Source organism: Triticum aestivum, chromosome 6A (assembly GCF_018294505.1).
Source record: "Triticum aestivum cultivar Chinese Spring chromosome 6A, IWGSC CS RefSeq v2.1, whole genome shotgun sequence".
Classification (NCBI taxonomy): domain Eukaryota; kingdom Viridiplantae; phylum Streptophyta; class Magnoliopsida; order Poales; family Poaceae; genus Triticum; species Triticum aestivum.
The window spans coordinates 287,151,733-287,223,821 of NC_057809.1; positions in this window are offsets into that span (position 1 = coordinate 287,151,733).

The following is a 72,089-nucleotide window of genomic DNA, read 5'->3' on the forward strand; positions in this document are numbered from 1 at the left end:
TTATCCTATGGACCATTTGTTTCATCTTGCTTGCAAAGCTGAACAGGAAATAAAACGACGTGTTGGCCACGAGGAGAACAAGCGCACGGTGCACATTCCAAGAGTTGATATGATTGTTCCTTCAACTACTAGGCATACTATGACAACCACATCCGTTGTTGTCAGGACTACATCACCTCCGCCATGTGACACATCGCCCTCGAGAGTGGCTACATCATCTGAGTTGATCATAAGAGGTAATGACAAAGGTACTGATCTTCCATCTCTACATGAGAATGATGAATGCCTTGTCAATTTGAATGCACCATCTGATGAGCTACCCACTACTTTGATCACACCACCTATTTTAGAGGAGTACATTGATAATTTGACTTTGCCATGTGATCAAACAACTGAAATACCAACAATTTTGAGTGCACCCATTGAATTAAATATTGATGCAAAAGAACCAATGTTTAATCATTTTGATATGACCTCTAATCTTGGTGATGATTCTGTGTTGAATGACTTATTGCATGTTTGCTTATTTAAGCATGTTGTAGCATGTAGATTTGATGCAAGTAAGGTTTATTCACCAATGTTGGGATGGTTTAATGATGAACATTGTCAATCTTTTGAAATGAATAAGAGCTTCACTTATATGTGCAAACTGAGTTGCAATATTTTCATGCCTTCTACTTCTTGTGCTAATTTTTTGGCTTTAGATTTTATGAACTATGCAACTTACTCATCTATTCATGTGTCATATATGCAAAAATCAAGGGAAGTAAAAATGGATGACATATACATATACAACATGTACACCTTGTCTCTTTTGTTAGCCACATTTCAGATTAAGCAACGCCGAGGACGGCTTTATTTTCAAGAAGGGGAGGATGATGAGGACATGACTACCTTGGATATGACCAAAAATATTGCATATATGCATATTTGTCAGGTGATTTCTAGTGCAAACTATTCAATAATCTATTTATGTTATCCAGAACAAAAATACTTCACACACTTTTGTGTTTTGTCTAATTGCAGGTGTATGGGACATTTGTACAATCCACATATGAAGATAAGGAAGAAAGAGATGTTTATTTGCTGTCCAAAAAGTTCTCTCACGTCACTTTTGGCCCAAGAGAAGATAGAGTCCAAGTCTCTCACGTTCTGGATTCAGATTCGGACTGCACAGACATACCTGACTCAAAACGCACACAAGTTTTTCATACGGACTCCGAATTGGGTGATTCTTTTTTTGTTGGAAACTAGATTTCGTGCACTTTCCAACCCAATTGGAATCACCTTCAAATTCGTCCGGAGCGTTGAGTTGTGGACGAAAAAATCTGATGCTGCAGCAGAATCCGAGTCAAACTACAAGTCCAAAGGTGTTACATCACCTCCACTTTGGCCCATTGGCCTTGTACGACCTAGATTTAGTTTTAGGCTGCCTTGGGACGTCCTCCCACCTCCTTGGCCGCCACCCCTTGCTCCTATATAAGTAGATCCATCTAGTAGCTTTTCCTTGGGATTTGTTTAGTTAAAAGTTAGCCATTGCAACTTCGTGTACTTCGTTTGTGTCCAACGACCAGACCAAGACCGCTTCCGGATCCCCACCATTATCAATACTTCATATATATTCGCAATATTCAGATTGCTTTATCATATTCTTGCTCGTTCTTCGATTGCTTCCAGGAATAGACTTTCGTGGTCAGGTTGATCGTACTCCAGCGTGGTCAATAACCTTTCGGAGTTGGTTTAGCGATTGCTAAGGTGCAACGTCGTGCACGTTTGTAGCCGGATCGTCAAAGTCATCTTCACCAAATCGATAGTTATCATCTCATCGAAAGATCGGGACACCCCGCCTCTATCAGTTGTGCATGTGAGGAATAAATCAAATTTGGCTGCACTTAATAGATGAGAAACATATACAAGTGCTATATTTCCTAGTACTTAATCATGCTTGGTTTGGATAAATGGGTTTTCCATCTGGCTTGAATTAATTTGATGAATCTGCACCTAAGGTTGTGCATGTGAGGAAACAATGGGAAGCACCAAGGTTTACAATCGAGTTTAGCACATGCATGGTCCATTGTCTAATAGCACATTATTGTGCAATTGCACGAACCATTCTAATATTTAGATTTTTAACAATTTGGTCTTGCACATGTAGGTCCTGCTATCAGAGGTTTTGACCCACTGTTCGACCCTTTTGCATATGGGGAAATGAGTTGTCCATGAATATCAATCAAGTCAAGAAACTCACAAAGATTGTTAGGATAAAGAGTTGTGATGAGGAGCATCCTACAATCATCCCCATGTACACTCGAGCATACGCCATTGGACCTAAGGTGAACTCGCTTCTTTACGAATCTTCCCTTTCCGCATGTAAGACATGGATGCTACTTCAAGTGCGGACCTTGTACATACTCAGGTACACCCGAGGAGACCATGGAGAGCCTAAGGACCAAGGCCAAGCGTGCATGGAAGCGAAGGAAGCAGAAGGGAGAAGAGCCAGCTGCTACAGCGGCCGGACATCCGGCCCCAGCCCGGACATCCGGCCCTTGCCCCGGAAATCCGGTATCGGCTATCCAGAGAACACCGGAAAGGACCAGCGCAGCCCGGACATCCGTACATCACCCCGGACATCCGGCTCCTCCCGAAGTCCTGGACATCCGGCCCCTGCCTCGGAAATCTGGCCCCTCCATCACCGAATGCAATTGGAAGACCCAGGCCAGCCCGGACATCCGGCCACCCAGCCCGGACATCCGGCGCCTGTCTACGCACAGTGAACGGGCCAAGGGACCATGTATCCCCCCTCTCACTTACCCCTTCGTGGGCTAACACTATATATAGATCCCCTCCTCCTCCTAGTTAGGGTTGGCATTGTGTTAGCTCATTTGTGAGATAGAGCTTCACTCATCCATCCGGATCTACTCCCCGAGAGAGACTGCGGCCCCTCTTCGGAGAAGATCGACTTGGATTAGAGACCTCCTCACGGAGAAGACCATCAAGACCTCCTCACAGAGAAGACCGGTTACCATTTGTATCGTCCCTTGTTCACTTTGGATCTTGTATCTCCTCTCGTGTTTCGAGGATCTAGCACATGTGTGACTTAATCTTGTTGGTTTGAGTGTTTCCCTTTGTGCCCCTTTGTGATTTCCCCTCGTGTTTCCCCTCGTGTTCTTCGTGTTCATCGCGGGATCCGCTCCTTTCGTGAAAGATCGGCCGATTAGGGTTCTACCCTACATCATCTTGGATCAGAGCAAGGTTGATCATGATTTAGGAGCCTCCCCTCTTTGTTTTCTAACCCAATTTTGTTGATTTCGTCTTAAATTCAAAAATCCCCACCAAAAATAGCCCCAAATGTTTTTTTGTGATTTGTTGGTTTGATGAGGTTTTGTTTGATTTGATCCATGGATTTGCTTCGTTTCGAGTGGATCTAGCATATCCCCAAGTTTCCCCACTTTCCATCCATGAAATCTCTCCAATTTTGCCCTTGGAATCATCAATTTCCACCCCCCAATTCGAAAATTTCCGCCCCAAATGAGATTTGGAATCGTCAGGCCGGACATCCAGGCCTCAGGCCGGACATCCGGGCCCAAGCCATACATCCGGCTCCTGGAGCGCATTTTCGCACAGTGTTCTAGACACCAGGTCCCGGATATCCTGCCCCGACCCCGACCCCGGATGTCCGGCCCCTGGGGTTTCAGCCTTCGGCGTTTCACCGTTTTGTCCATAACTAATTCATCCGGAGTCCAATTTTGACGTTCTTTAGCTCGTTGTGAAGCTCTTGACATCCCCCTTCCCACAAAAATCTTACCATCACCATTTGACTCCATTAAATTTTTGGAACTTTGGCATCTTTCCCTAGGGCTTCCACCATAACATCCGCATAACCACCACTGACTTCCGCAACCTAACCAATTTTGTTCCCCTTAGCATTAGAGGTTGTTTGAGTTGTGACTTGAGTCTCCTAAGGTGTTTCGGCTACTTAGGGATGGTTGCTTCTTCATCAACCACCACCATAAATTCCACATAGGCTTGCCCACCATACACTTCCACCACCCCAACTTAACCCAATTTTGTTGTGTTGAGAGTTGTGTCTCCTAAGGTGTTTCGGCTACTTAGGGACCGTGCTTCCAACTCCGACACCGTGTATAGTCCACCACCTTACCCTCCATTTTCGTATTGTGTAATCCACAACCCATCATTGCCATTCCGCAATTCCATTGAGCTTCCACAAAACCACCACCACATCCCGCTACCACCAGCTGACATTTGCCTTTGAGATTTTGAGTTTGCGGTTTTTCCGTTTCCTAAGGTGTTTCGGCTACTTAGGGACAAGTCGCCATCATCTTGGTATTTACATCAAGAACAGCGCCACTCATCATCACCGCGGACGGTAACCTCCATATCATCTTCGTATCGTGGTATCCCTCCATTGTATATTCCCTTGCAATTGCATTGATAACCACTAGCCCGTTTTGCGTTACTTGCCTATCGAGACTAGCCATTTGAGTATTGCCGGCAACGTTACTTGTGCACATTAGTGATCTACACCTCCCATTGCATACATGCCATATCATCTTGGTATCATATCACCCATTGTGTCACAAAGTTTGTTCCAACATATACACAATTGCTATCTTGGTTTGTGCATTGTGCAAAAGTGGCCATACAAAAAAAGAATAATCTTTTAAGCAAAAGAGAAAGAGCAAAGAAGCTTGTAAGCAAGTGACATAGCATCATACCCCATTGCATATAAGATTGTCATATCCGATCATCTTGGATCATACCACCGGAACATCATACATAACATACTTGGGATAGAAAGTTGATACATTTTGCATCTTATAGGTTGTGCACAAGTGCCATATCCGTCTATTCAGCAATCGTGCTAGCGTCTCTCTTGAGTTATGCAACACGAGCGTTTTCCGTGGATTCCACATTTTGTGCTCATCATTGGTTGCACGACCCCATTTATCTATCCATGTGTGCGTTTCTGTGTGCTATTCATTGCTATTGGTCTACTTGTTTCACTTGTGAATTTGTGAATCTCTTTCAACATTATTGACTCTTGCTAACATTTTGCATCAAATTTTTGTGCCACTATACTCACCGAGCTCCACCATAAGCCTTATTTGTGTAGGTGTGAGAAACCAACAAGAATTGGTACCAATTGTGTTATTTCCTTGTTACATCATTGAGTGATCATTGATCCATCTTCAACATCGGTCAAGGTACATTTGGTATAGTTCTTCTCCTTTCTCCACTCATATTTGCTCGAGTATTGTGATGGATAGGCAAGGCATTTCATCTCCGGTCTTCCGCAACAACGATGGCGTGAACAACTACATCACTAAAGCGTTAATCTTCGATCTACAATGACAAATGCAAGGCGCACTGATGAGGACATCAATACCATTGTTACACCCACAGCCCCTACTGCTACATATACGGGACCAATTACTAGAGCTCGCGCACGCCAATTAAATTATCAGGTACTTTCGTTTCTTGGTAATGATTCTAATGTTCATGAGAATATGATGCTGCCTAAATTGGATACATTTGTTTTGCTTACAAATGAAGGGCCTAGCTTGGAGAAGGATGAACATTGGAGCAAGAACAAGCATGGAGATGATGCCATGCGCAAGGGGAACAGGAACGGAGTTACAAGTGATGATTTCAGGACTTTGAAGCCACCATAATGGGTGCATGAAGCCTTGGACGAAATATACAAGATGCCACTTCATAAATTTCGTCCCGAGGCTATTATAGGTGCTGCGTCACCTTTTTATTGGGCCAGGCCCATGTAATTTCGAAATACATAAGTATAGGCTATTTTTAGAGTCCGTATGTGTAGGGAAACAAGAGATAGGGTTGATTTCGGACCCCTCCACCAAGGGCCACGAAATTCCCCTCTCTTCCTCCATATATACAGCCCTTAGGGCACCGTTTAGACTTTGGGTTTTGTTTAGATTAAAAGTTTGCCATAGCTGCAACTTCGCGTACTTCGTTTGTGTTCAACGACCAGACAAAGGCGTCACAGAACCCCACCTTGATCAATAAAGCTTTCATCTTATATTCGCAATATCCAGATTGCAATCTTAGTTTCTTGCTTGTTCTTCGTTTGCTCGCAGGAAACAGACCCTCGTGGTCAGGTTGATCGTGCTCCGGCGTGGTCAATAACCTCTCGGAGTTGGTTTAGCGATTGCTAAGGCGCGACGTCCTTGCACGTTCGTAGTCGGATCGTCAAAGTCGACTTCCACCAAAGCGATATCCATCATCTCATCGAAAGACGGGACACCTTTGCCTCTATCAAGTGGTATCAGATTTCCAGGTTGCTCGGTGAGATTTTACAGTTTTTTGTAGTTTGGATCGAGTCTGTTCTTCATACCTACAGTCCACGAAAAAGCCACAAAAAAAAATTTAGGGTTAGTTCATCATATCTGAACCAATCTGAGCCTTTGCATAATCTTTTTAGGGTTTTGCTTTGTTGAATTTGCGGTTGCATCGTCGTGTCTAGTTGCTGGTCTTAGCGTCTAGTCTTTTAGAGTTTCGAGTTCTGGTCATAAGTTGTCACGCCGCCACCGCACCATCCACATCGCCCCTGCCACCTACCACCACCGCTCCGAATCCGTATCCATATACCACCACCAATCCGTGCCATATACCACCACCGATCCATATCCATATACTACCACCGCTACCACCACCGCTGCCATATACCACCACCATATATCCACCACCAATCCGAATTCTTGTCATATTAGGTTTGTTTTCGAGATCCATCTAGATTCTGATTCGTGTTTTCCTTGCCGGAGTAGGTTTCGGAAAAAAAAAGAGTCCGGAAACCACGCTCCGTTTAGGCCCAAAATTTTTCGAAAACGCATTTTTCGAAAAAAATTCTGGCTATCCTATTTTTAGGTGTTTCTGAGTGTTTTGAGACAGGTGCCACTATAGGAAGTTTTTTTGACCCGTTTCCAGTTTTTGGGTCCGGGCAGTCGAAAAAAAAAATTGGTCGAAAAAATTTCGTGCCCATCCTGTCAGTTTGAGCTAGGAAGAGTTTTGAGACACTAGCCATTATAGTGATTTTTTGCAAAAAAAAAAAGCAGCGCAAAAAAAAGCAAAAAAAAATTCCAGAGTGTGCTTTTCCCTTGTTTACGTGCCGCGCCGTGATTTTGTTGGTGTTGTAGGCTCGCGTCTCTAACACAGTCTAGCCTAGGACCAGCACAGTACCGTCGTTGAGCGTTTATTCAACTTTGCATCTCTGAATTGATTATTGCTGACCCATTTTGCTACCATATTATAAGCCTTCCCAGCTCCACATACATCTACATCGTGTGGTTGACTCTCCCTGGTAATCGCTCTATCCAAGCTTTGAGAGTTTTTGACTACAACGGTTGCCGATCACCGCCTGCTGCTGGGTAAGAACTGGTAAGAATTTGAGATTTGCTTGACGGATTTGTGACACCCACCACCACCTCTTGTTAGTAGTCTGTAGGATCATATTCTTGTGTGTTTCTGTTACTGCTAACCATGCCAGGATCACAAGCCGACGAGACGGACTGGGAGAACATGACGAATAAGGATTTGCATGATGAATTTCAGCAAATGATGAGTGGACAGGTGCAAGATGTGCTAAACAGATTTGAAGAGGCCATGGAGAAGATAGATGGCATGGAGAAGACGTTCGAAACAAAGCTCGATAACAAGTTTCATGAATTGCTCGCGCGTCTTCCACCACCACCACCCGCTGCACCTAACGCACCTCTCCAACAACAACAACAACGACTACCTCCACGTCGCGAAATAGACCTTCGCCGAGCGAGCCGTGTTCCTCTTGCGTTTGGCTAAACTGTTGGTGCTGCTGTTGATACTTCTGTGGCTCCTGCTGCTGATGCGGAGGAGGATGATTATGTGGGAGATTATGAGGATGTTGTTGATCAAAATCAGCACTACGTGCAGCCACCTGCACCACCACCAGCAGGTCGACCTCAGGTATATATTCGTAATGGTAGGCCTGCACCACCACCTCAGGTACGAGATGATGTCCATATTCCTAAACTGAAATTGAATATTCCACCATTTGAGGATAGATATGTTCCTGATATATATCTTACTTGGGAGTTAGAAACTGAACAACGTTTTACATGTTTACAATATCCCGAGGAGAGACGGGTTGCTGCTGCTGTTTGTGCTTTCACTAGTTTTGCATGTGTATGGTGGTCTGAACATTGTAGATTATATCCTATTCCCGCTACTTGGGCTGCTTTGAAAACTGCTATGCGTACTCGTTGGGTTCCACCATATTATCAACGTGAATTGCTTCAAAAATTACAGCGCTTAAGACAAGGAAAAAATTCTGTAGAAGAATATTATCAGGAATTACAAACTGGCATGATTCGATGTGGTATTGTTGAGGAGAATGAAGCTATGCTTGCACGTTTTCTGGGTGGATTAAATAGAGAGATTCAGACCATTCTAGACTATAAGGAGTATACTAATATCACTCGTTTATTCCATCTTGCTTGTAAAGCTGAACGTGAAGTGCAGGATCCACAAGCATTGGCGCGAACTAACTTTTCTGCAGGCCGACCTTCATCATGGACACCGCGTGCATCTTCTACTTCAACTGCACCAGCACCTCAATTAGGTGCCTCCTCCAGTCGTGATACAAGAAAACAGACACAACCACCATTATCTGCCAAGAGCACACCTGCTGGGCCTGCACGGAGTTCTTCTTCTTCCATGGCATCAACAGGGCACACAAGTGATATTATTTGTCGTCGTTGTAAGGGAGGAGGTCATTATGCGAGAGAATGCAAATATCCGCCTGTGATGATCGCTACCGCGGATGGTGGATATGAGTCCGCTAGTGACTATGATGAGGAGACTTTGGCTCTTATTACACGTGAAGAACATGGTGGAGATGATTCTGATCATGAGACGCAATACATGGCTCCTGAAGACGCTGACATATATGAATGTTTAGTTGCTCAACGTGTTTTGAGTGTGCAGGTCACACAAGCTGAGCAAAATCAGAGGCACAATTTGTTCCATACCAAGGGAGTTGTGAAAGAACGTTATGTGCGCGTCATCATAGATGGAGGGAGCTGCAACAACTTGGCTAGCATGAAGATGGTGGAGAAGCTTTCTCTCACCACAAGACCACATCCACATCCTTACTACATCCAATGGTTCAACAACAGCGGCAAGGTTAAGGTAACACGTACTGTTCATGTGCATTTTAGTATCTCTACATATGCTGATTATGTTGATTGTGATGTGGTACATATGCAAGCATGTTCCTTATTACTTGGTAGACCATGGCAATTTGATAAAAATTCTGTACACCATGGTAGAAACAATCACTATATTCTTGTTCATAAGGATAAAAATATTACTTTGCTTCCTATGACTCCTGATTCCATTTTGAAAGATGATATTAATAGAGCTAATAAAGCAAAACAGGAGAAGAATAAGAGTGAAAATCAGATTGTGGCAAAAGAATTTGAGCAACAAATGCAGCCTAATAATAAACCATCTAGTGTTGCTTCTGAAATTAAATTGAAAAGTGCATGTTTATTTGCCACCAAATCTGATATTGATGAGCTAGATTTTAGCAAATCTGTTTGCTATGCTTTTGTGTGTAAAGAGGCATTATTTTCATTCGAGGACGTGCCTTCCTCTTTGCCTCCTGCTATCACTAACATTTTGCAGGAGTTCGCTGACGTCTTTCCACAAGACGTGCCACCGGGATTACCGCCTATTCAAGGGATTGAGCATCAGATTGACTTAATTCCCGGTGCTTCACTGCCAAACCATGCACCATACCGTACCAATCCAGAGGAGACGAAGGAGATTATGCGTCAAGTACAAGAGCTTCTCGACAAAGGTTATATACGCGAATCCCTTAGTCCTTGTGTTGTTCCTATTATTCTAGTGCCGAAATAGGATGGTACATCACGTATGTGTGTTGATTGTAGAGGCATTAATAATATTACTATTCGTTATCGTCATCCTATTCCTAGGCTAGATGATATGCTTGATGAATTGAGTGGATCTACAATATTCTCCAAAGTTGATTTGCGTAGTGGATACCATCAAATTCGTATGAAATTGGGAGATGAATGGAAAACAGCATTTAAAACTAAGTTTGGATTATATGAGTGGTTAGTCATGCCTTTTGGGTTAACTAATGCACCTAGTACTTTCATGAGATTAATGAACGAAGTTTTACGTGCTTTCATTGGACGATTTTTGGTAGTTTACTTTGATGACATATTGATTTATAGCAGATCTTTGGAAGAACATTTGGAACATTTACGTGCTGTTTTTATTGCTCTACGTGATGCACGTTTGTTTGGTAACCTTGGGAAGTGCACCTTTTGCACCGACCGAGTATCTTTTCTTGGCTATGTTGTTACTCCACAGGGAATTGAAGTTGATAAAGCCAAGATTGAAGCTATTGAGAGTTGGCCGCAGCCTAAAACGGTCACACAAGTGAGGAGTTTTCTTGGCCTCGCTGGATTCTATAGGCGTTTTGTGAGAGATTTCAGCACCATTGCTGCACCTCTCAATGAGCTTACAAAGAAAGATGTGTCTTTTCTTTGGGGTACCGCACAGGAAGAAGCCTTCACGGTATTGAAAGATAAGTTGACACATGCTCCTTTACTCCAACTTCCTGATTTTAATAAGACTTTTGAGCTTGAATGTGATGCTAGTGGAATTGGATTAGGAGGTGTGTTATTACAAGATGGCAAACCTGTTGCATACTTTTCTGAAAAAATGAGTGGGCCTAGTCTGAATTATTCTACTTACGATAAAGAATTATATGCTCTTGTTCGGACTTTAGAAACATGGCAACATTATTTATGGCCCAAAGAATTTGTTATACATTCTGATCATGAATCTTTGAAACATATTAAAAGTCAAGCTAAACTGAATCGTAGACATGCTAAATGGGTTGAATTTATTGAGACTTTCCCTTATGTCATTAAACACAAGAAGGGAAAAGAAAATGTTATTGCTGATGCATTGTCTCGTCGCTATACTATGCTTTCACAACTTGACTTCAAAATATTTGGTTTGGAGACCATCAAAGATCAATATGTGCATGATGCTGATTTTAAAGATGTAATGCAGAATTGTAAAGAAGGAAGAATGTGGAACAAGTTTGTCGTTAACGATGGATTTGTGTTTCGTGCTAACAAGCTATGCATTCCAGCTAGCTCCGTTCGTCTTTTGTTGTTGCAGGAGGCGCATGGAGGAGGATTAATGGGACACTTTGGCGTGAAGAAGACGGAGTACGTACTTGCTACACATTTCTTTTGGCCAAAGATGAGACGGGATGTTGAGCGTTTTATTGCTCGCTGCACTACATGTCAAAAAGCTAAGTCACGACTCAATCCTCATGGTTTATATATGCCTTAGCCTGTACCTAGTGTTCCTTGGGAGGATATATCTATGGACTTTGTTTTAGGTTTACCTCGAACAAAGAAGGGGAGGGATAGCATATTTGTTGTCGTGGATAGATTCTCGAAAATGGCACACTTTATACCATGTCATAAAAGCGATGATGCTGTTAATGTTGCTGATTTGTTCTTTCATGAAATTATTCGTTTGCATGGTGTGCCAAATACTATTGTTTCAGATCGTGATACTAAATTTCTTAGCCACTTTTGGAGATGTTTATGGGCTAAGTTGGGGACTAAACAGCTTTTTAGTACTACTTGTCACCCCCAAACTGATGGACAAACTGAAGTAGTCAATAGAACGTTGTCTACTATGCTTAGGGCTGTTTTGAAGAATAATAAGAAAATGTGGGAGGAATGCTTGCCTCATATTGAATTTGCTTATAATCGTGCATTGCATTCTACTACTAAGATGTGCCCTTTTGAAGTTGTGTATGGTTTCCTACCTCGTGCACCTATTGATTTGTTGCCTCTTCCATCTTCGGAGAAGGTTAATTTTGATGCTAAACAACATGCTGAATTGATTTTAAAAATGCATGAGTTAACTAAGGAAAACATTGAGCGTATGAATGCTAAATATAAACTTGCTGGAGATAAGGGTAGAAAACATGTTGTGTTTGCACCTGGAGATCTTGTTTGGTTACATTTGCGTAAGGATAGATTTCCTGATTTGCGCAAATCAAAGCTAATGCCACGTGCTGATGGTCCCTTTAAGGTGTTAGAGAAAATAAATGATAATGCATATAAACTTGAGCTGCCTGCAGATTTTGGGGTTAGTCCCACTTTTAACATTGCAGATTTGAAGCCTTATTTGGGTGAGGAAGATGAGCTTCCGTCGAGGACGACTTCATTTCAAGAAGGGGAGGATGATGAGGACATCAATACCATTGTTACACCCACAGCCCCTACTGCTACATATACGGGACCAATTACTAGAGCTCGCGCATGCCAATTAAATTATCAAGTACTTTCATTTCTTGGTAATGACTCTAATGTTCATGAGAATATGATGCTGCCTAAATTGGATACATTTGTTTTGCTTACAAATGAAGGGCCTAGCTTGGAGAAGGATGAACATTGGAGCAAGAACAAGCATGGAGATGATGCCATGCGCAAGGGGAACAAGAACGGAGTTACAAGTGATGATTTCAGGACTTTGAAGCCACCATAATGGGTGCATGAAGCCTTGGACGAAATATACAAGATGCCACTTCATAAATTTCGTCCCGAGGCTATTATAGGTGCTGCGTCACCTTTTTATTGGGCCAGGCCCATGTAATTTCGAAATACATAAGTATAGGCTATTTTTAGAGTCCGTATGTGTGGGGAAACAAGAGATAGGGTTGATTTCGGACCCCTCCACCAAGGGCCACGAAATTCCCCTCTCTTCCTCCATATATACAGCCCTTAGGGCACCGTTTAGACTTTGGGTTTTGTTTAGATTAAAAGTTTGCCATAGCTGCAACTTCGCGTACTTCGTTTGTGTTCAACGACCAGACAAAGGCGTCACAGAACCCCACCTTGATCAATAAAGCTTTCATCTTATATTCGCAATATCCAGATTGCAATCTTAGTTTCTTGCTTGTTCTTCGTTTGCTCGCAGGAAACAGACCCTCGTGGTTAGGTTGATCGTGCTCCGGCGTGGTCAATAACCTCTCGGAGTTGGTTTAGCGATTGCTAAGGCGCGACGTCCTTGCACGTTCGTAGTCGGATCGTCAAAGTCGACTTCCACCAAAGCGATATCCATCATCTCATCGAAATACGGGACACCTTTGCCTCTATCACGCACAATCAAGATTGTGAGAGCGCATCGAGAACCTCTTCATTGACATTCATCACTCCGAAGAAAGGAAAAGGGACTACATCGACAACAAGCTTTCCACACAAAAGGAGGAGCAAGATGCAAGGATGGAGGAGATTCGGACCTTGTTGATCAACCGTTCTTCCCCTTCATCATCCTTAAGGCGGCGACGTTCAAGCCACAAGTCTTCGGAGTGCAAAAATGATGCAAGCGCAAGTCGTCCACATCTCCATGGCGACCACCATCACGTTCATGATCCACCTCGTCATGAAGGGCAAGTCACCTCCAAGCAACATGTGCACGACGACGACGAACGACATCTACTACGAGTGTAACACCCCGGATGTAACTTTCCCAATTTGTACTCCAACTCTTGTCATTTCCGGCGTTAAGATATTTTATTTCCTCGGGTTCGGGTCTTTGTCTCCGTGTGTTGTTATCGCTGGCATGCATCTCATATCATGTCATCGTGTGCATTGCATTTGCATACGTGTTCGTCTCATGCATTCGAGCATTTTCCCCGTTGTCCGTTTTGCATTCCGGCGCTTCGATCTCCTCCGGTGGCCATTTCTAACTTTCTTTCGTGTGTGGAGATTAAACATTTCCGGATTGGGTCGAGACTTGCCAAGCGGCCTTGGTTTACTACCGGTAGACCGCCTGTCAAGTTTCGTATCATTTGGACTTCGTTTGATACTCCAACGGTTAACCGAGGGACCGGAAAGGCCTCGTGTGTGTTGCAGTCCAACACCCCTCCAATTTGGCCCAAAACCCACCTAACTTTGCTCCATCATCTAGAGCGTTCGATCACGATCGCGTGGCCAAAAACCACACCTCACTTGGACTCTCCTAGCTCCTCCTATGCCTATAAATAGGTCCCCCTCGAAATGTCCCGGATCCCCTCTCCCCGAAACCCTAAATCGCCCCCGCGCCGCGCCGGACATTGTCTAACCCGGCCGGACATAGCCGCCGCCCCACTCCGAAGCCGCCACGTGGCAGCCGCCACCTCCCACCGCCGCCGGCCCGCCCGGCCCAGGCGAGGCCCCCGCGGCCCAGCTGCCGCCTCGCGCCGCGCCCCGCGCCGCCGCCTCGCCCAGCTGCCGCCGCCGCCTCGCGCCGCCGCCTTGCCCGGCCGCCGCCACGTCCGCGCCCGCCGCCACCAACCGCCGCCGCCGCGCCGTGGCCCCCGCCCCGCCGCCTCTCCGGCTCCCCGCCGGCCGGATCCGGCGATATCCGGCCCGGGAGCACCTCACCGCCGTCTTCCCGCTTCGGCGAGCTCCGTCAACTCCGGCATCAACAGTGCGCGCGCCGCCGTCCTCAGATTCCGTGCTGGGTCAAACCCTAGATCCGGTGGTAAATTTTGTCTAAGTCCCGAAAATCTCAGTCCATGTGCTCATGTTCACGGCTCCGTAACTCTGCATCCGTAGCTCCGATTCATGCATGTAGCATATCAAAATGTTCATCTCAGAGTACATCATTTCATTCCATTGCATCATTTTCATTTGAGTTCATCTGATGCCCGAAATGCTGTTAGAAGAGGGCTACTTGAGATTATTGTCAGATCTGCTGCTCCGTTTAGGTTTTTGTCATTTTTGCCATGATTAATGTGTGCATGATATGCCCTAATGCTCTACATGTGTTTTGTTAAGGGTTTTGTCATCTTTCCAGAGGTGCAACCCATGTATTTTTGTGATGTGTGTGGTGACTAGTGCAAGCTTGCAAAGTGGTGCACTTAGTAATTCTGTTTTCAGGGACTTAGCAATTTCACTAAGTCCTGGAGCTGTTTATCTCATGATGCCATATGTTCTTGTTGTTTCCTAGTGATCCGTGCCTCTTTTGAGGATGATCAGTAAGGATGGTTTGTTAATATTGTAGTGCTCTATCCATCCATGTCTTTGTTTGCAATTATGGAGCAGCCTAGCTTGAGTCAATCAAGCTCTACTTTTGCTACTTTGTGAATCTGGGCAGATTGTCAACTTGTTTGCAATTTTGCCGGTGTTGTTGTAGTTGATCCGTGGATGCTATGTTATTGTTCTTGCCATGTATAGCTTGAATTTTGTGCCTTCTTGATGGATGTATGATTGTCTTGCCATGACTTGCACCGTACTGAGTGCATCAAGCTCGTAAACATGCCTACTTGAGTTATATTTCAGCATGTGCCAGTTTTCACTAAGTCTGAAAACTGATTATGTTTTTGCTATGTTCACATGCTTGCAATTGTATTTTCTGATCCCTTTTGGCTCAAGGTCACTAAGGGAATTTTGTTAAGCTCTTTGAGTAGCTCCATGCCATGTTTTACTTTGCCATGTTCAGGTCCTGTAGCATGTAGTTTTGTGGCACCAAAGAGGGCTACCTGATCTGAAATTCCAGACAAGTGTTAATTTCACTAAGTCTGAGATCTGTTTTCCATACGCATTTTTGCCATGCTTGTTTGAACCTGTTAATGGATGAATTGGCCGTAGCTCAGTGCTAGACTTTTGTTAAGCATCTTGTATGCATCCCTGCCATGTATTTTGTTGTCATGTTTGGGTGCTGTAGCATGTTCATCTCATTGCATTTAGTTGGCTACTTGCTGTAAATCGCAGACCGATGCCATTTTTGAATCGCTTGCCATTTCCAAACCGTAACTCCGATTCCGGCGTTCTTTATATCATTTTCAAGCGATTTCATCTCATCTTTCCAGTGGCACACTTGGTTTTCCAAGTTGAGGCCAGGTTCATGCATTTCTTGTCATATCTTGCATTATGCATCCCGCATCGCATCCCACATAGCATATCATCTTTGCATTGTGTTGTTTGAGTTTGCACGTGGTTGATTGTGTCCTTGTTGCTTGTTTGTCTTGTTTGGGTAGAGTCGGGAGACGAGTTCGCTAACGAGGAGCCCGTTGAGTTTGCTTTTGAGGATCCAGTCAATTCTGACAACTGTGCAGGCAAGATGATCATACCCTCGAAATCACTACTATCTTTGCTATGCTAGTTTGCTCGCTCTTTTGCTATGCCATTGCTACGATGCCTACCACTTGCTTTCAAACCTCCCAAATTTCCATGTCAAACCTCTAACCCACCATTGTCCTAGCAAACCGTTGATTGGCTATGTTACCGCTTTGCTCAGCCCCTCTTATAGCGTTGCTAGTTGCAGGTGAAGATCAGAGGCCGTTCCTTATTGGAATATTTATTTTCTTGTTGGGATATCATTATATTATCTTGTTATCTTAATGCACCTATATACTTGGTAAAGGGTGGAAGGCTTGGCCTCTCGCCTAGTGTTTTGTTCCACTCTTGCCGCCCTAGTTTCCGTCATATCGGTGTTATGTTCTCGGATTTTGCGTTCCTTACGCGGTTGGGTTATAATGGGAACCCCTTGATATTTCGCCTTGATTAAAGCTTTTCCAGCAATGCCCAACCTTGGTTTTACCATTTGCCACCTAGCCTTTTTTTCCCTTGGGTTTCCGGAGCCCAAGGGTCATCTTATTTAACCCCCCCCCCCCAGGCCAGTGCTCCTCTGAGTGTTGGTCCGACCGAGTAGACTGCGGGGCCACCTCGGGGCAACTTGAGGGTTGGTTTTACTCGTAGGATGTCTCATCTGAGTGTGCCCTGAGAAAGAGATATGTGCAGCTCCTATCGGGATTTGTCGGCACATTCGGGCGGTGTTGCTGGTCTTGTTTTAACCTATCGAAGTGTCTTGAGTAACCGAGATACCGAGTCTGATCGGAACGTCTTGGGAGGAGGTCTATTCCTTCGTTGACCGTGATAGCTTGTCATGGGCTAAGTTGGGACTCCCCTGCAGGGATTTGAACTTTCGAAAGCCGTGCCCGCGGTTATGGGCAGATGGGAATTTGTTAATGTCCGGTTGTAGATAACTTGAACCTTAACTTAACTAAAATGATTTCAACCGAGTGTGTTACCGTGATGGCCTCTTCTCGGCGGGGTCCGGGAAGTGGACACGGTGTTGGAGTAATGTTTGCGCAAGTTGTTCTCTAGTTTCTCGCTTGCGCTTTGCCTCCTCTTCTCGCTCTCTTTTGCGAATAAGTTAGCCACCATATTTGCTAGTCGCTTGCTGCAGCTCCACATATTTTTACCCTGTCATACCTTTAAGCTTAAATAGTCTTGATTGCGAGGGTGCGAGATTGCTGAGTCCTTGTGGCTCACAGATTACTATTACACCAGATGCAGGGCCTGATGATTCCGCTCCAGCAGACGCGTATGAGCTCAAGTGGGAGTTCGACGAAGACCCTCAACGTTACTATGTTTCCTTTCCCGATGATCAGTAGTGGTGCCCAGTTGGGGGTGATTGGGACCGTTGTCGCATGTTGGGTTCTCTTTTATTTTGGCGCCGTAGTCGGGCCATGAGTGTTTGGTTGATGTAATGTTATTTATGTACTTGATTGACGTGGCGAGTGTAAGCCAACTATGTTATCTCCCCTTTATTATTCATTTTACATGGGATGTTGTGAAGATTGCCTAACTTGCGACATATGCCTTCAATGCGATTATGCCTCTAAGTCGTGCCTCGACACGTGGGAGATATAGTCGCATCGAGGGTGTTACAACGAGTTCAAGTGCGACAACACCAACATCATCATGACGATGCTCACCAAGCGCAAATGCACAAGTCCCAACAAGCCCTACTTCACGCGAAGGCAAACCTTCTTGAGCATAAGAGAAGACCGCAACACGAGCACCACCAAGACGGAGCTACGGCTGCACCAACCACTTCGGCATGTTTGCCAAGTGTTCTCAAGGCATCTTCGCCTTCAGACGTACGGCATCTTTGTCTACTTCCCATGAGTTCGCCTACATCGACATCTTCACCAACGAGGCGACCACCTATGGGCGAGGGCGACACTTCCATCTTCAGAAGCCCCTCAAGGAAGATGGCCGATCATGGGAATTTCCCTTCGGTCATGGAGACGAGCTATGAGGTGCCACATCATATGGGCCTCCAACAACAAGACGGCGGCAAGATGGTTGAGCTAGGGCCATCCCCTTCGACAACGGCAACGAGCATGAACCTCTTCAACAACATGAAGACGGCGCCCATATTGGACTCATACTCCGAGTCAAGCTACGAGACCGCACATGAGACCTTATCTTCGGTCTTAGAGGAGAGTGATGATGTGCCATCTTCGGCCTTCATCCATGGCTACGACTATGACATGATTGAGCATGGAGACATTTGCACCTACATCTCTCCGACACCCACATATGATGAGATGTCCCAATTGCCATGTAAGGAGAGCCACCACCCCATGAGTGAGATGAGTGACTCCACTGATAGAGGCTAAGGTGTCCCGTCTTTCGATGAGATGGTGGATTTCGCTTTGGTGGAAGTCGACTTTGACGATCCGACTACGAACGTGCGAGGACGTCGCGCCTTAGCAATCGCTAAACCAACTCCGAGAGGTTATTGACCACGCCGGAGCACGATCAACCTGACCACGAGGGTCTGTTTCCTGCGAGCAAACGAAGAACAAGCAAGAAACTAAGATTGCAATCTGGATATTGCGAATATAAGATGAAAGCTTTATTGATCAAGGTGGGGTTCTGTGACGCCTTTGTCTGGTCGTTGAACACAAACGAAGTACGCGAAGTTGCAGCTATGGCGAACTTTTAATCTAAACAAAACCCAAAGTCTAAACGATGCCCTAAGGGTTGTATATATGGAGGAAGAGGGGGGAATTTCGTGGCCCTTGGTGGAGGGGTCCGAAATCAACCCTATCTCTTGTTTCCCCACACATACGAACTCTAAAAATAGCCTATACTTATGTATTTCGAAATTACATGGGCCTGGCCCAATAATAAGGTGACGCAGCACCTAAAATAGCCTCGGGACGAAATTTATGAAGTGGCATCTTGTATATTTCGTCCAAGGCTTCATGCACCCATTATGGTGGCTTCAAAGTCCTGAAATCATCACTTGTAACTCCGTTCTTGTTCCCCTTGCGCATGCCATCATCTCCATGCTTGTTCTTGCTCCAATGTTCATCCTTCTCCAAGCTAGGCCCTTCATTTGTAAGCAAAACAAATGTATCCAATTTAGGCAGCATCATATTCTCATGAACATTAGAATCATTACCAAGAAACGAAAGTACCTGGTAATTTAGTTGGCGTGCACGAGCTCTAGTAATTGGTCCAGTATGTATAGCAGCAGGGGCTGTGGGTGTAACAATTGTATTGATGTCCTCATCATCCTCCCTTTCTTGAAATGAAGTCGTCCTCGACGGAAGTTCATCTTCCTCACCCAAATAAGGCTTCAAATCTGCAATGTTAAAAGTGGGACTAACCCCAAAATCTGCAGGCAGCTCAAGTTTATATGCATTATCATTTATTTTCTCTAACACCTTAAAGGGACCATCAGCACGTGGCATTAACTTTGATTTGCGCAAATCAGGAAATCTATCCTTACGCAAATGTAACCAAACAAGATCTCCAGGTGCAAACACAACATGTTTTCTACCCTTATCTCCAGCAAGTTTATATTTAGCATTCATGCGCTCAATGTTTTCCTTAGTTAACTCATGCATTTTTAAAATCAATTCAGCACGTTGTTTAGCATCAAAATTAACCTTCTCCGAAGATGGAAGAGGCAACAAATCAATAGGTGCACGAGGTAGGAAACCATACACAACTTCAAAAGGGCACATCTTAGTAGTAGAATGCAATGAACGATTATAAGCAAATTCAATATGAGGCAAGCATTCCTCCCACATTTTCTTATTATTCTTCAAAACAGCCCTAAGCATAGTAGACAACGTTCTATTGACTACTTCAGTTTGTCCATCAGTTTGGGGGTGACAAGTAGTACTAAAAAGTTGTTTAGTCCCCAACTTAGCCCATAAACATCTCCAAAAGTGGCTAAGAAATTTAGTATCACGATCTGAAACAATAGTATTTGTGATGAGGACATCAATACAATTGTTACACCCACAGCCCCTGCTGCTATACATACTGGACCAATTACTAAAGCTCGTGCACGCCAACTAAATTACCAGGTACTTTCGTTTCTTGGTAATGATTCTAATGTTCATGAGAATATGATGCTGCCTAAATTGGATACATTTGTTTTGCTTACAAATGAAGGGCCTAGCTTGGAGAAGGATGAACATTGGAGCAAGAACAAGCATGGAGATGATGGCATGCGCAAGGGGAACAAGAACGAAGTTACAAGTGATGATTTCAGGACTTTGAAGCCACCATAATGGGTGCATGAAGCCTTGGACGAAATATACAAGATGCCACTTCATAAATTTCGTCCCGAGGCTATTTTAGGTGCTGCGTCACCTTATTATTGGGCCAGGCCCATGTAATTTCGAAATACATAAGTATAGGCTATTTTTAGAGTCCGTATGTGTGGGGAAACAAGAGATAGGGTTGATTTCGGACCCCTCCACCAAGGGCCACGAAATTCCCCCCTCTTCCTCCATATATACAGCCCTTAGGGCATCGTTTAGACTTTGGGTTTTGTTTAGATTAAAAGTTCGCCATAGCTGCAACTTCGCGTACTTCGTTTGTGTTCAACGACCAGACAAAGGCGTCACAGAACCCCACTTTGATCAATAAAGCTTTCATCTTATATTCGCAATATCCAGATTGCAATCTTAGTTTCTTGCTTGTTCTTCGTTTGCTCGCAGGAAAAAGACCCTCGTGGTCAGGTTGATCGTGCTCCGGCGTGGTCAATAACCTCTCGGAGTTGGTTTAGCGATTGCTAAGGCGCGACGTCCTCGCACGTTCGTAGTCGGATCGTCAAAGTCGACTTCCACCAAAGCGATATCCATCATCTCATCGAAAGACGGGACACCTTTGCCTCTATCAATTTGGCACACCATGCAAGCGAATAATTTCACGAAAGAACAAATCAGCAACATTAACAGCATCATCGCTTTTATGACATGGTATAAAGTGTGCCATTTTCGAGAATCTATCCACGACAACAAATATGCTATCCCTCCCCTTCTTTGTTCGAGGTAAACCTAAAACAAAGTCCATAGATATATCCTCCCAAGGAACACTAGGTACAGGCAAAGGCATATATAAACCATGACGATTGAGTCGTGACTTAGCTTTTTGACATGTAGTGCAGCGAGCAATAAAACGCTCAACATCCCGTCTCATCTTTGGCCAAAAGAAATGTGTAGCAAGTACGTCCTCCGTCTTCTTCACGCCAAAGTGTCCCATTAATCCTCCTCCATGCGCCTCCTGCAACAACAAAAGACGAACGGAGCTAGCTGGAATGCATAGCTTGTTAGCACGAAACACAAATCCATCGTTAACAACAAACTTGTTCCACATTCTTCCTTCTTTACAATTCTGCATTACATCTTTAAAATCAGCATCATGCACATATTGATCTTTGATGGTCTCCAAACCAAATATTTTGAAGTCAAGTTGTGAAAGCATAGTATAGCGACGAGACAATGCATCAGCAATAACATTTTCTTTTCCCTTCTTATGTTTAATGACATAAGGGAAAGTCTCAATGAATTCAACCCATTTAGCATGTCTACGATTCAGTTTAGCTTGACTTTTAATATGTTTCAAAGATTCATGATCAGAATGTATAACAAATTCTTTGGGCCATAAATAATGTTGCCATGTTTCTAAAGTCCGAACAAGAGCATATAATTCTTTATCATAAGTAGAATAATTCAGACTAGGCCCACTCAATTTTTTAGAAAAGTATGCAACAGGTTTGCCATCTTGTAATAACACACCGCCTAATCCAATTCCACTAGCATCACATTCAAGCTCAAAAGTCTTATTAAAATCAGGAAGTTGGAGTAAAGGAGCATGTGTCAACTTATCTTTCAATACCGTGAAGGCTTCTTCCTGTGCGGTACCCCAAAGAAAAGGCACATCTTTCTTTGTAAGCTCATTGAGAGGTGCAGCAATGGTGCTGAAATCTCTCACAAAACGCCTATAGAATCCAGCGAGGCCAAGAAAACTCCTCACTTGTGTGACCGTTTTGGGCTGCGGCCAACTCTCAATAGCTTCAATCTTGGCTTTATCAACTTCAATTCAACAACATAGCCAAGAAAAGATACTCGGTCGGTGCAAAAGGTGCACTTCCCAAGGTTACCAAACAAACGTGCATCACGTAGAGCAATAAAAACAGCACGTAAATGTTCCAAATGTTCTTCCAAAGATCTGCTATAAATCAATATGTCATCAAAGTAAACTACCACAAATCGTCCAATGAAAGCACGTAAAACTTCGTTCATTAATCTCATGAAAGTACTAGGTGCATTAGTTAACCCAAAAGGCATGACTAACCACTCATATAATCCAAACTTAGTTTTAAATGCTGTTTTCCATTCATCTCCCAATTTCATACGAATTTGATGGTAGCCACTACGCAAATCAACTTTGGAGAATATTGTAGAGCCACTCAATTCATCAAGCATATCATCTAGCCTAGGAATAGGATGACGATAACGAATAGTAATATTATTAATGCCTCTACAATCAACACACATACGTGATGTACCATCCTTTTTCGGCACTAGAATAATAGGAACAGCACAAGGACTAAGGGATTCGCGTATATAACCTTTGTCGAGAAGCTCTTGTACTTGACGCATAATCTCCTTCGTCTCCTCTGGATTGGTACGGTATGGTGCACGGTTTGGCAGTGAAGCACCGGGAATTAAGTCAATCGGATGCTCAATCCCTCGAATAGGCGGTAATCCCGGTGGCATGTCTTGTGGAAAAACGTCAGCGAACTCCTGCAAAATGTTAGTGACAGCAGGAGGCAAAGAGGAAGGCACGTCCTCGAATGAAAATAATGCCTCTTTGCACACAAAAGCATAGCAAACAGATTTGCTGAAATCTAGCTCATCAATATCAGATTTGGTGGCAAATAAACATGCACTTTTCAATTTAATTTCAGAAGCAACACTAGATGGTTTATTATTAGGCTTCATTTGTTGCTCAAATTCTTTTGCCACAATCTGATTTTCACTCTTATTCTTCTCCTGTTGTGCTTTATTAGCTCTATTAATATCATCTTTCAAAATGGAATCAGGAGTCATAGGAAGCAAAGTAATATTTTTATCCTTATGAACAAGAGTATAGTGATTGTTTCTACCATGGTGTACAGAATTTTTATCAAATTGCCATGGTCTACCAAGTAATAAGGAACATGCTTGCATAGGTACCACATTACAATCAACATAATCAGCATATGTAGAGATACTAAAATGCACACGAACAGTACGTGTTACCTTAACCTTGCCGCTGTTGTTGAACCATTGGATGTAGTAAGGATGTGGATGTGGTCTTGTGGTGAGAGAAAGCTTCTCCACCATCTCCATGCTAGCCAAGTTGTTGCAGCTCCCTCCGTCTATTATGACGCGCACAGAACGTTCCTTCACAACTCCCTTGGTATGGAACAAATTGTGCCTCTGATTTTGCTCAGCTTGTGTGACCTGCACACTCAAAACACGTTGAGCAACTAAACATTCATACCTGTCAGCGTCCTCAGGAGCCATGTATTGCGTCTCATGATCAGAATCATCTCCACCATGTTCTTCACGTGTAATAAGAGCCAATGTCTCCTCATCATAGTCACTAGCGGACTCATATCCACCATCCGCGGTAGCAATCATCACACGCGGAGATTTGCATTCCCTCGCATAATGACCTCCTCCCTTACAACGACGACAAATAATATCACTTGTGTGCCCTGTTGATGCCATGGAAGAAGAAGAACGCTGTGCAGGCCCCGCAGGTGCGCTCTTGGCAGATAATGGTGGTTGTGCCTGTTTTCTTGTATCACGGCTGGAGGTGGCACCGGATGGAGGTGCTGGTGCAGTTGAAGTAGAAGATGCACGTGGTGTCCATGATGAAGGTCGGCCTGCAGAAAAGTTAGTTCGCCCCAATGCTTGTCGATCCTGCACTTCACGTTCAGCTTTACAAGCAAGATGGAATAAACGAGTGATATTAGTATACTCCTTATAGTCTAGAATGGTCTGAATCTCTCTATTTAATCCACCCAGAAAACGTGCAAGCATAGCTTCATTCTCCTCAACAATACCACATCTAATCATGCCAGTTTGTAATTCCTGATAATATTCTTCTACAGAATTTTTCCCTTGTCTTAAACGCTGCAATTTTTGAAGCAATTCACGTTGATAATATGGTGGAACCCAACGCGTACGCATAGCAGTTTTCAAAGCAGCCCAAGTAGTTGGAATAGGATATAATCTACAATGTTCAGACCACCATACACATGCAAAACTAGTGAAAGCACAAACGGCAGCAGCAACTCGTCTCTCCTCAGGATATTGTAAACATGTAAATCGTTGTTCAGTTTCTAACTCCCAAGTAAGATATATATCAGGAACATATCTACCCTCAAATGGTGGAATATTCAATTTCAGTTTAGGAATATGGACATCATCTCGTACCTGAGGTGGTGGTGCAGGCCTACCATTACGAATATATACCTGAGGTCGACCTGCTGGTGGTGGTACAGGTGGCTGCATGTAGTGTTGATTTTGATCAACCTCATCCTCATAATCTCCCACATAATCATCCTCCTCCGCATCAGCAGCAGGAGCCACAGAAGTATCAACAGCAGCACCAACAGTTTGGCCAAACGCAAGAGGAACACGGCTTGCTCGGCGGAGGTCTGCTTCGCGACGTGGAGGTAGTCGTTGTTGTTGTTGTTGGAGAGGTGCGTTAGGTGCAGCGGGTGGTGATGGTGGAAGACGCGCGAGCAATTCATTAAACTTGTTATCGAGCTTTGTTTCGAACGTCTTCTCAAAGCCAGTGATCTTCTCCATGGCCTCTTCAAAATTGTTCAGCACATCTTGCACCTGTTCAGTCATCATTTGCTGAAACTTATCATGAAGCTCCTTGTTCGATAAATTCTCCCAGTCAATCTCGTCGGCTTGTGATCCTGGCATGGTTAGCAGCAATAGAAACACACAAGAATATGATCCTACAGACTACTAAGAAGTGGTGGTGGTGTATCACAAATCCGTCAAGCAAATCTCAAATTCTTACCAGTTCTTACCCAGCAGCAGGCGGTGATCGGCAACCGTTGTAGTCAAAAACTCTCAAAGCTTGGATAGAGCGATTACCAGGGAGAGTCAAACACACGACGTAGATGTATGTGGAGCTGGGAAGGCTTATAGTATGGTAGCAAAAAGGGTCAGCAATAATCAATTCAGAGATGCAAAGTTGAATAAACGCTCAACGACGTACTATGCTGGTCCTAGGCTAGACTGTGCTAGAGACGCGAGCCTAGAACACCAACAAAATCACGACGCGGCACGTAAACAAGGGAAAAGCACACTCTGAATTTTTTTTCGCTCTTTTTTTTTTGCGCTCTTTTTTTTTGCGCTGCTTTTTTTTTGCGAAAAATCACTATAATGGCGAGTGTCTCAAAACTCTTCCTAAGTCAAACTGACAGGATGGGCATGAAATTTTTTTTTTCGACCAAATTTTTTTTTTTCAACTGCCCGGACCCAAAAACTGGAAACAGGTCAAAAAAACTTCCTATAATGGCACCTGTCTCAAAACACTCAGAAACACCTAAAAATAGGATAGCCAGAAAATTTTTCGAAAAATGCGTTTTCGAAAAATTTTGGGCCTAAACGGAGCGTGGCTACCCGACTCTTTTTTTTTCCGAAACCTACTCCGGCAAGGAAACACGAATCGGAATCTAGATGGATCTCGAAAACAACCCTAATAAGCAAGGAACTCGGATTGGTGGTGGATATATGGTGGTGGTATATGGCAGCGGTGGTGGTAGCGGTGGTAGTATATGGATATGGATCGGTGGTGGTATATGGACACGGATTGGTGGTGGTATAAGGATACGGATTCGGAGCGGTGGTGGTAGATAGCAGGGGCGATGATGATGGTGCGGCGGCGGCGTGACAACTTATGACCAGAACTCGAAACTCTCAAAGACTAGACTCTAAGACCAGCAACTAGACACGACGATGCAACCGCAAATTCAACAAAGCAAAACCCTAAAAAGATTATGCAAAGGCTCAGATTGGTTCGGATATGATGAACTAACCCTAATTTTTTTGTGGCTTTTTCGTGGACTGTAGGTATGAAGAACAGACTCAATCTAAACTACGAAAAACTGTAAAATCTCACCGAGCAACCTGGAAATCTGATACCACTTGATAGAGGCGGAGGTGTCCCGTCTTTCGATGAGATGGTGGATTTCGCTTTGGTGGAAGTCGACTTTGACGATCCGACTACGAACGTGCGAGGACGTCGCGCCTTAGCAATCGCTAAACCAACTCCGAGAGGTTATTGACCACGCCGGAGCACGATCAACCTGACCACGAGGGTCTGTTTCCTGCGAGCAAACGAAGAACAAGCAAGAAACTAAGATTGCAATCTGGATATTGCGAATATAAGATGAAAGCTTTATTGATCAAGGTGGGGTTCTGTGACGCCTTTGTCTAGTTGTTGAACACAAACGAAGTACGCGAAGTTGCAGCTATGGCGAACTTTTAATCTAAACAAAACCCAAAGTCTAAACGATGCCCTAAGGGCTGTATATATGGAGGAAGAGGGGGGAATTTCGTGGCCCTTGGTGGAGGGGTCCGAAATCAACCCTATCTCTTGTTTCCCCACACATACGGACTCTAAAAATAGCCTATACTTATGTATTTCGAAATTACATGGGCCTGTCCCAATAATAAGGTGACGCAGCACCTAAAATAGCCTCGGGACGAAATTTATGAAGTGGTATCTTGTATATTTCGTCCAAGGCTTCATGCACCCATTATGGTGGCTTCAAAGTCCTGAAATCATCACTTGTAACTCCATTCTTGTTCTTGCTCCAATGTTCATCCTTCTCCAAGCTAGGCCCTTCATTTGTAAGCAAAACAAATGTATCCAATTTAGGCAGCATCATATTCTCATGAACATTAGAATCATTACCAAGAAACGAAAGTACCTGGTAATTTAGTTGGCGTGCACGAGCTCTAGTAATTGGTCCAGTATGTATAGCAGCAGGGGCTGTGGGTGTAACAATTGTATTGATGTCCTCATCAGATCTCGAAAACAAACCTAATATGCAAGGAACTCGGATTGGTGGTGGATATATGGTGGTGCTATATGGCAGCGGTGGTAGTATATGGATATGGCTCGATGGTGGTATATGGATACGGATTCGGAGCGGTGGCGGATAAGCGGTGGTGGTAGATGGCAGGGGCGATGATGATGGTGCGGCGGCGGCGTGACAACTTATGACCAGAACTCGAAACTCTAAAAGACTAGACTCTAAGACCAGCAACTAGACACGACGATGCAACCGCAAATTCAACAAAGCAAAACCCTAAAAAGATTATGCAAAGGCTCAGATTGGTTCGGATATGATGAACTAACCCTAAATTTTTTTTTGTGGCTTTTTCGTGGACTGTAGGTATGAAGAACAGACTCGATCTAAACTACGAAATACTGTAAAATCTCACCGAGCAACCTGGAAATCTGATACCACTTGATAGAGGCTAAGGTGTCCCGTCTTTCGATGAGATGGTGGATTTCGCTTTGGTGGAAGTCGACTTTGACGATCCGACTACGAACGTGCGAGGACGTCGCGCCTTAGCAATCGCTAAACCAACTCCGAGAGGTTATTGACCACGCCGGAGCACGATCAACCTGACCACGAGGGTCTGTTTCCTGCGAGCAAACGAAGAACAAGCAAGAAACTAAGATTGCAATCTGGATATTGCGAATATAAGATGAAAGCTTTATTGATCAAGGTGGGGTTCTGTGACGCCTTTGTCTGGTCGTTGAACACAAACGAAGTACGCGAACTTGCAGCTATGGCGAACTTTTAATCTAAACAAAACCCAAAGTCTAAACGATGCCCTAAGGGCTGTATATATGGAGGAAGAGGGGGGAATTTCGTGGCCCTTGGTGGAGGGGTCCGAAATCAACCCTATCTCTTGTTTCCCCACACATACGAACTCTAAAAATAGCCTATACTTATGTATTTCGAAATTACATGGGCCTGGCCCAATAATAAGGTGACGCAGCACCTAAAATAGCCTCGGGACGAAATTTATGAAGTGGCATCTTGTATATTTCGTCCAAGGCTTCATGCACCCATTATGGTGGCTTCAAAGTCCTGAAATCATCACTTGTAACTCCGTTCTTGTTCCCCTTGCGCATGCCATCATCTCCATGCTTGTTCTTGCTCCAATGTTCATCCTTCTCCAAGCTAGGCCCTTCATTTGTAAGCAAAACAAATGTATCCAATTTAGGCAGCATCATATTCTCATGAACATTAGAATCATTACCAAGAAACGAAAGTACCTGGTAATTTAGTTGGCGTGCACGAGCTCTAGTAATTGGTCCAGTATGTATAGCAGCAGGGGCTGTGGGTGTAACAATTGTATTGATGTCCTCATCATCCACCATATGTGACATTGAGTGCATTTCCTACGAGAGGATGAGTGAGAGCATGCCACACACCCTATGTGAGGTTGAGAGCCATTTGAGTGACTCCACCCACCATATGAGTGAGAGCATCTTACCGGGAGTGAGTGAGCCACAACACTTAGTGAGTGAGGTAGTTGACACGGCATGTGAGGCCACTATGATTTCTAACAACTTAACCTCTACTCCGAGTGTGTTTTCTTCTTTGGTGCTAGGTCTCCTACATGACGACATGCCTATCCTCGACGAGTCCATACCTCCAATGGAGACGACGATGGCCATGGTGGACGATGATGCACCCCCCACATGGTTCCATCAAGTTGAAGATGATGACGACTCGGTCTTCGACACCTCACCTACAACACATGAGCGATGCTCCAAAGGTAACATAGGTAATGGTGCTTCTCTTGTCCCACTAGTGGACTATCTCACCAATGATTTCTTGCATGATGTTGATCCACCCATGCTTCATGCTAGTGCGAATTACTCATGTCATGACTTACGCATTTATGATGAATATGATGATGAGCATGTTGATTTGCCTAGTTGTGATGGCATGCTACATAGGATCTCATGTGAAAATTCTATTGGTCACGTCATGTTTGACAATCCATTGAACTTGTCATATGCTATGAGTGAGATCGCCCATATTGCATCATTTCAATCTCAACATAGTAACTATGCATGCCCCATTAAAATAAATCACATTTGCACTTATGGCATAGATGACGAGATGATGGTCATTGGCTTTTGCTTTTCATGTGATGATATTGCCATGCTTCCTTTACATGATTTGCGCAATTCATCTACTATACCATGCCATGGTCACATTGTTCCGAATATGCTTTATTTTGGATGTTGTCAATATTCTCTAAGAGATGTTTCCATTAATGCTCATGAGGGGACCCCCCATAGTTTCCTCATACATATTAGGAGATTTTGATGCATTCCATACATTGCATGATTCTCATAATTGCTTGCACCATATGCATTCCATGAATAACAATGCTCTAGATATTTCCCACGATGCATTACACAATTTGAGTCTCCATTATCCTATACATAACAACAAACCTCTCATGATAGATGACATGTTTCTATATCACGCATCTCATTTATTTGAGCATTGGATATTTTGTGTTAACCAACACAAGCACATATGCATCATGATGGATGATGTGTACATATACCACACACACACAATTTTCCCTTTGTCTTTGTTTTGTGTATGTACTCACATATACTCGTCAACCTCTCAATCACAATAGTTGACGAAAGGAGTTCTTGAGAGCAATGATGACTTGGGATCCCGTGGACTATCCTTACCACCATTCCCTTTGCGCTAGGACTACGCGCATCTCTTCTACTTGGCTCTCACACGGCTATGGGCTATTTACCACTTGCTACATTATGCCCATTCTATCGTGCTCACTTTGCATGTTACGCATCTTTACATGATTTTGCCATGCAATTGTGACCCTTGCTTGCATCTACCCATGATTCTGTTCGCACACGAAAACGTCACATGTACCCTCGACGCCGGGGGTGATGCACCGCAGCTCGCGTCGAAGGAGTCTCACCGGAAGCGCGATTCACAAAACGACCGGAGAGAGCTTTTGAGGACCCGAAACCCCACACTCCCGGAAGGGACCCCGTTGGGGAGTGCGGCGGCTATGGGCTGCCCTAAGTCGGTCAAGCCGCCCCTAGAGCCTCGGGATTCGTAGCTCTCCAACACGAAGAACGACAAAGAACAAGGGAGCAAGAACGGGGGAAGGACAAAACATAGATGAAAAAAGTGGTAGATGCGTTGCGATTGTGTGTTGTTATTCAATCGGCCGTCACCCCTTACATATGTATGAGGCGGCTGGACTTTCCGTACAAGAAAAGGACTCAAATCCCATCCAAAATATCAAAAGATAACCTAACTCGGACTACGAGGGCTGGAACTTCCGATCAGCCCGAAACTTCCGGGCTGAAATTATATCAAGTAGCCCTCTTGCACTGAATCTGCAGGTCGCATACTACTTCGGATGATAGTGGTCCCAAAAGAAAAGTTGTAGATCTTGCAATGGACAAAAACTCTTCAGTTGATCCCTTTTTTATCCGAGGTCATCTTGATGTCGAAATCGGCCCCGCAAATCTGCAAACAATGTTAAAATTTCAGTTTTCGGGGCGCACCGCGTGCAAACTTTCGGTTTAGCCCGGAACCTCCCCGGAAGTTTTGCCCGGAACCTCCCCGGAAGTTTTGCCCGGAACTTCCGGGGCAAACTTATGCAGCACACTGTTTTGGCTCTAACTTTTGCATACGAACTCCGATTTAGACGTTTTTTACATCGAAATCGGTCGTCTTAACGAGACAAAGACAATCCGTGTAGGAACGTTTCCCATACGAGGTCGTCTTGAAGGCCTAATTGTCCGAACAATACTCTGAATACAAAATCATAATTTTTTTAGCATAGTTTCGGCCCTTGAGATGAGGTCGGATGGCGATAACCCAAACTTCAAAGATGTTCATATCGACAATATGAAACTTTTTTCATGTAGATCACTTCTCTATTTGAGGCCATCTTAATCAAGTTCTTAACCGCGCCAAAATCTGGTGTCAACACATGCCCCCCTGTTTTTCGGCAAAACTTGTGTGCCAAAAAATAATTTGCAATGTATTTGTTCTAAGGACGATGTCAACACTCCATCGGCCATTTATTTTTCTTAGGACGATAATTATGTATCGGCCGTGTTTATGCTAAGGGCGATAGTTATATATCGGTCGTTTGCCTATCTAGGCTTCTTGCCACACACACTTGGGTGATACTTCTTTAAATATTTGCCATTGAGAGCTCGAGGTAATAATGTGCCTTGTACGGATTCCACCAAATATGAGTTTCTAGGAACAACTCTTGTAATCTTAAAAGGACCTTCCCAACTTGGAGACCACTTCCCGAATTTTCTATGTTTTGAACCAATTGGTAGAATCACCTTCCACACGAGATCGCCAACTTGAAAATTCTTCAACTGGGCCTTCTTATTGTAAGCTCTTGCCACCCTCAACTTATCTCTCTCTATGGCATTCAAAGTAGCCAAACGTTTATCGGCGACTTCATCAATATTGTCCATCATCAAGTTATAGAAGCCCACCGCCGATAACTCATTTTGTTTGGCTATTCTCAAAGCATTCAAATTCACTTTCACTGGTAAAACGGCCTCTTGACCATATACGAGCTCATATGGAGTTACCTTTGTAGCACCATGCCTTGAGATTCTGTGTGCCCACAAAGCTTCGGACAATAGCTCATGCCATCTCCTTGGATTATCCTCAATCTTCTTCTTGATGAGCTTGATTAATATTTTATTGCTAGACTCAGCTTGTCCATTGGTTTGGGCATAATATGGAGAGGAATTGAGCAATTGTATCTTATATGATTCGGTAAATTCTCTAACTTGATGTGACATAAAAGATGAACCTTGGTCTGTAGTTAATGTTTGAGGAATGCCGAATCTATGAATAATATGCTCAGTTATGAATTGAATTACCTCTGTATGTGTCATATTTTTGAGTGGTATTGCTTCAGACCATTTAGTGAAATAATCAGTTGCCACCAACACGAACCGATGCCCCTTTGAAGAAGAAGGATGGATCTCTCCAATAAATTCTAATCCCCAACCTCTAAAAGGCCACGGCTTGATAATAGGATGCAACATAGCAGCGGGAGCCAACTGAATATCACCAAACTTTTGACAGGCTTCACATCCTTTATAATACCTGAAGCAATCATTAACCATTGTCGGCCAATAAAACCCAGCACGTCGTAATAACCATTTCATCTTGGGAGTCGACTGATGAGTGCCACAAATACCTTCATGGACCTCTCCCATAGCAACTCTTGCTTGGTCCTCGTCCAAGCACTTTAAAAGAACATCATCAACCGACCGGTGATAGAGACCATCATATCTCATTGTGTACTTGAAAGCCATACGCCGAACAGCCATGTCCACCCTTTTACTAGGATCACCCAAATAATCAATAATGGGTCTCCTCCAGTCTTGATTTTCTCTTGCATTAAATATTTCATTAGTGGCCGAAACGGTGGGCTCCAGTTCGGCCTCCCCTATGTTGGCAAGACTAGACATCGGCCTTTGAGAAATATGAAACATGCCACGATCAACATGATAGCCGGATGCTTGTTGTGCCAACTCATTTACTCTCCAATTGTCATGTCTAGATATATGAGCAATGCTAAAATAATCCAATTTAGAAATTATATCTAGACATTTATCAAGATAAACATTAAGTGATTCATCAAAACATTGAAAGATTTTGGATATTTGTTGCACTACTAATAACGAATCACCAAAAGCCTCAATATGTGTAGCACCTATGGCAAGCAACATCTCTAAGCCGAATAACAATGCTTCATATTCGGCTTGATTATTTGTGCAAAAGTATTCTAAGCGGCATGAGGCTTCAAAAACAGCACCATGAGGAGATATATAAACAATACCAACACCTTGGCCATTGCTACAAACTGAACCATCAAAATATAATCTCCATGGTACTAATGAAACAAGGTTTATATCAATATCACACTTGTCATCAATCCGATGATCAACAATAAAATTAGCAACAATTTGGCCTTTCATGGATTTCAGAGATTCATAAGCCAAATCATACTCAATTAAAGCATAAGCCCACTTGCCAATTCTACCACTAAGAATTGGCCTATGCAACATGTATTTGATGACATCGGTTTGACAAGCTACAATACAAGTACTATGCACTAGATGATGTCTCGATTTTGTGCAAGCATAATATAAGCATAAGCATAATTTCTCAATAAATGTATACCTTGTTTCGGCATCCAATAAGCATCGGCTCAAATAAGTAATAGCATGCTCCTTTCCTTCGGTCTCTTGAGTCAAAACAGCACCAATAACACCTTCCTCTGTTGCAATGTAAAGTGTAAATGGCTCCCTGTGCCTGGGCGCTTTCATAACCGGAGGAGTGCACAAATATTTCTTAATCATATCAAATGCCTATTGCTGTTTTGCCCCCCAAGTAAAATCAACATCATTCTTTAACCGAAGGATAGGAGTAAATGCATCAACCTTCCCTGATAGATTGGCTATGAACCTCCTCAAATAATTGACCTTGCCAAGGAATTTTTGCATATCTCTCTTACATGTTGGAGCCTCTACTTTCTGTATAGCTTCTATCTTTTTGGGATCAATTTCCATGCCATCTTCATGAATAATGAAACCCAGAAACTTCTCAGTCGATACACCAAAGGCACACTTCAAAGGATTCATTTTCAGCCCATATTTCTTCATTCTTTCAAAAGCCAAACGCAAATCGGCTAAGTGAGATTCAAAAGCATCTGATTTGACAACAATATCATCAATATAGACCTCAAGTATAACACCAAGTAAATCATGAAAAATTAAATTCATAGCCCTTTGATACATGGCGCCAGCATTCTTTAACCCAAAGGTCATCACCGTCCACTCAAATAAACCAAGCCGGGGCATCGAAAAGCCGTTTTGGACATGTCTTCTTCGGCCATAAAAATCTGATTATACCCCGCATTACCATCAAGAAAGCTAATGATCTTATGTCCAGAAGCATCATTAATAAGCATATCGGCTATTGGCATGGGATACTCATCTTTAGGTGTAGCTCTATTCAAATCTCTGAAATCAATGCACACCCTCAACTTGCCAGAGCCTTTCTTCTCTACTGGCACAATGTTAGAAATCCACTCGGCATACCTGCAAGGTCTAATAAAGTTAGCTTTGAGCAAACGACCGATCTCTTCCTTGATCCGGTCATACGTTTTTGGATTAAACGTTCTGGCCGATTGCTTGTATGGCCTAAAACCGGCCTTTATAGGTAACCGATGCTCCACTAGCTCTCAGCTTAAACCTGGCATCTCATGATATTCCCATGCAAAGCAACAAACATATTCTTTCAATAGCTCGATCAACTTAGCTTTATGATCGGCTCTTAAATTTTCGTTTACAAATGTCGACCTAGGAATTGAACCATCTCCTATATCTATCTCTTCTAATGGATCGGCCGATGTAAAACCTTGTCCTAACTTATCCATATCATCTAACTCTTCTATGGACTCATACATATCGTTCTCATTGGACCGATATTCTACAAGACGCTTTTGTAACCACTCTGAGTTAGGATCCATTTAAATACATCATACCTTGGAGCCAATTATCGCCAACCGGCTTTAAAGAAACGGGCATGAAACCACTTTTTGGGGCGCTAAGAAAATCAAATTCTGATAAGTCGCGCCCCGTCAAGCAAGTAGCATTGGGATGTTGCCAATCCACCGATGCATCAGCCAAAGCAACACAAGCCGAATTATTCGCATGAATGACTTCTACTTCATCATCAACCCATTGAATTAAAAATTGGTGCATAGTAGATGGCACACATTGGTTTGCATGAACCCAAACGCGGCCTAATATCACATTGTAGTTACCTTGCACCTCGGCGACAAAGAGCGCGGTAGCCAAAGTTTTGCTTCCCACCGTAAGTTCCACATACATTACACCTTTGGCTTCAATTTTCTATTTGCCTTCAAATCCATTAAGCACCATGTTGGTTTTTATTAACTCTTCATCAGGCAGCCCCAATCTTTTGAAGACCGAATATGGCATAAGATTCACCACAGCACCACCATCGACAAGCATTCTAGCAACTGGTGATCCATTAATATGACCTTTAAGGAACAATGGCTTCAAGTGCGTCACCGATTCTTTTGGCTTCTCGAATATAGAATTTTTACGACCAAAATCTAACTGAGCTACTTCCCCTTCTTCATCTATAGCACGAAATTCAGCGGGTAAGTAATACACCATATTAATATCCATACCTTCATGAACCGGTGTAGACTCATAATCAAGCATTTCATATTCTTCCTCAAGCATGTCCACTGACTCTGAAATATCTCCAAGTGAAGAGGAAGTAGTAGGCAAAGTGGACGATGTAATAGTAGCCGCATCGTCCTCCGTTAGTGGTGTAGGTGTTGCTATGACCAACGCAGAAGCTGCCATGTTTTCCTTTTGCTTTGGCCTCCAAACTTGTTTTGGGGGTACCATGGGACGGCTTTCATTGAATAATTTATCCCTTAGCTTTTCTGCTTCTTGTTCCTCCATCTCATGACTCCTCATGCGTTGCAATCTCCTTTTTTGCGCCTTGGTCAGACCGGAAGGACACCACTTAGGCTGAGTATATTTTGGATCCCTCAACTTGGCCTTGCTTGTGCTAGCTTCATGATCATTAGCCATGGGACCTTGCTGGACAGCAGCTACATTTTTATTAGAATCAGCCGGATTATCAACAATAATCGGCACTTTGATTATTAATTCTTTAGTGCCTATCATAATAGTTTCACCACTAGTACTCTTCTCCTTCTGCTTGCCAAGCTCTGAAATTTCAGCACTTGGTGATTTGGCACGCCACACTTGCCTGCTGACCCTTTTTTGATTATCCCGATTGACACCATTGTTCAAACGGCCTCGTGTGGGATAAGAAAGCCTCTCATGAACGGGCCTCCTTGGTTCTGCCCAACCCGGATGAAAAGCATAAGGGGCCATTGGGGGCTGCCCCCATCCTCCATTGAAACCACCTATGTAGTATGGCGCATAGGGGGGTGGCGCCATCCATGGTCCGGGTGCCCATGACCGAAATGGCCTTGTGATGAGGACATCAATACCATTCTTACACCCACAGCCCCTGCTGCTATACATACTGGACCAATTACTAAAGCTCGCGCACGCCAATTGGATTATCAGGTACTTTCGTTTCTTGGTAACGATTCTAATGTTCATGAGAATATGATGCTGCCTAAATTGGATACCTTTGTTTTACTTACAAATGAAGGGCCTACCTTGGGCAAGAAAGATGAATCTTGGAGCAAGTTCAAGCATGGAGATGATGGCATGTGCAAGGGGATCAAGAACGGAGTTACAAGTTGATAGAGGCGAGGGTGTCCCGATCTTTCAATGAGATGATAACTATCGATTTGGTGGAGACGACTTTGACGATCCGACTACAAACGTGCACGACGTTGCGCCTTAGCAACCGCTAAACCAATCTCCTGAGGTTACTGACGATGCCGGAAGCACGGTCAGCCTGACCACGAAGGTCTATTCCTGCAAGCAATCGAAGAACGAGCAAGAATATGATAAAGCAATCTGAATATTGCAAATATATATGAAGTATTGATAATGGTGGGGATCCGGAAGCGGTCTTGGTCTGGTCGTTGGACACAAACGAAGTACACGAAGTTGCAATGGCTAACTTTTAACTAAACAAATCCCAAGGAAAAGCTACTAGATGGATCTACTTATATAGGAGCAAGGGGTGGCGGCCAAGGAGGTGGGACGACGTCCCAAGGCAGCCTAAAACTAAATCTAGGTCGTACAAGGCCAATGGGCCCAAGTGGAGGTGATGTAACACCTTTGGACTTGTAGTTTGACTCGGATTCTGCTGCAGCATCAGATTGTTTCGTCCACAACTCAACGCTCCGGACGAATTTGAAGGTGATTCCAATTGGTTTGGAAAGTGCACGAAATCTAGTTTCCAACAAAAAAAGAATCACCCAATTCGGAGTCCGTATGAAGAACTTGTGTGCGTTTTGATTCAGGTATGTCTGTGCAGTCCGAATCTGAATCCAGAACGTGAGAGACTTGGACTCTATCTTCTCTTGGGCCAAAAGTGACGTGAGAGAACTTTTTGGACAGCAAATAAACATCTCTTTCTTCCTTATCTTCATATGTGGATTGTACAAATGTCCCATACACCTGCAATTAGACAAAACACAAAAGTGTGTGAAGTATTTTTGTTCTGGATAACATAAATAGATTATTGAATAGTTTGCACTAGAAATCACCTGACAAATATGCATATATGCAATATTTTTGGTCATATCCAAGGTAGTCATGTCCTCATCATCCTCCCCTTCTTGAAAATAAAGCCGTCCTCGGCGTTCCTTAATCTGAAATGTGGCTAACAAAAGAGACAAGGTGTACATGTTGTATATGTATATGTCATCCATTTTTACTTTCCTTGATTTTTGCATATATGACACATGAATAGATGAGTAACTTGCATAGTTCATAAAATCTAAAGCCAAAAAATTAGCACAAGAAGTAGAAGGCATGAAAATATTGCAACTCAGTTTGCACATATAAGTGAAGCTCTTATTCATTTCAAAAGATTGACAATGTTCATCATTAAACCATCCTAACTTCGATGAATAAACCTTACTTGCATCAAATTTACATGCTACAACATGCTTAAATAAGCAAACATGCAATAAGTCATTGGACACAGAATCATCATCAAGATTAGAGGTCATATCAAAATGATTAAACATTGGTTCTTTTGCATCAATAGTTAATTCAATGGGTGCACTCAAAATTGTTGGTATTTCAGTTGTTTGATCACATGGCAAAGTCAAATTATCAACGTAGTCCTCTAAAATAGGTGGTGTGATCAAAGTAGTGGGTAGCTCATCAGATGGTGCATTCAAATTGACAAGGCATTCATCATTCTCATGTAGAGATGGAAGATCAGTACCTTTGTCATTACCTCTTATGATCAACTCAGATGATGTAGCCACTCTCGGGGGCGATGTGTCACATGGTGGGGGTGATGTAGTCCTGACAACAACGGATGTGGTTGTCATAGTATGCCTAGTAGTTGAAGGAACAATCATATCAACTCTTGGAATGTGCACCATGCGCTTGTTCTCCTCGTGGCCAACACGTCGTTTTATTTCCTGTTCAGCTTTGCAAGCAAGATGAAACAAATGGTTCATAGGATAACACTCTTCATGAATTAGTATCTCTTGAATATCACGGTTTAATCCTCCCCAAAATCTATCCATAAAATCATCTTCACTTTCTTCTAAAGAGGAATGCAACAAGGTAGTTTGTAAATCATCATAATATTTTGTTACAGTTTCACTACCTTGTTTTAAGTGTTGCAACTTCTTAATCATGTCACGAGTATAATAAGCAGGGACGAAAGTATGTCGCATGGCAAGTTTCAAATCATCCCAAGTAGTAGGTATATAATCAGGGTGTAACCGACAATATTCACTCCACCAAACCAAAGCATAACCAGTGAAAGAACCAACCGCAACCTTAACCTTTTTATGTTCATCGAAATTATGGGAAGCAAATATATTTTTTATGTCGAACTCCCATTCAATATATAAAGCAGGTTTAAAACGGCCATTAAATGGTGGTATAGATACATTAACCTGATCATGTGCATTTGGATGTTTGTGCACCTCTCGTGACGGTTGTGCTATTTGCAAAGGTGGTGGCACGTCTCCCGCGATCGACAAAGCCCATGAATTGACTCTGGATCCTGTCATGATTAGTAGAACAAGAAACAAACCCAAAAATAATGTTCCTATAACTACTAGGATGTGGTGGTAAAACGCTCATAATAAAGCAAATATCAATGTCTTACAAGTTCTTACCATGCAGCAGGCGGTGATCGGCAACCAGCGGTGTCAAGTAACTCCGAATATTGAGTAAAGCGATTGCCAGGGGAGCGTACGTATACACGGTGTAGAAATATGTGGAGCTGGGTTGGCTATATATGGTAGCAAAAGATTAGCAATAATCAATTCAAAGATGCAATGTTGAATAAACGCTCAACGACGGTACTGTGCTGGTCCTAGGCTAGACCGGACTAGAGACGCAAGCCTAGAACACTAATGAGGTCACGGCGTAGCACAACTAGCATCAATGAAGGATACTAAGTAGCTCTTGACAGCAAGATATAAGTGAAGATCACAACGGCAGTGAAGATAATGATGAAAAACAACTGCCGAGCAGGATATACAACAACTCTCTCTCCAACTTTCCTCTTGAAAAGTTTGAGACAATTTTCTGATAAATTCTTTCAAAGAATGCTACTAACTCAAGCTTTCCAATGCAAAAAGAATCACTCAATTCCGAGTTGATATGAGGAGTCAAAGAATTCTAAAACTGGCCTGAAAAATTGGAACAAGCTGTGTTCACGAACTTCGGAGGGCAAAAAGACCTATTTAGAAGCCAATTTTGAGGTGTCAAATATTGAACTAGCTTCTGCAACTATTTAGATGCGGCTTGTCGCTAGCTTCAATTTGAGTACTCACGGAGGCAAAACGGACTTCATATGAGGAAGATACACCTGTTTTACTGAACAGTGCGCAAAACAGATTCCAATCCGAATTCAGGTACGAGATTGATTCTAGATAGATCCGATTTTTTTTCTTCTCTCTTTTTATTTTTTTTTCTTTCTTTTTTCTCTCTTTTTTCTCTCTCTCTTTTTTCTCTCCCTCTTTCCAAGACAAACTAGATAAGATGCAGATTGGATCAGGTGAAGATGTGAATGACCTCAACTATGATTATGACAATGAACAGTGCATAGCACGTGGTCGAAATTAATAGATGGGATGGTGGACGGCGGAAGGGATAATGATGCAGCGGCGGCGTGACTAATGTGAACAGAACTCGAAACTCTAAAGGAACTAGACACTAAGACCAGCAACTCGACACGGCGATGCAACCATAATTCAACTATGCAAGCAATGAAAAGAAAATTGCAAAGGCTCAGACTGGCTTGGACCAAGGATGAATAGATCTAACTCTTTTTTGTGGCTTTTTCTTGGACAATAGGTAAGAAAATAAATCTAATCTAGGAAAAACTGGAAATTCTCACCGAGCAACCTGAAAACTGATACCACTTGATAGAGGCGAGGGTGTCCCGATCTTTCGATGAGATGATAACTATCGATTTGGTGAAGATGACTTTGACGATCCGACTACAAACGTGCACGACGTTGCGCCTTAGCAATCGCTAAACCAATCTCCTGAGGTTACTGACGATGCCGGAAGCACGGTCAGCCTGACCACGAAGGTCTATTCCTGCAAGCAATCGAAGAACGAGCAAGAATATGATAAAGCAATCTGAATATTGCAAATATATATGAAGTATTGATAATGGTGGGGATCCGGAAGCGGTCTTGGTCTGGTCGTTGGACACAAACGAAGTACACGAAGTTGCAATGGCTAACTTTTAACTAAACAAATCCCAAGGAAAAGCTACTAGATGGATCTACTTATATAGGAGCAAGGGGTGGCGGCCAAGGAGGTGGGACGACGTCCCAAGGCAGCCTAAAACTAAATCTAGGTCGTACAAGGCCAATGGGCCCAAGTGGAGGTGATGTAACACCTTTGGACTTGTAGTTTGACTCGGATTCTGCTGCAGCATCAGATTGTTTCGTCCACAACTCAACGCTCCGGACGAATTTGAAGGTGATTCCAATTGGGTTGGAAAGTGCACGAAATCTAGTTTCCAACAAAAAAAGAATCACCCAATTCGGAGTCCGTATGAAAAACTTGTGTGCGTTTTGAGTCAGGTATGTCTGTGCAGTCCGAATCTGAATCCAGAACGTGAGAGACTTGGACTCTATCTTCTCTTGGGCCAAAAGTGACGTGAGAGAACTTTTTGGACAGCAAAAAAACATCTCTTTCTTCCTTATCTTCATATGTGCATTGTACAAATGTCCCATACACCTGCAATTAGACAAAACACAAAAGTGTGTGAAGTATTTTTGTTCTGGATAACATAAATAGATTATTGAACAGTTTGCACTAGAAATCACCTGACAAATATGCATATATGCAATATTTTTGGTCATATCCAAGGTAGTCATGTCCTCATCACAAGTGATGATTTCAGGACTTTGAAGCCACCATAAGGAGTGCATGAAGCCTTGGACGAAATATACAAGATGCCACTTCATAAATTTCGTCCAGAGGCTATTTTAGGTGCTGCGTCACCTTATTATTGGGCCAGGCCCATGTATTTTCGAAATACTTAAGTATAGACTATTTTTAGAGTCCGTATGTGTGGGGAAACAAGAGTTAGGGTTGGTTTCGGACCCCTCCTCCAAGGGCCACGAAATCCTCCCCTCTTCCTCCATATATACAGCCCTTAGGACGTCGTTTAGACTTTGGGTTTTGTTTAGATTAAAAGTTCGCCATAGCTGCAACTTCGCGTACTTCGTTTGTGTTCAACGACCATACCAAGGCGTCACAGAACCCCACCTTGATCAATAAAGCTTTCATCTTATATTCGCAATATCCATATTGCAATCTCAGTTTCTTGCTTGTTCTTCGTTTGCTCGCAGGAAACAGACCCTTGTGGTCAGGTTGATCGTGCTCCGACATGGTCAATAACCCTCGGAAGTTGGTTTAGCGATTGCTAAGGCGCGACGTCTCGCACGTTCGTAGTCGGATCGTCAAGGTCGACTCCCATGGAAAACGATAGCCGCCATCTCATCGAAACATCGGGACACCTTTGCCTCTATCAAGTGGTATCATATTCACCACCAATCTGAGTCCATATACGCCACCACATATCCGCTGCCATCACGCCAATCCGAGTCCACCTGCAACATATATCCGCCACCAGTCCGATTTCCACCAGATTCATCGCCGCCGCCAGTTCGAGATTCCACCTGATTCATCTCCGCCACCAGTCCTAGTCTGAGTCCAGTATTTGTTGCTTTGTTTTCGAGTTTCAGCTCACGCGATACTCCGAGCCGTGACAGAGTAGGACTCCCCAACTTTCGAGCCATCCGCAGAAGAAAAATAGTTCCAAACTCAAAAAAAACTAAGTCTGGAAAATTCTGGCTAGGCAGTTTTTAGACCATTTGTAAATTTTTTCGAAAAAAATTGTTGCGGAGCAAAAAAAAGTGCAAAAAAGTGAAAAAAATGAAAAAAAATTCAGAGTGTGCTCCTCCCTTGTTTTACGTGCAGCGCCGTGATTTTGTTAGTGTTCTAGGCTCGCGTCTCTAGCACGGTCTAGCCTAGGACCAGCACAGTATCGTCGTTGAGCGTTTATTCAACTTTGCATCTCTGAATTGATTATTGCTGACCCTTTTTGCTACCATATTATAAGCCTTCCTAGCTCCACATACATCTACGTCGTGCATTTGACTCTCCCTGGTAATCGCTCTATCCAAGCTTTGAGAGTTTTGACTACGACAGTTGCCGATCACCGCCTGCTGCTGGGTAAGAACTGGTAAGAATTTGAGATTTGCTTGACGGATTTGTGACACTCCACCACCGCCATTTTCTAGTAGTCTGTAGGATCATATTCTTGTGTGTATCTATTGCTGCTAACCATGCCAGGATCACAACCCAACACAATTGACTGGGAGAACATGACGAACAAAGAGTTACATGATAAGTTTTAGCAAATGATGAGTGGACAGGTGGAAGATGTGCTAAACAGATTTGAAGAGGCCATGGAGAAGATAGATGGCATTGAGAAGGCGTTCGAAACAAAGCTCGATAACAAGTTTAATGAATTGCTCGCGCGTCTTCCACCGCCCGCTGCACATGTCGCACCTCTACAACAACAACAACAACATCGTCTTCCAAATCAAGTGGAACAAGCACAACACGTTCCCACTGAGCCTGGTCAAACTTCTGGTGCTATTGTACCTACTGTTGGTGCTTTTGTCGCTCCTCCTGATACTGCAGAGGTGGAGGACCATTACGAGGATGAGGTTGATCAAAATTAGAACTACGTGCAACCACCAGCACCACCACCACCAGGTCGTCCTCATGCATATCATCTCAACGGTAGGGCTGCACCACCAGCTGAGGTACATGACCATCTTCCTAAACTAAAATTGAATATTCCACCATTTGAGGGTAGATATGTTCCTGATATATATCTTACTTGGGAGTTAGAAACTGAACAATGATTTACATGTTTACAATATCCTGAGGAGAGACATGTTCCTGCTGCTGTTTGTGCTTTCACTAGCTTTGCATGTGTTTGGTGGTCTGAACATTGTAGATTATATCCTATTCCAACTACTTGGGCTGCTTTGAAAACTGCTATGCGTACTCGTTGGGTTCCACCATATTATCAACGTGAATTACTTCAAAAATTGCAGCGCTTAAGACAAGGAAAAAATTCTGTAGAAGAATATTATCAGGAATTACAAACTGGCATGATTAGATGTGGTATTGTTGAGGAGAATGAAGCTATGCTTGCACGTTTTATGGGTGGATTAAATAGAGAGATTCAGACCATTCTAGAGTATAAGGAGTATACTAATATCACTCGTTTATTCCATCTTGCTTGTAAAGCTGAACGTGAAGTGCAGGATCGATAGGCATTGGCACGAACTAACTTTTCTGCAGGTCGATCTTCATCATGGACACCACGTGCATCCTCTACTTCCACTCCACCAGCACCTCCATCAGGTGCCACCTCCAGTCGTGATACAAGAAAGCAGGCACAACCACCACTATCTGCCTAGAGCACACCTGCCGGGCCTGCGCAGAGCTCTTTTTCTTCCATGGCATCAACAGGGCACACAAGTGATATTATTTGTCGTCGTTATAAGGGAAGAGGACATTTTGCGAGAGAATGCCAATCTCAACATGTGATGATTGCTACTGAGGATGGTGGGTATGAGTCCGCTAGTGACTATGATGAGGAGACTTTGGCTCTTATTACACATGAAGGACACGGTGGAGAGATTCTGATCATGAGACGCAATACATGGCTGCTGAAGATGCTAACAGGTATGAATGTTTAGTTGCTCAACGTGTTTTGAGTGTGCAGGTTACACAAGCTGAGCAAAATCAGAGGCATAATTTGTTCCATACAAAGGGAGTTGTGAAGGAACGTTTTGTTCGCGTCATCATAGATGGAGGGAGCTACAATAACTTGGCTAGCATGGAGATGGTGGAGAAGCTATCTCTCACCACAAGACCACATCCACATCCTTACTACATCCAATGGTTCAACAACAGCGGCAAGGTTAAGGTAACACGTACTGTTGGTGTGCATTTTAGTATCTCTACATATGCTGATTATGTAGATTGTGATGTGGTACATATGCAAGCATGTTCCTTATTACTTGGTAGACCATGGCAATTTGATAAAAATTCTGTATACCATGGTAGAAACAATCAGTATACTCTTGTTCATAAGGATAAAAATATTTATTTGCTTCCTATGACTCCTGGATCCATTTTGAAAGATGATATTAATAGAGCTAATAAAGCATAACAGGAGAAAACTAAGAGTGAAAATCATATTGTGGCAAAAGAATTTGAGCAACAAATGAAACTTAATAATAAACCATCTAGTGTTGCTTCTGAAATTAAATTGAAAAGTGCATGTTTACTTGCCACAAAATCTGATATTGATGAGCTAGATTTCAGCAAATCTGTTTGTTATGCTTTTGTGTGCAAAGAGGCATTATTTTCATTCAAGGACGTGCCTTCCTCTTTACCTCCTGCTGTCACTAACATTTTGCAGGAGTTCGCTGACGTCTTTTGATGTAGGGTAGAAACCCTATAGCCCGATCTTTCACAAAAGGAGCGAATCCCGCGATGAACATGAAGAACACGAGGAGGGAAACGAGGGGAAAATCACGAGGGGAACAAAAGAGAACACTCAAACCAACAAGAATGATCACACATGCGCTAGATCCATGAACACAAAGGGAGATACAAGATCCAAAGTCAACAACGGACGATACAAGAGGTAACCGGTTCTTCTCCGTGAGGAGGTCTTGAATCCACGGGGGGATCTTCCCTTAGAAAGGGGGCTTGAATCCAAGGGGATCTTCTTCGAAGAGGTCGCGGTCTCTCGCAAGGAGGAGATCCGATATGGATGAGCGTAGCTCTATCTCTCAAATGAGCTATCACAACTCTAACCTTCAAATGGTGGAGGTGGAGGAGTAAATATAGTCTAGGGCCACGAAGGGGTAAGTGAAGGGGTACATGGGCCTCGGCCCGCAACTGGACACAGCCAGGTACCGGACGTCCGCTGGGGACCGGTCGTCCGGTGGCTCGTGGGCGGCCGGACGTCTGGTAGGGGCCGGTCGTCCGCTCGTTCTGGCTCGGATGCTGGTGTAGCGGATTTCCGGTCTGGACCGGTCGTCCGGTCGTTGCCTCGCCGGTTGTCTGGTGGCGTCGGACATCCGCTCATTTGGCTCGGGTGCAGGGACACCGGTCGTCCGGTCTGGACCGGTCGTCCGGTGGATCTTCAGGCGCCGGACGTCCGGACCCGACCGGTCGTCCGGTGGTTGGAGCTTCTTCGACAGCTCTTCTTCTTGCGTCTTCTCTTCCAGGCTTCCCTCGCGGATGGTGTAGGTGTTCCTTGGCGCTTGCACTCCTCCTCGTCATCCGTGAAGTTCCAACAATACCTATGCATGCACACGAGAGGGGTGTCAAGTAGTATACCATCCTCAAAGGGGTTGAGTGAACACGTGTAAAGGGGAAGATTCACCTTTAGGTATGAGAAGTAGATGTCGCACGTGTCACTTGCCAAATGGACTCTTGACATGGTGATGCCTGTAGGATGCTTCGCATCATCTCCCCTCCCTTGGGAAAGATCCGACCTCGGATCGAAATCCAAATCACCATGGGAAAGAGATGGCTTCGCCATGTAGAAGTGGACATTCACCAAGTTCTTGTCATCTTGAAGCTCGCAATGGGCACTCTCCAATGTCGCACCGTGTAGTGATTCCTTCAAAAGGAGCAAGGACAACAAACACTTGGAAAAATGAATGTGGTTAGCGTTAGTGCAAAACCAAGCATTCAAGAGGCGATTCACCAAACAAGTGTCGTCATCATGCAAAGCATATGGTGTGACAAAGGATTGTGACATGGCATATAAGTGCATAAATTGAGCACAAGCAAATATATCATGGGGACAAGCATGTAAATGTGAGGTATTGATGCAAATATGTTGGACAAGTGAAGAAGCATCTACCTCAAGTTCATAGTAAGCATTCACAAATTGCTCAATGAAAGGTCTATGGTAGGCATAGGAATCATTCACAATACCAAATAAAATGAAGTGTCTAAACACATGTGTCAAGTGCAAGACAATCCAATCATAATGTGCATTGGGTGTAGTGAATATCGTGTGGCACTCAACACAATAGAAAGAGCAATTGTTCATCATGTGTGAGGCAATCAAGTCAAGCATAGTAATCAAGTCGTGCAAGCTAGTAGTGCTAAGATGCAATAAACTAGAGGAAATCATGGCACTCATGTCATGTGAGCAAATAATAGACATAGACAATGCACATGACATATCGCAAGCACGAACACAAAGCAAGATGAAAGTATCATAGGCATGGGTACAAAGCAAACATAGCAATAGCAAGCAATATCTCCACCAAGCTTGCAAATACACATACAAGTATGAGAATCAATCATCATGTGTAATGCAAAGCATGGGTCACGAATGCATGGCAAAAGCATAGTAATGAGCACATCATGCAAAGTGAACATGGCAAGATGGGCATAAAATATGTAGTGGACAATAACCCATAGCCAAGTGAGGGTCATGTAGAAGAATTGTGTGAAGTCTTTGCGCGAAGAGAGCGGTGGGAAAGACAATCCATGGGATCCCAAGTCATCGTTGCTCTCTAGAGCTCGTTTTGTCAACTCGTGGGATTGCGAGGTTGACAAGTATTCATGGGTACCTACACAAAAGAAACACAAACCAAAGAAATTGTGTGTGTGGTAAATGTACACATCATCCATCATGATGTGTATGTGCATGTGAAAGTTAGCACAAGATAAGCGTTGCTCAAAGAAATTTGATGCATGGTATAAGAACATGTCATCCATCATGAAAGAATAGTTATTGTGTATAACATGATGGGGATGCAAATTGAGCATACAAGTATATGGCACATCAATAGCATGTTTATTCGTGGGAAGCATATTGTGCACATAAGTATTGGGATCATGCAATGGATGGGAGTGATCAAAATCTCCAAACATGTATGAGGAAACTATGGGGGTCTCCTCATGTGCAACATTTGAAACATCATACGGAGAAAATGGGCAACACCCAAAACAATGCATATCTGAAGCTAGGTGGTCATGGCATGGCATATGAGATAAATAATGCAAAGGGAGCGTATCAATATCATCACAAGAGAAACAAATGCCAATAACCATGGGCTTCTCATCTATGCCATAAGTGCAAATTGGGTTAATTTGAATGGCATATGCATAGTCACTATGAAGAGATTGCAAATATGACATATGATTGATCTCATGCATAGCATATGACAAGTCAAGCGGATTGGCAAACATGGTGTGACCGAGAGAATTAGCACAAGAAATCCTATGTAACATGGCATCACAACTAAGAGACTCCACATGGCAATCATCATACTCATCATAAATGGGTAAATCAACGCATGGGGAAATCATACTAGCATGAAGCATGTCAATAGGGGGATCAACATCATGAAAGCAATCAATGTCAAAATGTCCAGTAGTGGGACTAGAGCATCACCGTCACCTATGTTACCGTTTTCATTCCACTCAAATGGTGTAGGTGAGGTGGGAAAGACCAAATGGTGGTCATCTTCATCTTGATGGAACCATGTGGGGGGTGCATCATATTCCACCATGGCCATCGTCTTGTCCAAAGGTAGGACGAAGTCGTTGAGAATTGGCGCGTCATCATATAAGGGACCTAGCACCAAATGAGAAGACACAATAGAGGTAGAGGTCAAGTCGTTAGTGTTGAAAGTGGCCTCGCATGACCTATCAACTATCTCACTCTCTCTATGTGGTGGTTCACTCACTCCCTCCAAATAGGTGCACTCAAACTCACATATGGTGGAGTCACTCATCTCACTCAAGTGGTGGGGGTTGTGGCTCTCCTCACATGGGAATTGTGGCAACACATATATGGGGCTAGTGGTAAAGTCACTCTCACTCTCAATATGGTGGCACAAGTCACTCAAGTCATCATACGTCGCCGTGGTTGAAGGGAAAATCCCATGCTCAACCATCTCTTTGTCGTCACCGTGTATGAAGGCCGAAGATGGCACATCATCACTCTCGCCTCCTAAGATGGAAGCATCATCCTTGCTCGCCACCTTGTCGCTCGCCTCCAAAGCTTGGTCCTTGAGGGTCTCCATAGTCGTACTCGTCGCCGCACCGTCTTGAAAAAGAGTCATGGAGGACTCGGCATCATCAATGCCACAAAGAGGAATGTCAGTGAAGTCGACCTTGGGAGCATCTTCTTGGAGCTCGTCGGGCTTGGATGGTACTATCCTCATGCTCGTTCTCATGGAGTTTGGTAGTCGCGAAGTGAGCTTGGGGTCGAGAAGCCTTGGCCTTCATGAGTTCTTGTTCCGCCTTGAGAGCACCAATGTAGTTGTCGTCGAGGGACTTGTAGTTCTCGAGGAAGATTGTCTTGGAGATGTCGTTGTGCAATCCCATCATGAAGTGGAACTTCATCGAAATGGGGTCGTCCACGCCGGCTCGTCGCAAGGCAATCTTCATCTCCTTGAAGTACTCATTGATGGACTTGGATCCTTGGATGGTGTTCTCCAATTGGCGTTAAAGTTGTTCCGTGTAGGTTGGAGGCACAAACTCTCGCCGCAAAGCTCTCTTCGTCTTGGGCTAACTCATGTCATAGCTCTCCGAAGGTGTGTGAAGCCACCATGTGGACGTGTAGTCGTGGAAGTTCCTTGTGGCGCACTTCACTTGATCTTCGGGAGGGACTTGATGTAGCTTGAGGTAGTCGTCCATCAAACGCTCCCACTCGAGATACTCCTCGGGTTCTTGAGTCCCATAGAAAGGAATCACATGGTCGATGTCGAGGTCATAGTAGCTCATGGAAGTCGCGGACTTGAGCTTGGGGAGCTTCTCTTGAGCGTAGTCTTGAGGTGCTTGTTGGCGAAGATGCCATATATCCGAAGGCGAAGATGCCTTGAAGTCGCTTGGCGAAGATGCCAAAGTGGTTGGTGTAGCCATAGCTCCGTCTTGGTGGTGCTTGTCTCGCGGTCTTCTCTTGTGGTCATGAAGTTTGGACTTGGCGTGAAGTAGGGCTTGTTGCAACTTGTAGGTAGGCGCATCTCGAGCATCTTCATGATGATGTTGTCGTTGTCGTGCTTGAGCTTGATGTAGATGTCGTTCGTCGTCGTCGTGCACATGTTGCTTGGAGGTGACTTGCCCTTCATGACGAGGTGGATCACAAACGTGATGGTGGTCGCCATGGAGATGTGGACGAGGACGACTTGTGCTTGCATCATTTTTGTGCTCCGAAGACTTGTGACTTGAACGTCGCCGCCTTGAGGATGATGAAGGGGAAGAACGGTTGATCAACAAGGTCTGAATCTCCTCCATCCTTGCATCTTGCTCCTCCTTTTGTGCGGAAAGCTTGTTGTTGATGTAGTTGTACACGTCGTCGTTGTTGTGGAAGACCGGAGATGAAATGCCTTGCCTATCCATCACAAGATTCAAGCCAATATGAGTGGAGAAAGAGAAGAACGAATACCAAATGTACCTTGACCGAAGTTGAAAGTGGATCAATGATCACTCCAATGTGGACAAGGAAATAGCACAATTGCTACCAATTCTTGTCGGTTTCTCACACCTACACAAGTAAGTCTTATGGTGGAGCTCGGTGAGGATAGTGGCACAAAAATTTAATGCAAAATGTTAGCAAGAGTCAATAATGTTGAAAGAGATTCACAAATTCACAAGTGTAACAAGTAGACCAATCGCAATATGTGGCACACAGAAACACACACACGGATAGATAAATGGGGTCGTGCAACCAAGGATGAGCACAACATGTGGAATCCACGGAAAATGCTCGTGTTGCACAACTCAAGAGAGACGCTAGCACGATTGCTCACTAGGTGGATACGACACTTGTGCACAACCTATAAGATGCAAAATGGATAACTTTCTATCCCAAGTATGCTATATATGTATGGTTCCCGGTGTTTGATCCAACATGATCGGATATGACAATCTTATGCAATGTGGTGGATGCTATGGCTATTGCTTACAAGCTTCTTTGCTCTTTCTCTTTTGCTTAAAAGCTTATTCCCTTTTTGTATATGGCCACTTTGCGAAATGCACAAACCAAGATAGCAATTGTGTATATGCAGGAACAAACTTGAGGCACACAAGATGATATGATACCGATATGGTATGGTATGTATGCAATGTATGGTGTAGATCACTAATGTGCACAAGTAACGTTGTCGGCAATACTCAAATGGCTAGTCTCGATAGGCAAGTAACACAAAATGGGCTAGGGGTTATCAATGCAATGACAATGGAATGTACAATGGAGGGATACCACGATACCAAGATGATATGGAGGTTACCGTTCGTGTCGATGATGAGTGGCGGTGATCTTGATGGAGATACCAAGATGATGGAGACTCGTCCCTAAGTAGCCGAAACACCTTAGGAAACGGAAAAACCGCGAACTCAAAATCTCAAATGTCAAATGGTGGTAGCGGGATGTGGTGGTGGTTGCGGAAATGCAATGATGGGTTTTGTGAGTAGGCAATGTGGAAATGAAGGGTAAGGTGGTGTACTATACACGGCGTCAGAGTTGGAAGTCGGTCCCTAAGTAGCCGAAACACCTTAGAAGACACAACTCACAACACAAACAAAATTGGGTTAAGTTGAGGTGGCAGAAGTGTATGGTGGGTAAGCCTATGCGGAAGTGGTGGTGGTGGTTGATGAGAAAGCACCGTCCCTAAGTATCCGAAACACCTTAGGAGACTCAAGTCACAACTCAAACAACCGCTAATGCTATGGGGAACAAAATTGGTTAGGTTGCGGAAGTCGGTGGTGGTGTAGCGGATGATGTGGTGGAAGTCCTAGGCAAAGATGCCAAAATTGTAAACATTTGATGGAGTCAAATGGTGATGGTAGTATTTTTGTGGGAAGGAGGATGTCAAGAGCTTTCCAACGAGCTAAAGAACACGAAAATCGGACTACGGATGAATTAGTTATGGCCGAAACAAAAATCAGCCGAAGTTGATATCTACAGGTAGCGGACGTCCGGAAAAAACGGTCGTCCGGTCGCCGGACGTCCGGTCAGGTCGGAAATCCGCTGATTCTACTCGGGTGAGGGGGTTCCAGTCGTCCGGTAAGGTCGGACGTCCGGTGGTTCCTGCGGCTCCGGACGTCCGGTAAGGTGACAGTCGTCCGGTGTATCGGGGTCAACTCCGGATCCGAGATTCAGGACGCGATTTTGGGCGGAATTTGGGGATTTTAGGGTCAAAATTGATGAGATTTCGTGGATGAAAGATGGGGAAACTTGGGGAGATGCTAGATCCACTTGAAACCAAGAAAATCCATGGATCAAAATCAACAAAACATCATCAAACCAACAAATCACAAAAAAATGGGGCTATTTTTGGTGGGGATTTTCGAATTTAGGATGAAATCAAGCAAAAGAAGTCTAGAAAACGGTGGGGGAGGCTCCGAAATCGTGATCAACGTGGCTCGTGATACCAAGATGATGGTATCAAGAGACAAGCTGGCTCTGAAACCAAGATGATGTAGGGTAGAAACCCTATAGCCTGATCTTTCATGAAAGGAGCGAATCCTGCGATGAACACGAAGAACAGAAGGAGGGAAACGAGGGAAAAATCATGAGGGGAACACAAGAGAACACTCAAACCAACAAGAATGATCACACATGCGCTAGATCCATGAACACAAAGGGAGATACAAGATCCAAAGTCAACAACGGACGATACAAGAGGTAACCGGTTCTTCTCCGTGAGGAGGTCTTGAATCCACGGGGGGATCTTCCCTTAGAAAGGGGGCTTGAATCCAAGGGGATCTTCTCCGAAGAGGCCGCGGTCTCTCGCAAAGAGGAGATCCGATATGGATGAGCGTAGCTCTATCTCTCAAATGAGCTATCACAACGCTAACCTTCAAATGGTGGAGGTGGAGGAATATATATAGTCTAGGGCCACGAAGGGGTAAGTGAAGGGGTACATGGGCCTCAGCCCGCAACTGGACACAGCCAGGTACCGGACTTCCGCTGGGGACCAGTCGTCCGGTGGCTCGTGGGCGGCCAGACGTCCGGTAGGGGCCGGTCATCCGCTCGTTCTGGCTCGGATGCTGGTGTAGCGGATTTCCGGTCTGGACCGGTCGTCCGGTCGCCGGTCGTCCGGTGGCGTCGGACGTCCGCTCGTTTGGCTCGGGTGCAGGGACACCGGTCGTCCGGTCTGGACTGGTCGTCCGGTGGATCTTCAGGCGCCAGACGTCCGGACCCGACCGGTCGTCCGGTGGCTGGAGCTTCTTCGACAGCTCTTCTTCTTGTGTCTTCTCTTCCAGGCTTCCCTCACGTATGGTGTAGGTGTTCCTTGGCGCTTGCTGATGAGGACATGACTATCTTGGATACGACGAAAAATATTGCATACATGCATATTTGTCAGGTGATTTCTAATGCAAACTATTCAATAATCTATTTATGTTATTCAGAACAAAAATACTTCACACACTTTTGTGTTTTGTCTAATTGCAGGTGTATGGGACATTTGTACAATCCACATATGAAGATAAGGGAAAATGAGAAGTTTATGTTGTGTTCAAAAAGTCCTCTCACGTCACTTTTGGACCAAGAGAAGATAGAGTCATAGTCTTTCACGTTCTGGATTCAGATTCGGACTGCACAGACATACCTGACTCAAAACGTCAACAACTTTTTCATACGGACTCCGAATTGGGTGATTCTTTTTTTGTTGGAAACTAGATTTCGTGCACTTTCCAACCCAATTGGAATCACCTTCAAATTCGTCCGGAGCGTTGAGTTGTGGACGAAACAATCTGATGCTGCAGCAGAATCCGAGTCAAACTATAAGTCCAAAGGTGTTACATCACCTCCACTTGGGCCCATTGGCCTTGTACGACCTAGATTTAGTTTTAGGCTGCCTTGGGACGTCCTCCCACCTCCTTGACCGCCACCCCTTGCTCCTATATAAGTAGATCCATCTAGTAGCTTTTCCTTGGGATTTGTTTAGTTAAAAGTTAGCCAACGCAACTTCGTGTACTTCGTTTGTGTCCAACGACCAGACCAAGACCGCTTCCGGATCCCCACCATTATCAATACTTCATATATATTTGCAATATTCAGATTGTTTTATCATATTCTTGCTCGTTCTTCGGTTGCTTGCAGAAATAGACCTTCGTGGTCAGGCTGATACCTTGGAAACTATTCAATAAATAATAGAACATCGGGACACCTTAGCCTCTATCAAGTGGAAATTGATGGATGGGTGGTGGACAGCGGAAGAGATAATGATGCAGCGGTGGCGTGACTAATGTGAACAGAACTCGAAACTCTAAACGAACTAGACACTAAGACCAGCAAGTCGACACGATGATGCAACCGATAATTCAACTATGCAAGCAATGAAAACAAAATTGCAAATCTTTTGCTACCATATATAGCCAACCCATCTCCACATATTTCTACACCGTGTATACGTACGTTCCCCTGGCAATCGCTTTACACAATCTTCAGAGTTATTTGACACCGTTGGTTGCCTGTCACCACCTGCTGCTTGGTAAGAACTTGTAAGATATTGATAGTTGCTTTACTGTGGGCGCTTTACCACCACACCCTAGTAGTTTATAGGAACATTATTCTTGAATTTTGTTTCTTGTTTCTACTAATCATGACAGGTTCCGAAGATAGAAGTTCTTGGACGACGGACACATCTTCACCATCACGAGAGTTGGGACAACACACACAAGCACATGGTCAGGTTATCTTTTTACCGTCATTTGAGGGTAGATTTAATCCTACTACATATCTAGCTTGGGAGCTTGAAGTAGAACAAGTTTTTAGTCACAATGACTTTTCTGAACTTGAGCGAGTGCGAGCAGCCACTAGAGCATTTACTGATTTTGCTTCTGTTTGGTGGAGTGTACATTGTAAGAAAAACATTGATAACCAACCCTCAACTTGGAAAGTTTTGAAAGCTGTAATGAGACAACAATTTTTCCCTCCTTATTATCGTCGTGAATTGCTTCGCAAATTTGAACAATTTAAACAAGGCAACAACACTGTTCATGCTTACTACCAAGAGTTCAAATCTTATATGCATCATTATGACATAGAAGAATCTGAGAATGATACAATGAATAGATTTTTTGGTGGTTTGAACCATGATATTCAGGCAAGATTTCAGTATATTCCTCGTTGCATTACTCGTATGTATTTCCGTGCTTGTACCTTTGAGAGACAGATAAAGGAGGATGCATTAGGTGACTACAACAACTACTATTCCAGTTCATGCTCACCACCGCCGGTGGGTTCCACCATCATTGCACCTCGGATTATGAGCGCGGCATCATCTCAAGGGTATGGTACATTGTCAACGTCCGTACCACTTGTCACTTGCCACATGGACTCTTGACATGGTGATGCCTGTAGGATGCTCCGCATCATCTTTCCACAAGGCGTGCCACCAGGATTACCACCTATTCGATGGATTGAGCATCAAATTGACTTAATTCCCGGTGCATCATTACCCAACTGTGCACCATACCGTACCAATCCAGAGGAGACGAAGGAGATTATGCGTCAAGTACAAGAACTGCTCGACAAAGGTTATATACGCGAATCCCTTAGTCCTTGTGCTGTTCCTATCATTTTAGTGCCGAAAAAGGATGGTACGTCGCGTATGTGCGTTGATTGTAGAGGAATTAATAATATTAATATTCGTTATCGTCATCCTATTCCTAGGCTAGATGATATGCTTGATGAATTGAGTGGCTCTACAATATTCTCCAAGGTTGATTTGCGTAGTGGATACCATCAAATTCGTATGAAATTGGGAGATGAATGGAAAACAGCATTTAAAACTAAGTTTGGATTATATGAGTGGTTAGTCATGCCTTTTGGGTTAACTAATGCACCTAGTACTTTCATGAGATTAATAACGAAGTTTTATGTGCTTTCATTGGACGATTTGTGGTAGTTTACTTTGATGACATATTGATTTATAGCAAATCTTTGGAGGAACATTTGGAACATTTATGTGATGTTTTTATTGCTCTACGTGATGCGCGTTTGTTTGGTAACCTTGGAAAGTGCACCTTTTGCACTGACTGGGTATCTTTTTTTGGCTATGTTGTTATTCCACAGGGAATTGAAGTTGATAAAGCCAAGATTGAAGCTATTGAGAGTTGGCCGCAGCCCAAAACGGTCACACAAGTGAGGAGTTTCCTTGGCCTCGCTGGTTTCTATAGGCGTTTTGTGAGAGATTTCAGCACCATTGCTGCACCTCTCAACGAGCTTACAAAGAAGGATGTGCCTTTTGTTTGGGGTACCGCACAGGAAGAAGCCTTCACCGTATTGAAAGATAAGTTGACACATGCTCCTTTACTCCAACTTCCTGATTTTAGTAAGACTTTTGAGCTTGAATGTGATGCTAGTGGAATTGGATTAGGAGGTGTGTTATTACAAGATGGCAAACCTATTGCATACTTTTCTGAAAAATTGAGTGGGCCTAGTCTGAACTATTCTACTTATGATAAAGAATTATATGCTTTTGTTCGGACCTTAGAAACATGGCAACATTTTTTATGGCCAAAGGAATTTGTTATACATTCTGATCATGAATCTTTGAAACACATTAAAAGTCAAGCAAAACTGAACCGTAGACATGCTAAATGGGTTGAATTCATTGAGACTTTCCCTTATGTCATTAAACACAAGAAGGGTAAAGAAAATGTTATTGCTGATGCATTGTCTCGTCGTTATACTATGCTTTCACAACTTGACTTTAAAATATTTGGTTTGGAGACCATCAAAGATCAATATGTGCATGATGCTGAATTTAAAGATGTATTGCAGAATTGTAAGGAAGGGAGAACTTGGAACAAGATCGTTCTTAATGATGAATTTGTGTTTCGTGCTAACAGCTATGCATTCCAGCTAGCTCCGTTCGTCTTTTGTTGTTGTTGCAGGAGGCGCATGGAGGAGGATTAATGGGACACTTTGGCGTCAAGAAGACGGAGGATATACTTGCTACACATTTCTTTTGGCCAAAGATGAGACGGGATGTTGAGCGTTTTGTTGCTCGCTGCACTACATGTCAAAAAGCTAAGTCACGACTCAATCCTCATGGTTTATATATGCCTTTGCCTGTACCTAGTGTTCCTTGGAAGGATATATCTATGGACTTTGTTTTAGGTTTACCTCGAACAAAGAAGGGGAGGGATAGCATATTTGTTGTCGTGGATAGGTTCTCGAAAATGGCACACTTTATACCATGTCATAAAAGCGATGATGATGTTAATGTTGCTGATTTGTTCTTTCGTGAAATTATTCGCTTGCATGGTGTGCCAAATACTATTGTTTTAGATCGTGATACTAAATTTCTTAGCCACTTTTAGAGATGTTTATGGGCTAAGTTGGGGACTAAACTATTTTTTAGTACTACTTGTCACCCCCAAACTGATGGACAAACTGAAGTAGTCAATAGAACATTGTCTACTATGCTTAGGGCTGTTTTGAAGAATAAAAAGAAAATGTGGGAAGAATGCTTGCCTCATATTCAATTTGCTTATAATCGTTCATTGCATTCTACTACTAAGATGTGCCCTTTTGAAATTGTGTATGGTTTCCTACCTCGTGCGCCTATTGATTTGTTTCCTCTTCCATCTTCGGAGAAGGTTAATTTTGATGCTAAAGAACGTGTTGAATTGATTTTAAAAATGCATGAGTTAACTAAGGAAAACATTGAGCGTATGAATGCTAAATATAAACTTGTTGGAGATAAGGGTAGAAAAAATGTTGTGTTTGCACCTGGAGATCTTGTTTGGTTACATTTGCGTAAGGATAGATTTCCTAATTTGCGCAAATCAAAACTAATGCCACATGCTGATGGTCCTTTTAAGGTGTTAGAGAAAATAAATGATAATGCATATAAACTTGAGCTGCCTGCGGATTTTGGGGTTAGTCCCACTTTTAACATTGCAGATTTGAAGCCTTATTTGGGTGAGGACGACGAACTTTCGTCGAGGACGACTTCATTTCAAGAAGGGGAGGATGATGAGGACATCAATATCATTGTTACACCCACAGCCCCTGCTACTATACATACTGGACCAATTACTAGAGCTCGCGCACGCCAATTGAATTATCAGGTACTTTCGTTTCTTGGTAACGATTCTAATGTTCATGAGAATATGATGCTACCTAAGTTGGATACATTTGTTTTGCTTACAAATGAAGGGCCTACCTTGGTCAAGAAAGATGAACCTTGGAGCAAGTTCAAGCATGGAGATGATGGCATGCGCAAGGGATCAAGAATGGAATTACAAGTGATGATTTCAGGACTTTGAAACCACCATAAGGACTGCATGAAGCCTTGGACGAAATATACAAGATGCCACTTCATAAATTTCATCCAGAGGTTATTTTAGGTGCTGCGTCACCTTATTATTGGGCCAGGACCATGTATTTTCGAAATACATAACTATAGGCTATTTTTAGAGTCCGTATGTGTGGGGAAACAAGAGTTAGGGTTGGTTTCGGACCCCTCCACCAAGGGCCGCGAAATTCCCCCTCTCTCCTCCATATATACAGCCCTTAGGGCATCGTTTAGACTTTGGGTTTTGTTTAGATTAAAAGTTCGTCATAGCTGCAACTTCGCGTACTTCGTTTGTGTCCAACGACCAGACCAAGACGTCACAGAACCCCACCTTGATCAATAAAACTTTCATCTTATATTCACAATATCCAGATTGCAATCTCAGTTTCTTGCTTGTTCTTCATTTGCTCCGGCGTGGTCAATAACCCTCGGAAGTTGGTTTAGCGATTGCTAAGGCGCGACGTCTCGCACGTTCGTAGTCGGATCGTCAAGGTCGACTCCCACGGAAAATGATAGCCACCATCTCATCGAAACATCGGGACACCTTTGCCTCTATCACCTTTCATGATGCTGAAATTCTTCCCGAGGAGGTGACCTTGAGCGCTTCAAATTTGATGACCGGTTAGAGCTAGAACCGGCCGCTTGATTGGCATACTTGGACAACAACATATCAAAAGTTGGCTTGATTTTCTTGTGTTGTACTTTAGCTTCATTTGTCTTCCACTTGCCAACCTCTGGACTCTTGGGTTTAACAAATTTGACATGAGTGTTCTCTTGCACTTGTGGTTGCCCCCCAAGTGTAGGATTCTTGATGGTGATCTTGATTATCTCATTGCCATCGGGTTGCTTATCAAGCACAACTTGTCTCCCCAAGACCTTGTCACTCCCCTTATCTTTCCGGGGCTCACCAATGAAAATATTTTTCTTATTAGCTGATTCGGCTATGTTGGGCCGAATTAACATCTTCTTCCCCTCCAAATCCATGGTGTTCATTGGGAAAGGCTGCTTATCAACTTGCATCTCAGAAAAATTCAATCGTCCGTCATTAATGGCCGATTGTATCTATCGTCGAAAAACATTACAATCATTAGTAGCATGAGAAAAAGAATTATGATACTTGCAATAAGCACACCGTTTCAGCTCTTCAAACGGTGGTAAAGTATGAGATATTCTAATAATCTTTGCTTGCAATAAAGCATCAAATATTCTATCACACTTAGCAATGTTGAAAGTAAATTTCATCTCCTCATCACGATTCTTATGAATCGGCTTTAAATCATTGCAAGTAAATGGTTTGGCCTTAGATGGCCAAACAAATTCAGCAGCATAAATATCACCCTCATCGCCCGAGTGGTCACTACCATACTCAACCATATTCATCTTAGGACGATCAGTTTTATATCTATGCACCTCTTTAAGATCTTTGCTTCGGCTTTCTTGAGCCAAAGCCCTTTGCAAGACTTGGTTGATATTTAAAAACTCATGTCCTTCTAGCCTTTCTCTAATGTGAGTTCTCAAACCACTAAGCACAAGATCAGCTAAATCTCTCTCGGTTATCACCAAACTATAGCACCGGTTTTTTCTATGTCTAAATCTCTTGACGTAATCGGAGACCGATTCGTCATGCTTTTGTCTAACCGATGTAAGATGTGACAACTTAAGCTCATTATCACCACTATAAAAATGATCATGAAACTTTTGTTCCAAGTGAAACCATGTAGTAATAGAACCGGGTGGTAACACAGAAAACCATGAGAAAGCAGTACCTGTTAAAGATAAAGGAAAATAACGTATTCTCCACTCATCTCGTGAACTTGCCTCACCTAATTGTTCCAAGTACTGACTAACATGCTACCGGGTGGTTTTTGTGCCCTCTCCATTAAACTTAACAAAATCTGGAATTTTATATCCTGGAGGGCATTGAATTGCATCAAAGTATTCTGGATATGGCTTTTGGTAAATACGGTTCCTTGGTAACTCAACTCCAAAATTCTCTCGGAGCATTTTAGCCATCTCCCTCTAAGATTAGCTAGACCATCATCCATGGTGGACGATGAAGCTTGTGGTAGTAGCATAGGAGGAGTAGGGTTAGTAGTTGCAGGTGTGATTTGTGGCATGTATGCCGAATTGTAATTCAGCAGTGATCTAACAGTGTTTGCTCTTGTAGGTAGGGTTTGGTTCGGTGTCACCACCGAACTTGGCATACTCATGATAGGATTAATGGGTGCAGCAACAATTTGATTTGTGGGGTTAGGATAAAAATTCATCGGCACGGGAGGCGCCGATGAAATAGGCAAAGCTGGACTAGGGATTTCTGCAGTAACAGGCACACCAACATTACCACTCGATGATTGAGGCATACTATTCTTAGCATTACTATTTTCCAAGAAAATTTGGTATAAGAGATTATTATTATCAGTAATGCGACTATCAATTTCAGCCCATACCTCAGGAGAGAAGGTATTACTTACAAAGGGTTTAACCTGTTCGTCATGAAGAGGAGGGAACTTGATTTCTCCAACCGGAGTGATATTGCCTTGGCAATCCTTCTTGAACTTAGCAAGGAACTCCTGCATCTCCTTCTCTTCACGTGCCTTCTTGTACTCCTCATAAGCTTGGCGATGTTCCTCCGGTAACTCCTCAAAATCGGGCTTGATTATGTTATCGACGTTGATTTCCGAGGGCTTGGGAATCTTGTCGTTGCCAAACATGATGGATGATGATGATGCTTGATCTGATCCCCAGCAGAGTCGCCAAAAAGTGTGTTCGCACACGAACACGTCACGTGTACCCTGGACGCCGGGGTGATGCACCGCAGCTCACGTCGAAGGAGTCTCACCGGAAGCGCGATTCGCAAGACGACCGAAGAGAGCTTTTGAGGACCCGAAACCCCACACTCCCGGGAGGGACCCTGTCGGGGAGTGCGGCGGCTATGGGCTGCCCTAGGTCGGTCAAGCCGCACCTAGAGCCTTGGGATTTGCAGCTCTCCAACATGAAGAACGACGAAGAACGAGGGAGCAAGAACGGGGGAAGGATAAAACGTAGATGAAAAAAGTGGTAGATGTGTTGCGATTGTGTGTTGTTATTTAATCGGCCGTCACCCCTTACATATATATGAGGCGGCTGGACTTTCCATACAAGAAAAGGACTCAAATCCGGTCCAAAACATCAAGAGATAACCTAACTCGGACTACGAGGGCCGGAACTTCCGGTCAGCCCGGAACTTCCGGGCTGAAATTATATCAAGTATCCCTCTTGCACTGAATCTGCAGGTCACATACTACTTCGGATGACAATGGTCCCAAAAGCAAAGTTGTAGGTCTTGCAATGGACAAAAACTCTTCAGTTGATCACTTTTTTATCCGAGGTCATCTTGATGTCGAAATCGGCCCCGCAAATCTGCAAACAATGTTAAAATTTCTGTTTTCAGGGCGCACCGCGTGCAAACTTTCGGTTTAGCCCGGAACCTCCCCGGAAGTTTTGCCCGGAATTTCCGTGGCAAACATATGCAGCACACTGTTTTGGCTCTAACTTTTGCATACGAACTCCGATTTAGACGTTTTCTATATTGAAATCGATCGCCTCGGCGAGATGAAGACAATCCGTGTAGAAACGTTTCCCATAGGATGTCGTCTTGAAGGCCTAATTGGCCGAACAATACTCTGAATACAAAATCATAAAATTTTGAGCATAGTTTCAGCCCTTGAGATGAGGTCGGATGGCGATAACCCAAACTTCAAAGATGTTCATATCGACAATATGAAACTTTTTCATGTAGATCACTTCTCTATTTGAGGTCATCTTAATCAAGTTCTTAACCGCGCCAAAATCTGATGTCAATAGATTCACCATTTTACTACTCATATGTGTATTTGCATGCTTGGTGGAGATCCTTGTTGCTATTGCCATGTTTACCTTGTGCCTCATGCTATTGTTGCTTGTTGTGTTAGGAGAGTCATGATGTCTCATTGCTATTTACATATGACCTCTTGCCAATACAATGATGATACATTTCTCATATCCCTTCTAGTACGTTGCATCTTCACACTACTAGCTTGCTTGACTTGATCACAATGATTGCTTGCTTTATCGCATCACCCATGTTCCATTCTTACTCGCTTTCTTGGGTTGATGACATATATGTTCGTGCCTCTCACATGATATATATTGATCATTGTCTCTTGTGTCCATTAGTTGTCTCTCTCATATCTACTTGTAATGAGTGCAATCATACTATGCTTATTGATCTTGGAGACTTTGACACCTTACTTGTGATGCATGCTTGTTTACTTGAGCCTATTGTCTTTGGTTGTAGTTTCATCATATGCTTTCATACCATACCACACCTTGTCCTTTCTTATGATAAGAATGATGAAAACACTTGTTGGGTATTTCACCATTCGAGTGATTGGTGTTGCATTTGCACTAATCTCATTTGTTTTTCCGAGTGTTTGTCATGTTCTTTCATTTTGAAGGATTCACAAGGTGGCACCGTCATGAAACACATTGGTCATGCGAAGGCATACATGATGCACAACACCAACATTCTCAACATCCTCATAAAGGTAAACTCATTCCCTTTGAGCCATCCTCAAATACGCATATTGGATGTGTAACACCCCGGATGAAACTTTCCCAATTTGTACTCCAACTCTTGTTGTTTCCGGCGTTAAGTTAATTTATATTCTCGGGTTCGGGTCTTTGTCTCCGTGTGTTGTTGTCATTGTCATGCATCTCATATCATGTCATCATGTGCATTGCATTTGCATACGTGTTTGTCTCGTGCATTCGAGCATTTTCCCCGTTGTCCGTTTTGCATTCCGGCGCTTCGTTCTCCTCCGGTGGTCATTTCTAGCTTTCTTTCGTGTGTGGGGATTAAACATTTCCGGATTGGACCGAGACTTGCCAAGCGGCCTTGGTTTACTACCGGTAGACCGCCTGTCAAGTTTCGTATCATTTGGACTTCGTTTGCTACTCCAACGGTTAACCGAGGGACCGAAAAGGCCTCGTGTGTGTTGCAGCCCAACACCCCTTCAATTTGGCCCAAAACCCACCAAACTCTGCTCTATCATCTAGAGCGTTCGATCACGATCGCGTGGCCGAAAACCGCACCTCATTTGGACTCTCCTAGCTCCCTCTTTGCCTATTTAAACACCCCCCGACTTTCGGATCTCCTCCTACCTCCGAAACCCTAAAAATCATCTCCGCGCGCCGGACACGTCCATCCGCGCGCCGGACACCGCCGCCGTCCTCTCCCGCGTTGCCACGTGGCACCCGCCGCCGCCTCCCACCGCGCGGCCCGGGAGCCCACGGCCGCCCCCGCGGCCCGCTTCCCGCGCCGCCTCGCGCCGCCCCGCTCCGCCTCTCGCCGCCCTGCCGCGCCGCCCCGCTCCGGTGGCCGCCGCCCGAGCCGCCGCACGCCGCCGCCTCTCCACGCCGGCGACGAGCAACGCCGCCCCGCCGCGCCTTCGCCGCCCGGCCACCGCGGCCGGCCCGAGCTGCCGCCGCCACCGCGGTCGTCGCCGCCACCACCGCGGCCGGCCCGAGCCGCCGCCGCCACCGCGGTCGTTGCCGCCACCACCGCGGCCGGCCCGAGCTGCCGCCACCGCCTTCACCATCGCCGGCCCCGGCCATCTCCCCCTCCGGCCGCCGCCCCGCCCGTCTCCAGTGAACAGTGCCCGTGCCACCGCTACAGTGTTTCGCCCGATCCAGATCTGGAAACCCTAGGTCGTTTTTTTTCTCTAACTCCCGAAATTTGCAGATCCAAGTGCCTTTGTTCGTGTCCCCGTAACTTTGCATCCGTAGCTCCGATTCATGCATATAGCATATCAAAATGTTCACCTCAGAGAGTACATGATTTCATTCCATTGCATCATTTTTGTTTGAGTTCATCTTGATGCCCGAAATGCTGTTAGAAGAGGGCTACTTGAGTTAATTGTCAGATCTGCTACTTCGTTTAGCACGTTTGTCATTTTTGCCATGATTAATGCGTGCATGATATGCCTTCATGCTCTACATACGTTTTGTTAAGGGTTTTGTCATATTTCCAGAGGTGCAACCCATGTATTTTTGTGATTTGTGTGGTGACTTGTGCAAGCTTGCAAAGTGGTGCACTTGCTAAGTCTGTTTTCAGGGACTTAGTAATTTCACTAAGTCCTTGATCTGTTTATCTCATGTTGCCATATGGTCATGTTGTTTCCTAGTGATCCGTGCCTCTTTTGAGGATGATCAGTAAGGGTGTTTTGTTAATATTGTAGTGCTCTATCCATCCATGTCTTTGTTTGCAATTATGGAGCACCCTAGCTTGAGTCAATCGAGCTCTATTTTTGCTACTTTGTGAATCTGGGCAGATTGTCAACTTGTTTGCAATTTTACCGGTGATGTTGTAGTTGATCCGTGCATGCTATGCTATTGTTCTTGCCATGTCTAGCTTGCATTTTGTGCCTTCTTGATGGGTGTATGCTTGTCTAGCCATGACTTGCACCGTAGTGAGTGCATCGAGCTCGTAAACATGCCTACTTGAGTTATATTTCAGCAGGTGTCAGTTTTCACTAAGTCTGAAAACTGATTATGTTTTTGCTATGTTCACGTGCTTGCAATTGTATTTTCTGATCCCTTTTGGCTCAAGGTCACTAAGGGACTTTTGTTAAGCTCTTTGAGTAGCTCCATCCGTGCTTTACTTTGCCATGTTCAGATCCTGTAGCATGTAGTTTTGTTGCTCCGAAGAGGGTTACCTGATCTGAAATTCCAGACAAGTATTAATTTCACTAAGTCTGAGATATGTTTGCCATATGCATTTTTGCCATGCTTGTTTGAACCTGTTAATGGATGAATTGGCCGTAGCTCAGTGCTAGATTTTTGTTAAGCATCTTGTATGCATCCCTGCCATGTATTTTGTTGTCATGTTTGGGTGTTGTAGCATGTTCATCTCATTGCATTTAGTTGGCTACTTGCTGTAAATCGCAGACCGGTGCCATTTTTGAATCGCTTGCCATTTCCAAACTGTAACTCCGATTCTGGCGTTCTTTATATCGTTTTCAAGCGATTTCATCTCATATTTCCAGTGGCACACTTGGTTTTCCAAGTTGAGGCCAGGTTCATGCATTTCCTGTCATATCTTGCATTTTGCATCCCGCATCGCATCCCGCATAGCATATCATCTTTGCATTGTGTTGTTTGAGTTTGCACGTGGTTGATTGTGTCCTTGTTGCTTGTTTGTCTTGTTTGGGTAGAGCCGGGAGACGAGTTCGCTAACGAGGAGCCCGTTGAGTTTGCTTTTGAGGATCCAGTCAATTCTGACAACTGTGCAGGCAAGATGATCATACCCTCGAAATCACTACTATCTTTGCTATGCTAGTTTGCACGCTCTTTTGCTATGCCATTGCTACGATGCCTACCACTTGCTTTCAAGCCTCCCAAATTGCCATGTCAAACCTCTAACCCACCATTGTCCTAGCAAACTGTTGATTGGCTATGTTACCGCTTTGCTCAGCCCCTCTTATAGCGTTGCTAGTTGCAGGTGAAGATTGGAGGCCGTTCCTTGTTGGAACATCATTTATTTACTTGTTGGGATATCATTATATTATCTTGCTATCTTAATGCATCTATATACTTGGTAAAGGGTGGAAGGCTCGGCCTCTCGCCTAGTGTTTTGTTCCACTCTTGCCGCCCTAGTTTCCGTCATATCGGTGTTATGTTCCCAGATTTTGCGTTCCTTACGCAGTTGGGTTATAATGGGAACCCCTTGATAGTTCGCCTTAATTAAAGCTTTTCCAGCAATGCCCAACCTTGGTTTTACCATTCGCCACCTAGCCTTTTTTTCCCTTGGGTTACCGGAGCCCAAGGGTCATCTTATTTTAAACCCCCCCGGGCCAGTGCTCCCTCTGAGTGTTGGTCTGAACTGGGCAGCCTGCGGGGCCACCTCGGAGAAACTTGAGGGTTGGTTGTACTCGTAGCTTGACCTATCTGAGTGTGCCCCGAGAACAAGATATGTGCAGCTCCTATCGGGATTTGTCGGCACATTCGGGCGGTGTTGCTGGTCTTGTTTTAACCTGTCGAAGTGTCTTGAATTACCGAGATACCGAGTCTGATCGGAACGTCTTGGGAGGAGGTCTATTCCTTCGTTGACCGTGAGAGCTTGTCATGGGCTAAGTTGGGACTCCCCTGCAGGGATTGAACTTTCGAAAGCCGTGCCCGCGGTTATGGGTAGATGGGAATTTGTTAATGTCCGTTTGTAGATAACTTGAACCTTAACTTAATCAAAATGATTCAACTGAGTGTGTTACCGTGATGGCCTCTTCTCGGCGGAGTCCGGGAAGCGGACACTGTGTTGGAGTAATGTTTGCGCAGGTTGCTCTCTAGTTTCTCGCTCGCGCTTTGCCTCCTCTTCTCGCTCTCTTTTGCGAATAAGTTAGCCACCATACTTGCTAGTCGCTTGCTGCAGCTCCACATATATTTACCTTGCCTTACCTATAAGCTTAAATAGTCTTGATCACGAGGGTGCGAGATTGCTGAGTCCCTGTGGCTCACAGATTACTATTACACCAGATGCAGGGCCTGATGATTCCGCTCCAGGAGACACGTATGAGCTCAAGTGGGAGTTCGACGAAGACTCTCAACGTTACTATGTTTCCTTTCCCGATGATCAGTAGTGGTGCCCAGTTGGGGGTGAACGGGACCGTGTCGCATGTTGGGTTCTCTTTTATTTTGGCGCCGTAGTCGGGCCATGAGTGTTTGGATGATGTAATGTTATTTATGTACTTGATTGACGTGGCGAGTGTAAGCCAACTATGTTATCTCCCCTTTATTATTATTTATATTACATGGGATGTTGTGAAGATTGCCTAACTTGCGACATATGCCTTCAATGCGATTATGCCTCTAAGTCATGCCTCGACACGTGGGAGCTATAGTCGCATCGAGGGTGTTACAAGTTGGTAATCAGAGCCTTCCCCGACCTTTGGAGCCCCATTGCTTGATCGTTTTTAGCGGCCGAGTTGTGTCTAGAAAAATGTTTTGAGTCATTTAGGAATTATATATCGGAGAGTTTAGGAATTCTTTTTACTTCCCAGTCTCCTCATCGCTCTGGTAAGGCATCCTGACGTAGAGTTTTGACTCTTCTCTTCTCAAATTTCACTAAAAAAATTAGGATCACGCGGGTATCTTGGAATCGTTCCGATGGTGTTATGATGAGAACATTGTCTTGGTGCCTCCTGTCAGGGGTTTAGTGGAAGTGTCCCGGGGAGTTGAGCTCTGAGGTGTTGTCATCATAATTTTATCGTTGCAGTTCTGGAATACCTGAGTTTAGTACGCCAACATCGAAAATCTCTTTTATGCAGTTAGTTGGTGAGATAACCTCGACGCCACCCAGTACTGGGGTGGGAGTTCGGGAGTATCGCCATAACTTGTATAACGGATGCTTTTCGAAGGTTGAGGTAGATGGTTTCCGAAGGTTTCTTGGTTATGTGTTGAAGGATGGATACAGCTGGATGTAGGATTTGCTAGTTTGGGTGAGATATTATGCTTCCCCTGTATCCCCAACACCTGATTGCATAACCGGAAAGGTTCGGGAGTTTCATAGGTGGGAATTCTAGTAGCTCTAGTTCTTCTTCCACGGATATTGGTTTGAGATTGGGATTTCTTACCGAATATTCTTTTTTGATCCGTACCTTGTTGATTTATTTCTCTACCTTAATTCTACGTGGCTTCTCAATTTATGGATATGTGACCATTTCAAGAGGAATGCATTCATTCATTTTGTTCGGATGTGAAGACTATATGTTGCAATTTTCATTCCGTTGGATTCAGCTTCAATATTTATCTGTCAATGTGCTAATGGTGGTCAACCTCTTCAGGATGGCTCCTCCAACGCGCACGACTCCGAATCCTGATCCGCCACCACCTCCACCTCCTCCAGAGGCATGGCAAGCTGTGATGGCCGCAAACAATGCAAACACAAAGTTGATCATGCAAATTCTCCAAGAGCGCAATCAAGGCAACCAAGGGAATCAAGGCAACAATCAGAGTCACTTTGCTACACTCAACCAGTTCCTTGCTAACGGGCCAAAGACTTTCAGCAATTATGTTGAGGCAACCGATGCTGACGATTGGCTTGTGGATCTGTGTAAGCATTTCGAGTGCAGTAACATCAGGCCTGGGGACTTTGTCATGTTCGCTTCCTTCCAACTCAAAGATCAAGCTGCAGAATGGTTCCAGCAGTACAAGGATTCCCGAGGTGGACGTGTTATCACTTGGGATGATTTCTGTCAAGATTTCTGAGCTCATCATATCCCCCAGAGCGTGGTTGAAAGAAAGCGTGAGGAATTCCGCAATCTGAAGCAAGGCTCTTTGTCTGTCTATGACTACAACAAGTTGTTCTAGAAACTCGCCCGCTTTGCCAAGCAGGACGTCCCTGATGAGAAGAGCATGATATATCAGTTCAGGGGTGGTCTCAGAGAAGAAATCCAGCTCGCTCTTGTTCTCTTTGAACCCTTGAGATACGATGAGTTCTACAACATGGCATTAAAGCAAGAGGCTGCTCACTTGAAGTGTGATGCTTCCAAGAAGAGAGTCAGAGATGTTACTCCTTCTTCCTCTACTCAAGTGGCCAAGCAGCAGAAGTTTTGGCTTCCTCCTCCTCCGTTCCGTCAGCCATATCAGTAGAAGAGCAAAGGTGGCAGTGGTTCTTCCCACCCACCCAACCCTGGCTTTCAGAACAAGACTTCGTCTCAAGCTCCAAGATCGAGTGCTCCGTACCACCGTCCGCTTTCAGAGGTCACGTGCAACAAGTGCCAACAGAAGGGTCACTATGCCAACAAGTGTTTCAACCAGAGGCGTCTTCCTCCTCCTCCTCCTGTCAGATCGGCAAGTACAGCTGTGGTCAAGCATAACCCCAAGCACGCCAAGGTCAATTTGATGAATGCAGCTCAGGCAGAGGATTCTTCAGATGTCATCATGGGTAACCTTCTTGTTAATGATATTCCTGCAAGAGTTCTTTTTGACACGGGTGCATCGCATTGTTTCATGTCAAAGCCATTTTTTACCAAGCATGAGTTCGTTTCTTCTCATTTGGGTAAACAAATGGATATCGTTTCTCCTGGCAAACGTTTGAGTGCTAGTATGGAGGTGCCAGATGTTACTATCACATTGGGCGACTACAAGTTCCTTTCTTCCCCAATGGTTCTTGGTAACTCGGATATTGATCTTATTCTCGGAATGGATTGGCTTTCTAAGCACAAGGCTCAACTTGATTATGCAGCCAGGCAGATTCAATTGACTCGTTCGTCTAAGGATGTAATTGTCTTTGCCGCTCGTGATGATACCATCCGTCTGTTTTCTCTCAATGAGAAGGGTGAATTGGATGCCATCTCGCAAATTCCAGTTGTTTGCGAATATCAAGACGTCTTTCCAGAAGAGCTTCCAGGAATGCCTCTGCACCGGCCAGTTGAATTCGTTATTGATCTTGAGCCTGGCACGGAACCTGTGTGCAAACGTCCTTACAAGCTCGGACCTGAAGAGTTGAAGGAGCTGAAGAAGCAACTCGATATTCAAGAGAAAATGGGTCTCATCCAGCCTAGTTCTTCTCCGTGGGGTTGTGGTGTTCTTTTTGTGAAGAAGAAGGATGGAACGGACCGACTTTGTGTTGATTACCGTCCAGTGAACAAGAAGACCATCAAGAACAAATATCCACTTCCCAACATCAATGAGCTGTTTGAACAACTCAAAGGTGCTCGAGTATTCTCCAAGCTTGATCTCCGTATAGGTTATCATCAGATTCGAATCCGTGAGCAAGATATTCCCAAGACAGCTTTCAGGACAAGCTTTGGTTCATATGAATACACTGTAATGGCTTTTGGTCTCGTCAACGCTCCTCCAACGTTCTCTCGCATGATGAACTTCATCTTCAATGCCTACACCAATGACTTCGTTTTGGTCTATCTCGACGACATTCTGGTTTTCTTGAAGAACAAGGAAGATCATGCCAAGCACTTGCGTTTGGTCCTTGATAAGCTCAGGGAACACAAGTTCTACGCCAAGTTCTCCAAGTGTGAATTTTGGCTTGATGAGGTTCTTTATCTTGGTCATATCATCTCTGCCAAGGGCATTGTCGTGAATCCTAAGAAGGTGTCTGCAATTGTGAATTGGGAACCTCCTCAGAACGTGAAGCAACTCCGTAGCTTCCTCGGTCTCGCAAGCTACTGCCGAAGATTCGTTGAAAACTTTTCTAAGATCGCGAAGCCTCTCCTTAATCTTCTCTAGAAGCACGTCAAGTACGTTTGGTCTCCGGAGTGTGATATTGCTTTCAACACTTTGAAAGAGAAATTGATCACTGCTCCAGTTCTGACTCCGCCTGATGAATCCAAGCCGTACGAGGTCTTTTGTGATGCCTCTCTCCAAGGTCTTGGCGCAGTATTGATGCAAGAGAAGAAAGTTGTTGCTTATAACTCTCGCCAATTGAAGCCTAATGAGAAGAACTACCCCACTCATGATCTCGAGTTGGCGGCAGTTGTGCATGCTCTTTTGACTTGGAGACATCTTCTATTGGGAAGAAAAGTGGACATTTTCACTGATCACAAGAGTCTCAAGTACATCTTCACTCAGCCTAATCTCAACCTCAGGCAAACTCGATGGGTCGAAATGATTTAAGAGTATAATCCGAGTATCGAGTATACTCCAGGCAAGGCTAATGTGATTGCTGATGCATTGAGCAGGAAAGCTTACTGCAACAGTCTGATTCTCAAGCCTTATCAACCCGAGCTTTGTGAAGCTTTCCGCAAACTTAACCTGCAAGTTGTTCCTCAAGGTTTCCTCGCCAACCTTCTAGTCTCTCCTACCTTAGAAGACCAGATTCGCCAAGCCCAGCTTCTTGATGCTATGGTGAAAAAGGTGAAGATTGGGATTGCCAAGAGTCAGTCCAAGTACAAGTGCTACCACCTTGATGACAAGGACACTCTCTTCTTCGAGGATCGTATTGTTGTACCCAAAGGTGACCTCCGTAAAGTGATCTTCAACGAGGCTCACAATTCTCTCCTCTCCATCCACCCTGGGAGCGCGAAGATGTATCAGGACCTCAAGCAAGCTTATTGGTGGACTCGAATGAAGCGCGAGATTTCTCAATTCGTGAATGAATGTGATGTCTGCAGAAGAGTGAAGGCAGAACACCAAAGGCCAGTAGGTCTCCTCCAACCTCTTGCCATTCCAGATTGGAAGTTTGACCACATTGAAATGGACTTCGTGACTAGGTTTCCAAAGTCCAAGCGTGGCAATGATGCTATATTCGTTGTCATCGATAAACTCACCAAAGTGGCTCATTTTCTGCCTATTAAAGAGTCGATCACTGCAGCTCAATTGGCGGAACTCTATACCTCTCGAATTGTCTCTCTGCACGGTATTCCTCAAGTGATCTCTTCAGACTGTGGCAGCATCTTTACATCCAAGTTTTGGGATTCTTTTCAGAAGGCCATGGGCACCAACATCCGCTTCAGCACAGCTTTCCATCCTCAAACTAGCGGTCAAGTCGAGCTGTCAACCAGATTCTTGAAGATATGCTCAGGGCTTGTGTGATCTCCTTCGGCATGAAGTGGGAGGATTGTCTTCCCTATGCTGAATTCTCCTACAACAACAGTTTTCAAGCAAGTTTGGGCAAGGCCCCATTTGAAATTCTGTATGGCAGGAAGTGTCGTACCCCTCTCAACTGGTCTGAAACCGGTGAACGTCAGCTTTTGGGTAATGACTTAATCACAGAGGCAGAAGAAATGTGCAAAGTCATTCGTGATAACCTCAAAGCAGCCCAATCCCGCCAGAAGAGCTACTATGATAGTAAGCACCGTGATTTGGCTTTCGAGATCGGAGATCATGTTTACCTCCGTGTCTCTCCTATGAAAGGTACTCGTCGCTTCGGTATCAAAGGGAAGCTTGCCCCTAGATACGTGGGACCTTCCAAGATTGTCAGCAAGAGAGGCGACCTCGCCTATCAACTCGAGCTTCCTTCAAACTTTGCAAATGTTCATGATGTGTTTCATGTCTCTCAACTTCAAAAGTGCTTCAAGACTCCTGACCGCACAGTCAACTTCGAGGACATTGAGCTCCAAGAAGATCTCTCTTATCGTGAGCACCCAGTTACTATTCTTGAAGAGACTGAACGCAAGACTCGTAACAAGCCAAT